This window comes from Haplochromis burtoni, unplaced genomic scaffold (assembly GCF_018398535.1).
Source record: "Haplochromis burtoni strain Fernald_Lab_line unplaced genomic scaffold, NCSU_Asbu1 Contig_14, whole genome shotgun sequence".
NCBI lineage: Eukaryota > Metazoa > Chordata > Actinopteri > Cichliformes > Cichlidae > Haplochromis > Haplochromis burtoni.
In genome coordinates, this window is record NW_024582375.1 from 3,815,311 (window position 1) to 3,883,177 (window position 67,867).

The 67,867-nt window shown below is 42.3% G+C and overlaps 3 protein-coding genes across 8 annotated transcripts in view; all 3 read right to left on the minus strand.

The window, feature by feature from the left end:
- LOC102297242 (copine-8) overlaps window positions 1-6,037 on the minus strand; it is a 100,758-nt gene extending 94,721 nt beyond the window's left edge. The window contains exon 1 of the mRNA XM_005915719.3: window positions 5,757-6,037. Within this exon, the coding sequence (XP_005915781.1) occupies window positions 5,757-5,854 (98 nt within the window). The 5' untranslated portion in view covers window positions 5,855-6,037. The remainder of the gene's footprint in view (window positions 1-5,756) is intronic.
- An 8,770-nt stretch (window positions 6,038-14,807) lies between these two features.
- Window positions 14,808-56,889, minus strand: LOC102298159 (kinesin-like protein KIF21A). Of its 6 annotated transcripts, none has more exons than XM_042217920.1 (37): window positions 56,457-56,889; window positions 36,656-36,878; window positions 34,867-35,049; window positions 34,307-34,456; window positions 32,292-32,426; window positions 32,037-32,201; window positions 31,651-31,766; window positions 31,338-31,533; window positions 31,053-31,242; window positions 30,065-30,128; window positions 29,742-29,930; window positions 29,124-29,171; window positions 28,454-28,511; window positions 28,254-28,365; window positions 27,939-28,127; window positions 27,662-27,861; window positions 27,458-27,565; window positions 27,307-27,375; window positions 27,089-27,234; window positions 26,864-27,008; window positions 26,252-26,446; window positions 24,272-24,373; window positions 23,585-23,750; window positions 23,302-23,322; window positions 22,693-22,750; window positions 21,766-21,820; window positions 21,299-21,513; window positions 20,928-21,101; window positions 20,613-20,645; window positions 20,271-20,407; window positions 20,081-20,165; window positions 19,907-19,996; window positions 19,663-19,821; window positions 19,447-19,564; window positions 17,902-18,072; window positions 17,595-17,791; window positions 14,808-17,480 (listed from the first exon to the last, which is right to left on the minus strand). In XM_042217920.1, exons 1-37 carry the CDS (start codon window positions 56,501-56,503, stop codon window positions 17,426-17,428), a joined length of 4,764 nt encoding a protein of 1,587 aa, XP_042073854.1. In that variant the 5' UTR covers window positions 56,504-56,889; the 3' UTR covers window positions 14,808-17,425. The 6 variants fall into 6 exon arrangements, with proteins under 6 accessions (XP_042073854.1, XP_042073855.1, XP_005915785.1 ...); XM_042217921.1 differs by having other exon boundaries at window positions 20,928-21,095; window positions 28,451-28,511; XM_005915723.3 differs by having other exon boundaries at window positions 28,451-28,511; window positions 56,457-56,888.
- An 8,525-nt stretch (window positions 56,890-65,414) lies between these two features.
- LOC102298904 (ATP-binding cassette sub-family D member 2) overlaps window positions 65,415-67,867 on the minus strand; it is an 18,386-nt gene continuing 15,933 nt past the window's right edge. Inside the window, exons 8-10 of the mRNA XM_005915726.3 lie at window positions 67,338-67,422; window positions 66,571-66,696; window positions 65,415-66,457 (exon numbers count right to left, since the gene is read on the minus strand). Coding sequence (XP_005915788.1) covers window positions 66,253-66,457; window positions 66,571-66,696; window positions 67,338-67,422 — 416 coding nt within the window. The 3' untranslated portion in view covers window positions 65,415-66,252. The remainder of the gene's footprint in view (window positions 66,458-66,570; window positions 66,697-67,337; window positions 67,423-67,867) is intronic.

Here is a 67,867-nt window from a genome sequence, read left to right on the forward strand (position 1 = left end):
GGGGCTAATAATCGGCTCAGTCATTTTTAATGATCGTTGAAAGCCCAGATCGTAATCGTGATTAAAATTCGATTAATTGAGCAGCCCTATTGTGTGGTAATGCAAATATCAAATTACAAACACCATTTAACACTCCCACTATACGACTAACAAAAAGACTAACTTATTTTTTCATAGCATTCATTCCAGCCAGATAAGTGCCAGATAAAAGTGGTAGCGCTAATGCAAGATTGTCAAACATCAAAACAGTATTTCAGCGTACGCCTGCAGTAGGCTGCTCTTTTACCGCTGCTTTACTGTCCTTTCATATACACAGCTATAGATAACACATTGTCCTAACATTGTAACACTCTGACTAAGCAGAACTGAGTTTGCAAAGCCATTTCATTCTGCATCAAGTCTATGCATATGAAGTAGTGATAAAGCTGTCAGCACAAGATTTTGTGTGTATATATAAACAATATTCAATCAGCATAGTTATTCAGGTGCTGTTGCATCAGCCATGTTGGCAACAGAAGGAGCTTTTTAAGTAAGTTTAATGAAAAACCAAGGAAGGTGATGCAGTTTGATCTCGGTGGCCGTCTTTCTGCAGTTTCAAACTGTCGGTATACACTTGTCAGCATATACTGACAACTCTGCTGCTAAACGAGACCTCTAAAAATAAGAGAAAAGTCAAGGTTTCCCCTAGCTAACAGAATACAACTGACCTCTTGCACAGCATGGCAGGTAAATTATTACCTCGCCTGTCCACTACCAGCTGATTTGAGGCTATATGCGCTCTATGTGGGACGCCTCCATTCTCCCATTGCTGCTTAAGCAATAGGTAACAACATGCTACCAGTTCCTAACAGCACTTAAGCACTGGACACACGGTAAAGGTTACATCTGAACTCAGTGTGGGCTCTGCCGCTAACATTAACTGAATTTACATTTTGTTCTTTGATAAACAACAACACATTTCAATATTTCTACTAATGTACTGAGAGCACAGCAGTTATTGTGAGTTAGTGAGTTAGTGTGGACAAACATTACATTGCATCATGGGATTAGCCTTCCCGTTCTTACAGAGAAATACCAAAAGCTGCAGGACTACTTGTGGTTTAAAGTAGATACAATGACACATTTTTTCAGTGAATCCATTAGGATCACAGCAGTCATGTGTCCCAGCCTTCGGGCCTATACAAATATGACCTTATTTTCAAATTTGGCCTCTTTTCACATTTCAAAACAGTCCCTATTCAAATGAAGACAACCTGTATAGGCATGGCAAACAGTATGTTAAGATTCATTCAGATGCAACTATCATCCATGAAACAATACACACACATATACATATATATATCATGAAGGTGCACTGCCAATGTTTTGCCAACAGTGATTAGTGTAAGTGATGCATTTGTCCTCTGCATAACTATACAAGTAAGCAGGACGGAAGCAGATAACTGTTACAATGTTTGCAGTTTAAGACACCTTTTTTAGCATAAACTGAAGAATAGGATAACATATACTGGGTTGGACTACTGGACCAATATATATGGCTATTAGTGATCAGCTAGTTGTTGATATTATTGTTTTTGTGAGAAGGAATTTCAGTATTTTTGTTGCTGTCCACTTTGTCCTCAAGTCCACTGCTGGGTCGGACCGCATGGTTGAGCGAGAGCTGTGATTTGTACACATCTTGTATGCAGTGGCTTAGAAACCTGCCACTGTGTGGTTGAAGTTAAGTACTGTTGAATCATCAAAGTGTAAATCTCACTAGAACGTCTGCTAATCCAGAGACCATGCTAGGTCTACCAGTGGTGTGCTGCTTTGTGTTTTTGATTTCTTTAATCACAATCATGTTATCCTAATAATTTATCCTAATAATTTATTAGGGTGCTTTAACGCTGTTGATTTAGAGACTGCAAGCGCTGCATTTGTTATCTGATTGCATCTTTCATATCCTTTGGTTTTTGTCCAGTTTAAAACTAAATATATCCCACCTAGGTGATATTTAGCAAGTGGGCGTATGCAGTTCATCTCCTCACACATAGCTCTTTGGATATTATATCAGCAGTCGCTAGTATAGTGCTGCTAAATTACCAGTAATCATCATGGCTGGATGGACCATTTTAGCACATTTCCCAACCCATATACTCGTGCAAACAAACTAAAACACTGACCCTACAGTTAAATAGAAAGCAAGTCGTCTGTACTCAACAGCACTCTATTGACTCACTACACATTTCTCGACATTATAAGTCTGGGACAAGCTTTACAAGCAAAGACTTTGAGAATGTCATAAGCTTATGTCTGGGTTTGTGTGCTAAAAAACAAACAAACAGGTGTGTGCTGGTCAGATCGATAACTGTAACAGAATATCTGGACTTCAGGCCATTCACCAGTATACAGTATGTGCGGACAGACAGGCATGCTTGTGTGCTTTTGTGCAACACAGTAGGCAGAGTTGGTAGCGTACTGATTCTAGCTGATACCTCGGGCTCTCCCATCGATCAGCCAAATGTCTTCAGCACACTGCTGACTCCGAGCCGTGGTCTTATTTCCTGTCCCCATAGAATGGGAGCATTATCTGAATTAGTCAGAATTGCAAGTGAAGAGAGTGTATCAATATTTTTGCAATGGTTATGTCAAGACTGACTATACAGCAATTATATGAAGAGATCTACTTCAAGCGCCAGTCTCATCTTCTTTTCTTGACTTCTCTCTTGCGTCATCTCATTGCAGCAGGTCGTTCATGACTCAACGAGTGTCTCCCAGACGTTTGCGTTAGTTTGAGCAGCAATTAAACATGAGTGCTGAAAACGATGACTGCAGAAAACCAGAATGGGCATCTAAAGCTTTTCAAGAATTTGCACTTAAAGGAATTCAAATTAATTCATCATTAATTGGTAGTTTTTGCACCCACTGCCATTAAAAAACACCAAACCCAAGTCTTGCAACCACGTTTAACACACTGCAATCCACACTATCTGATATCATGACCACTCACTCGCATTGTTCTCTCTTAAGCCACTGTCTCACTCTAACACCACCCTACACGCACAGAGGGGAACCTAAAAGTAGTAACCATGGCAATATTCAACACTGCCCACCGGGTCCACTGACAAAAACTATTAAACAACACACAATGTATATGGTTTAAGCTCACAGAAACATGTAGCTGTAGCATTCCTGCCCTCCCTTTGGTCAGAGGTGGGAGGATAGCCACTAAAACACCCCCCGCCCCCTGGGGCTGTGGAGCTGGGTGACTCAGACATTTGCAAACTCTGACAAAACATGTTCATATATACAGCTGGTAGATGACATTATCCCTCTGTTACTAAGGAGATGAAACCTTCTGGAAATACAGTAGCTACAGTGTCTGAGGCACTTGGGCAGCACTTCTACCAGCAGCATCACAACAACTTGTAAAAATGTGGAAAAAAACAAAAAAGTAATATCTGTGGAAACAGTGCTCAAATATAGTGATGTAGTGTCACGGTGCTATGGTCAACTTATTTGGTTAGTATGCTATGATCCAACAAAATTCTAATTGGTTTCACAATTGGAAAATGAGGTAGCCCTACACCAACAGCCTCCAAAGAATAATCCATTATTTTTAGCAGCGGGTAGAACGTGTGGTTACATTGTAACCTGGGTTTTCTGAGTGAGAGACCATCTCTTCATTCCATACATAAAGAATATGTAATGGAGTGGAACGATAGCCTCGACATGATAGAGAACAGACAACCTGTGAAAAACACCCCTACAATCTCACTCCTGTGGGATTGCTGGATTACTGAACTTTCACTCAGAGCTCCAAACACAGTTTTCAGGTATGTAAAGAATATGTACGTAAACCTACATTCTTTAAAATGGTCAGCAGGGGGCAACCCATCTTGCTCTATAACCGTAAGCCAATCACAATTAGGCAATGAGCATCTGGTTTCACAGTCATTTCCAATTTTTTCTTGCCTAGTCGGACTTCAAAACACCAAGATGGGAAAAAAAAAAAAAAAAAAGAGTGATCGCACCGTGGCTACATCCAATCATAATGATCAAAATTAATTTACACCATGTCAAAATCTCCAGTGAGGCTGTATTTTGTTAAACCAGATGGGCGAACATTTTAGTAAACATAATAAAAATCTTACTGCTCAACTCCCGACAAGGTATAGCTTCCAGAAATAGTAAACCAACATACATCTTTTGGGATATTTTGCCAATCTCAGAATCGGCCACCACCAATACACTGGATGTTGTGCCGGTATGATTTTAGTCAACTGTCTTTGGTTGATCACAGTCTGAGTAAAATGTAGCAAGTTGAAATTCCAATAAAAATCAATAACTGACCAAAATTTGAACTTTATTACTCAGCAAATTACTGTAAATAATTATTAAGATTGTTAACACTTTTAACACTGCTTCTTCGGAAAATTTCAACTTATTGTAATGTGACCCAAGGTACACGTTCTGTGGGTAGGGTGTTCCAGTCTATCACAGGATCAACACAGCGACAGACACTCTGACAGCCACACACACCTCTTTTTTGTGTTTGTTTGGAAAAGCCACAACAATGCTCTGACTATGAAGAGTTACACAACAGCATTTTCAAAAGTGGTTTCACTTCGCTTCATCCTCGGTGTTGAACCTGTGAACCTGTTTTTTTAGTTTCTGGAAGAACTTCTCCTTTTCAAAGAACATTTCCGTTAAACATCTGAATAATTGCGGATTTACATATTTCATATATGCAAACTACACAAACCTCATTTTATCAGAGGAAAATCTTGAACCTCCAACACCAACAGATGCTGCACCAGTGATGACATTCATCTGCACCAGAGCTTTACCGCTTGTATCAGGCTGTCCTAGTCTAAACATTTACGGATCTATCAAGTCATGACAGAGGACATCGCTGACAGTGTCTATTTCATTTGACGGCCGTCTCTGCCTGCCTCACACTGGGGCTCTGGAGAGCATGTGTCTGACCCGTGAGGCACACAGCCCGTTGGGTGAAATGTCTAAGATGTCTGGATCTAAATGTTTATGAGCAGACTGAAATGACAAAAACTGCTTTAGCTGTGCCACAATAATGTCCTCGTTTGACAGGTGACCGGGCAGCAGCAACTGTCAGCTGTCACAAACTGCGATAACAACACCAAACAACCGGGCAGACAGCGAGGCAGCAGGAAAATCCCAATATAATAAGCAATAACACATTCTAAGGTGTTACTGCCTAATATATCTTTGTTATCAAATAACACGTTTATACTTCAAGCTTCTGAGCGGCTGTCCCGTTTTCTCTGGCATTACCATGTTATGTCGATATACGGAGTCAGGTTGGTTTCGTACGTGGCTTGTCACACTTAATAGGCTCTATAAATTTAGCTAATACTGCAAAGTTAGCACATCTTCATAAATGACTCTTTGCTAACCACAGCGAGGTTGCCATATTTCATTAACTTAATCTCGAACAGCCCCGTGTTTGCGTTGTCCTTTTTTCATTAGCAGTCATAACTAGTTTTGACACTAAGTGACGCAAAAGTGAATGATTTCGCTAACACAAAGTAAATGTAATTTCTTCAGGACATAAACTGAAGAGCAGATGCGACGTTTTCCTTGCAGGTGCTGTAAAATCCGCCGAACTGAAACTAAACGCAAACTTGCTCGGAGTTGAAGCCCAGGTGACTTCCAGCTCGGTGTTTTTTTTCTCCCTCGTCTCCCTGTCAGACTTAAAACCAGGTAAAACACACACACACACACACACATTCCCCTACCTGCAGGACACCGTGATTTCAACTTTGGTGGCAGGAACAGAAGGGTTGAGCGGGTCGAAATCTACTATCGACGCCATGCTTAGGAAACTGTTGTTCATCCTGTCAATGTTTTTCCTCCTTTTCCCCTTTTACTGCGGTCCTGCCCCTTTTTACGAGCGCTGAAGGAGGATAGCGAGAAACTGTGTTTGCGCCTCCTCGGCGAGAACTGGAGCAAAGGTGCCAGAGAGAGAGGGGCTGGGAGATGTGATGTCACACTACTCTCGCCTCTCTGTGTGTGTTCCTCTCTTTCTATCGCCCTTCCCTCTTTTTCTTTTATTTTCATTCTGCCACACGCTTCCCGTCGGTGTCTTTCTGTCTGTGTCTCACTCCTGTTCAGTTCTGCTGACTTCTGTTTAGGTCATTGAATTTCCTCACATTTACAGCCATGGAAGTGCTGACAATGATACAATCGCCAATTACGCAAAAACAATAAATGTGTCATGAAAAGTATTTCCTGTGCATGTGTGTGTATGTGCACACACACACACACACACACACACACACACACACACACACACACACACACACACACACACACACACACACACACATATATTTCTCCTGGCCCTGTCTCAATGCTCTTATTCACTCTACTTGAATTCAGTTTAATTCAGTTCAGTTCAATGTAGGCTTTTGGCTGAAACACCCCTAGCCACGTCTTCCATGGCCACATTAACCTCTTAAGGGGCCTAGGGCAACAACATCCCCACTTCACCATCACCCATCAGCCCTAGGTCATGTCATTAATATAGTTTAGCTCAGGCTTGTGAAAAGGCTTGTCCATACATGAATTCTTCTCACAAGATAAAAATATCACTTAACTTCTTCTTCCCCCTTTTTTTTAAATATATACACATACCGGGTGAGGCTGTTACCTACAAATGGGGTTGGCATCTTTTACTACAGTCACACAGTGGTTGGAGACTTTGGCACCACCTGAAAAAGAAGGGGACTAGATCTGCAACCACTTGCAGTCAGCTGCCATCTTCAAATCAGCTCTGGTGCACTAAGATGGCAGTAAAATGATAACAAGACAGACCAGTCTGCTTACCAGTTACCAGACTGAAGGGGGTCAAAGTGTCAATACATGCAATCTGTTCATGATAATATGGCAATTAACTGCGATAAATTGTCAGAAATAACAAATCTGTTGTTGGCTGTTGCAAATCTGTTACCATCTACACAAACAGAAATTCACAATCGATCCATCCTCTGCTGCTTATCCATATCAGGGTCACGAAATTCAAATTAAACAGAAATCCATATTAAGTACTTATATTCAGAATTCAGCTACAATCTCAAAGAAATGCACATTCAGAAATTCTGGCACAAATACTGGCAGAGTTGCTGATTGCAACTAGATGATTGTAGAAGACCCAGAACTCCAGGCACCAATTGCATCTATAATGACATAAGCACTGGGCAACCTTGCTTTTATATACACTATAATGCCAAAAGAACTGATTCAACCATCTAAATCACTGAGTTCAGACATTTCAATCACTTTCATGGCTGCAGATATATAAAATCAAGACTGCTTCTACAAACATTTGTGAAAGAATGGGTCACAATCAGAAGTTCAGTGAATTCCAGCTTTGTACAGCATGGACTGTACAACAAGTCCAGTCAATAAATGTCCTTGCATTTAACTATTAGTATTATAACAAAGTGGAAGCAATGGGGAGCGAGAGAAGCTCAGTGACAAAGTGGGAGGCCACATAAAATCCCTAATAGTATACGTAGGTCACCAACTTTCCGCAGAGACCTCCAAACTTCATGTGGCCTTCAGATTAGCTTATCAATAGTCCCCAGAGATATTCATGGAATGGGATCCCATGGCCAAGAAACTGCATCCAAGCCTTACATCACCAAGTGCAATGCAAAGCGTCAGATGCAGAGGTGTAAATCATGCCACAACTGGAGTCTAGAGCAGTGGGGATGTGTTCTCTACAGTGACAAATCGCGAAGTCTGCGGTTGTTTTTCAGGAGCTGGGATCGGCATCTTAGTTCCAGTGAAAGGAACTCTTAATGCTTCAGCATACCAAGACATTTTGGACAATTTCATGCTCCCAACTTTGTTCGAATAGTTTGAGGATGCCCCCTTTCTGTTCCACCAGGACTGAACACCAGTGCACAAAGCAAGGTCCATAAAGACATGGATGAGCGGGGTTGGTGTGGAAGAACTTGACTGGCCTGCACAGCTTGATTGCAACATGATGGAAAATTTGTTTGTATTTATTAAACACAAGCTTCATTTTTTTCATACCATTCATTGGTAGCAATTAAACTGATATCTTCTTATTTTATTGCTTTCCTGTGTGCCTGTCAGCTGGTCACTGCTATTTTCTCTCTCTTATCATTTCCTTGTCTAGGCAAGACTGCCATTTTAAGTAGGTACATCATGTGGCTTTTGCATCATGTACTCCTCAATTAATAAAAACAGCAACAACCTGTAATGGCTGCTGCTTAATTTAAATTTTATTATAGACAGAACTCACAAAATCATTTCGGTAGGTGGTGGTGCTCTTAAAATATAGATATGTGGGAACAATGACCATGGAGAAAGGTTTATGCAAAAATGTTCTCCCAGAAATGTAATAGTTGTTTGACCTAACTCTGGTTCTACGAGTATGTGCCAAGCTCTCTGACAGGCTTCAAAATAAATTGTTTGTAATAGCCAGATATCAGTCTGCAGCCAAACCTTGGATTTGTCCCTGTCTGTCACAAAAATGAGCAACCTATTGTAAAATGACTAAATTATCATGACAGAGTCCATAAATGAAGTCAGTATAGCAATATATTGACACAAGCTTGGTTATAAAAACATACAAAAGCATACCTAATGCCAATGAATAAATGTGCCAAATGTTTAATATCCAATTAAACCAGATAATTATTTTCATTTTATTATTTAGTTTTTATTTCTTGTCATATTTTTTTACATTCTAAATCCAATTTCTGAATATTCAGACAAATTTAAAGATTGTTGTTTTTTGACCTGGTCCATTTTTATGCTCTTATATTATCATGGTTGTGTGAAATGGGCTCAAAGATGACAATAATACTAATTATGATTTGCTATGTGATTTCTTTCAGCATTATATCAAACAAAAGTTTTATTATACCAGGAAAAACAAGCATCAAGCCTGCATTATTATTTTTTAGCTGAGATACAGACTAAAAGGCATCTGCAACTTCAAGCTCGAAGTCAGTGAACTACAGTATTTGCTGTAAGTGCAATAGCAAATCACTGGATAGGACCAAAACTCCAATCCACCCCTTTTTTGTCCCTGGTCGTTTGATTCCCCACAGATTCGTTGGCTGTTTTGTTCCCTGTGGATAATCCAGCCTTCATGTCTGTCCGTGTGTCTAGACACACACTCTTCTAGTCTCTGTAGCCTGTGAGGAGATTGTTAGTGTTATTATTATTATTAGTGTTTGTGAAGAAACATTAATAACCGTCTCACTCTCTCTCCCCCTTTCTCCACGCTAGGAGGATAAGCATCGGATTTAATTAACTGAAAGGGAGACCCTCCGCTAGCAGAGAATAGAATGACAGCGTGATGAATGTGAAGGGATAAGGAGGAGAGTCGCAATATGAGGACACTGTGTGATGAGTGTGCGATTCCAAAAGTAGCTCTACAGTACTTTGAATGTTTCTCTGGAGGCGTGTATATGTGTGTGAGTTTGTAAGAGCTTATCAGGAAACACGTTTGTGCTAGTAAACAAGGCAGCAAGGGCACAAGATAATGTAAGGAATGTCACAAGGCCGAGTGCAATGCATGTTTAAAGAAAAAAAGTGTCTACTTGTGGTATATATCACACGAGTGTGTGTTTGTGAAAGCATCGTGTTGGGATGATGGAGTCAGAAGATTTTAAAATGACGCATCTTGGTATTAGTCAGTGTGTTTACTGGCTACTTCTCTAAATATAGCTGTCTTACACACACTTACACACACACACACACACACACACACACACACACACACACGAGGGCAAAAATTAATACACAAACATACAGTATTTGCAGGTGGCACAGAAAGAAAGACAGAAGCTCAATGTAGGCGCAAACATCACATCATCACCACAAGAATGAGCACCACAGGAAGCAACACTGTCTCAGTTAGACAAAAGCACACACACATGCACGGGTACACAAAAAACTTTTCGGTCCATGCTGTCAGAATGATGATATCCATTAATCATAATTGAACAGCTGAGTCCCTGCGCATGCATAAAACATGAAGCCAATTGTAACCAATAAATCCCCCACATATAGTAATTATTACACACAACTGTGTTACCGGCTATCCATTCCACGTGCTCGTCTCATCGAGGGTCACGGGGTTACTGAAGCCTAGCTCCACTGACAGTGTGCAAGAGGTAGGGTACATACTGGACGGGTCAATGTGCTCACCAACCATCACAAACTAACAGACGCACACACGCAACCACTCACACCTGCAGCCAATTTATAATCACCAATTAACCCAACATGGACTGTGGGAGAAAGCTGCAGCATCCTGAGAAAACCCACGCAGGCACAGGAAGAAGACGCTAACCAATGCATCTCTATTAAAGCACCCACCTACATACTGTACAGTAACCACTGGTGTTCATAGAAGCATTAGTGTTTCAGTATTTTTCTTTTTCCCTTGAGTAGAAATCATTGTAATTAACAGAAGAAAAGATATTTCTTTTTTATACTAGCCCACGTTTCCATTTCTAAAAAAATCTACCCAATAGCTAGTGTTTTAATAGCGTTTAATAGTGTTTTAAATCTTTATAACTTTAACAAATAGAAAATTTGGAAGAAAAGCATCTGGACTTCTTTAAGTTGCTTGAAGACGTTTCACCTCTCATCCGAGAAGCTTCTTCAGTTCTAGGGTCAAAAGGTGGAGAGTCCCAGATTTAAGCCCTATGGGAGTGTTTCCCCAAGAGGGATATGGACCCCCTATTGATCCACTACCTAATCACATGAGCCAAGGTGTGAAAACAGGTGTAGGTCACAATCAGCCAGGGTTTCGGGTGAACCCGCTGTGAAACCTAGCCCCACCCTATAATGTGATTTCCTGAGGTCAAAAGGCCCAGGATGTGAGTGGGCATTAAGGTGTCTGGGAAGGATCTCAAAACTGGATTATAGATGGCAGACAGTTGGTGTCGTAAACCACCGCCTCTGTTCAAAGATGGTCGATCACAGTGGACATAGATGGCTTCTTTCACTCATCTTTCAAACCATCTTTTCTCTTTGTCCAAAATTATGTTCCCCTTGGGGAACACTCCCACAGTGCTAAAATCTGGGACTCTGCACCATTTGACCTTAGAACTGAAGAAGTTTCTCGGATGAGAGGTGAAACGTCTTCAGGCAACTTAAAGAAGTTCAGATGCTTTTCTTTCTAAGCTCCTTAGACTACAATGACCTGGATGACTGAGAACCTTCAGAGAGATTGCGTGAAAGTCACTTTTTTGCCCATGTTTATTTACTCTCTTCTTTTTTCTTTTTTTTTTTTAAAAAAAAAGTGGAGTCAGAAGCATTCACATTTGGATGAAACTGTAGAGCACAATGGTTATCAGGTAAAACTAGCAAGCTAGCAAGCTGCATCTACAATCTGCATGAGCCCGTCACATGGACACCCATGCTTACTAATTAGCACAAAATAATATAAAAGTAGTAGTAGTAAAAAGTAACTAAAATGAATTACTAGAATTTCACAAACATGACGTAAGACACGCTCTTAGTACAGCTAAGTATGGTTTAGCTTTCCCATTCCATGACTTGAATTAGCAAAGATAAAGCTTAGCTGACTAGGTTACAAACTGCCAGGTGCACTCACTTGTATTGTATACACCTGCCAGTCAGTGTGACGGTCCTATAACTCCAGTGTTATAAGTCTAGTGTTTAGTAACACTTAAACCTGTGAGTTAAAAGCCTCTTCACCCGAATGGGGAAGTTAGCAATACTAACCATGGTGTTCATGGCGTACTTTGATGTATAAAGCCTCGTCAATCACAAGTCGCTAACCAATGAGTGTTTGGTAGTGATGTACCAATATCATTCTTTAAGCGATAAAATTACCCCCAGCAACTTAAAGGTATTTTTTATACACATTCTCGAGTTTTCTTTTACTTTCCCCACATTTTGTCACCTAATTAGTGTCATGCTAGCATGTGCTGTCCCCAGTTTCACTGTGAGATCAAACCCTCACTCGTCAACCTCGTCTGTCACCTGCAATTTTTGACATAATGTATGTTAGCTTCAGTGATGACCCCTTAGCAACTTAGCTCTCAAGTATTAGAGTACGTTTTACAGTAAATAGGAGATAATGCTCATCTATGTTTCTCTTTCAGCTCAGGAATGTTGCCCCTGTGAAACATCCTATGTGGTTATGATGTGCTAATTGACTCTTCGCTGTACAGGGTTCGACTGGAGAATTCTCTGGGTTTAATAGTCACTGACATTTACATAATTCATAGTGATCTGCACTCATACAAAGAGATCTACAGTAGATGATTCAATTCAGAGTCCAAGTCCATTCTGTCAACAAGCACTTTACATTCTCAATTCTCACTGTTGCCCTCTTTTTATTCACGATCACTCGCCTAGTTTCCAACCTCTCCATTCTCCAAGTGGCTCACGGTGTCAAAGCTTTTAAGCCACCGCTCTCTAATTTCATGCTAAAACACTTTATAGACGTATTAAAAATTTTGTTCTTTCCGGTCTATTTTGCATCATAACTGAGATCCACTGAGATAGGGTGATTTCTGTGCTCGCATTAGTAGAGGAGGCAGCAGTGGCTCATCAGTTCTGGTCATAAAACAGGGGCGCCAGTGGAGGATTCACTCTGTGGAAAATGGAACTGATGGTGGTTATTGACCGTGTCCTCCAGATCCTCATTGCTGCTGAGAAAAACGTCTTTAACTACCAAGTGGTGGGTTTCCTCGCCCCTCATCTTGTCCTGCTGATTCAGTCTTTAGATTTGTTTTCATATGGCTTTAAAAGAAATGAAAAGCACATTAGGTGCTTTAGGTGTTCGTTTTTTTTTCCACGCCGCATACTAATCTACATTCTTTTTACCAATCACGCCCACGTTTATTTCAGGAAATCATCCAAAGATAAAAACAGAGAACTGCCTCTGGTCTCCCTCTTGTATTCCACTGCTTGTTTTAATTAAATTTTTTGACCAGTGTTGAAGAGGGCAAGCCACGAAGAGAAAAAGCGAGATCTCCCCCCTCGCCCAGGACCATTTCACAGACAAAAATGAACCGGTATTGATTGTAATCCCTGGATAAATACAGAGCACATGCAGCTGCAGAAATCCCATTATTCAGACAGAATTAACTGTGAAACAAGAGCACCTGCTTAAGGTCCACACATCACCAATCAGTGCGTTCACTGAGCAGATTAGAGGAGGATATGTTATCTGAACTCATCATACATTACGTCGCAATTAAACTGAAAGTGGAATTCCCAGTCCACACCTTCAGCCCGACAGATTGTAATTGATTTCTGGTGAAACCTGATCATCAGGGTTGTACTTTATGCGACAGTAACTCGGCTCTTATTAAATTCCGTAAATTCCAGAGGAGCTGGTAGGACAGAGAGCCGGTGTCAGGTATAAAAACTGTCATGTTGTTTTTCAAAAACTAGTCTTTTGAAACAGCAGCAGTAATACTGTCTTGTCTGTGGTAGCTGACACACACGTTATCATTCTAGGACGTTGCAGTCTGGTTATGTTTTACTTCCTTTAAAGTGTGATATTTTTCTACAAACAAACACTCAGTCATAAAGCGCCGCGTGATGCGTGAATCCTTTCCGTGTGAATTCCCCATTAAAAGCGCTGACCTGTTTTCCATGCCACCTCAACCCCAAATGTGCTGGAGCATGTGTCATACCCGACATTACAGTATCTGTCAGAATATTATGTAGCTGCACGCATGCTTCTGCTGCATGCAGTGGCTTGTCACAAATTCATAACTTACGGACATACAAGTTAAATTAATTACGAGTTGCAAATGTTATGTAGTTAAGTGAGATCAATCATCCACTAATCAGTTTGTGAAGTGCGATTTTATAGGAGAATCTCAAATGAAACATAATCAATTCCCTGTCAAAATAAAAGCAGAGAAAGGAAATAAGTTATGCTGAGTTAATGAGGTTGAAAGTGGCATTGTGTGGGTGTTATGTCATTTGATTGCACTTATGAGGCGTATTAGTATAAAGTGGAACAGAATTAAAGTTCAACACAGTACATATAAGAAAGTGTCAGACACTGTTCCTCTGCCATGAGGCCAGTTAACACTGCTGCTCTCACTACCTCTGAACATTGAATATCGATCCTTCTTCTGTTTATAAGATTGGGGAAACCTGCAGTCAGCTGAGACTGAAGAAATCACTTGGATGAGTGACGAAACGTTTCTCCCACAAAAACGCTACGTCCAGATGAACAGAATCAACTTTTGGAGATCGATCCTTCTATCACTCTTTACATTATTATTTTTTAATCTTTTTTGCCTCCCGCTTTGTCTTTAGCAGTACACTTCAGGCAGTGCTGCTGCCTGGAGTTATAATTAAAAGGCAATTGAAATAAGCTGGCAGACAAATAATGACTCAATGGGTACAGAGAGGAAGATACTGCACAACGTATATATCGCATGTTGAGGACACACAGTGTTTAAGATTCTACACATATTTAAAGCCATAATTATTCATAGAGCCATAGGCCAAATTATTCCATCATCCAATGGTGCATTTATTTATTTGCGGTTTTCTTTTTGGGGAGTTTGGATGTGGGTATTGCCTGAAATTGTAATTAGTCATGACAGAAATGATTAAAATAATACAGAAAGAAAGCCTCATTTGTATGCACATCAAATGAAGCACAGTCTCTGTGTTTACCTACTCAATCACTCAGGTGTCATTATACAGTACTACCACCATGTGGTCACAACATATTAATACATGAGTTAAAGAAAAAAAACAAGACAGACATGAAGCTTAAAAAAAAAAAAACCAAACAAAAATTTTTTAAATATTAAAATTTATTTCCACGCTGCAACCGATCTTAATCACTTAAAAATTGTTCACAAGAGAATCAGCAGGAATGAAACGGCGTATTTACACAAGAAGAAATTTACAGTCACATTTCAAAATATAATATTACAATTAGAGGGATAACACTTACAGCTCATCTGGTTTCTAGAGGATTATTTAGTCAATGGGACTGAAAACCGATTTCTGTACTCGATTTAAGCTCTTTCTTGTGAGACAGAAGGAAAGTCAATTCAACTCACAAAATAAAAAGATTTTTCAGTGCAATTACCTGAGTCCCACTGACTTTACCTTTGCTAACAACTTCTACCTCATATATCCCAGTAAGAGCAGCAAATTTATTTAACAGATACTTGTGATAGAGTAGTTCAGGAGCAAATGTTTACCTAACCTTTTTAATGAGGGATAGCCAACATTTATCAGGTAGTGATTTCTCAGTCACTGCATACAGTTCAGGATTAATTACAGGCACTGATAATACCTCTGTATATGGAGTCAGTCGTCTACAACAGCAAGATAACAGAGGTATCAGATGGAAAGAGTTCAAAAACTTTCAGTGGACACAACAGAAAAATCAGAGAAAAAAAACAAATAAATAGTCGTAGCATTTTTACACATTTAACAGACTGAATGTTCTTTTCAAATGCTTAACTGCAGCACATGTGCAGTTTACAAGTACTAAAACAGCAGAGATAAACAGTAATATACAAGAAACTGCCACACAATTTGGTTGGAAAAACATGCACATATACACACTTGAAAAAGAAATGCTTTCACAAGACTGTAACTCATACCGTATTACATGACTTGGGAATTACAAGGTGCTTGAGTCTATCAAGATGAATGGTTTACAATCACTGACTGTAAATCAGAATGTTTCATAAAAGCACTTGCTGCCAGAGCAGTGCTTCAGCTGTGCAAGTGTCGTACAACTATCGAAGACGGGGAGAGAATTACGCTCAGTGGATTACCATAACATGTAAAAATAACGGGAAGTACAAAGTAAAAGACCAAGAGATGCTTTATAAAAAAGCATCAACCAGAGGATTGAGAAACCGAGCTGATGGCCGACTATAATCAGAAAAAGCTGTTGAGTTGGAAATGTGAACAAATCTTCATTATTACCTGTTCTTAAATGGTTATCCTGCTCAGAGGAGTTCTTTCTTAAAAACCTGTTGCAATGTGCTACCATGCACATTCAAAAATGATCACAATCTAACATTTAATTAAGTGTTTTGCCACACGCAGAATCAATGTGCGGGCAAATGCGATAAATAATAGATTTGCTGCTAGCTAGCTAGCATATTTTTCCGTCTGTTTTTTAAATTTCAAATATAATTTAATGTTCAAGTAGTTTCATAATTCAGCTGTCTTACAGAAAGACAGGGCAGGATATGTTTTCTGGTCACCGTGAAAAGTATCAGCTAAACTAGCTAAAAGCTAACTAGCCTAGCAGGTACTAGCCTTTTAAGCTAGGAAAGTTAACTTTATTTGATGTTGTTCAGATTTATACAATTATATATTTATATAGTTATCTAAAAATATTACATTACACTTTGAATTATTATGGGTTTTGAAATGTCTTTCACTGTTATGTCTAATGACAAAGTAGCCTTTTTCAAAGGTAATGTTTCAGCAGATAGTACTCTCTGCTTTTTAAGGCAATATGTAATGTAGGAATAGTGCTATTCAGCTATGATACCTGCAGTTTGTTAGAGATACAACATTGTCACTTTATTTTACTTATTTTTTTAAAAGCTTAATCCTGACTAAGCCTGGGTAAATTTAAACTGTATAAGAACCGTGTTAAAGGAGCATGGTGTATGCCTTATTTTGAGGCCTCTACTTTAATCTGATGGGCTTGGCAGTAACAGCTCAATATTAAGACCATATGCAGCTTCAGTTGGTCCTTGGTAACTGAGAACACATGCATACGTAAAGAGACCAGCACAACAATGCCAGAAAGACACAATAAACCACCCATCACGTGAACAAAAAGACAGTTATTGCTGGAGTTTAAATATTTCCGTGTCTTGTCTTGGGACACAGACGTTTTCAGCAGTCTTGGTTTTGATGAAGAAAAATTGGTGCAATGAAGCAAATAATTTAATCTGTTTTCCTTTTTCTTAGTAGCTCTGGCAAAAATGAATAATATGCATAGACAGTATCCATGTTGTCTTGCGTTGAACTGACAGGGAATGTTGAATACACCACAAACTCCTGGATCAATAAATCCATACTTTTCTTTTCACTCTATTACAGTCACAGCTATGAAATGAGCTGGCCACTGCAGCAGTTCTATAGGAGCTTGAGAGGTTCACGGATGATGTTTTGACCTAAAATGTCAGTAATGCTACTCAGCTGGAAAGAATGATTTCCCTGAAACTATTCCAAGTGAAGCATCAGGGATGTTTTAAGGTTATTGTGGGCCTATCCTGCCATACCTATTGATTTGGGACCCTCTCTGGGTTTCCCAGTCAGTAATTTCTCAAGTCGAAGATGTTATAGAAACTTTGCAAATAATTCATGTTGACTGACTGATGGCCAGTGAGCAATCCTGTGTCATTAAATCCAGCAGTCATTAAAATCCATCCTCCAGAGATGCTTTGGCTTCCCATATCTTCACAGTTCGGTCACTGTCGAAAACACAAAGGTAAAGTTTATGATAATAATCAAAATTTGTAATTTTAACATGGCAGGATCATAGTTCAACACTACTGACTAGTGTTCAACTATGTTAGGAGACTTACTCAGAGGCAGTGAACAGTTGGCTGCTGTTAGTAGCCAGGCCGTTGATCGGACTGTCGTGTCCTTGGACCTCACCGAGGGGTGCAAGCGAGTCAGTGTGCCAAAGGCGCAACAGCCCTCCTCTGCATCCACTGAGCAGAACCGGGGAGCCTGGCACCACGCCCAGAGCACTAACCCAGTCTGCCTTGGCATTGACCGACTAGTAGATGCAATAACAGCCAACAGTTAGTGTAGAGTTTATCAGATTTACAAGTTTAAGTCACTGATATAAACTTTTTAATCTTGGGAAAAATCTTTGATGCACAATACCTGTAACAGTTTCTTACTGGCCAAGTCCCACTTTTTAATATAATAGTCTCTGGAGCTGCTGTAGAAAAAGTCTCCATGCACAGTGAGAGACTCCACGCTGTCCTGATGGACGGGGTCAAACGTATGGCAGGAGGTGATGCTACCCTGAGCGCCCTCTGTCACCTCAAACATCTGAAAAACAAGCACATTTGTTCTTTATATATATGGTGGTTATCATAAAGTTTGACGACTCTGTTCATTGCTCCCTGGAAGTATAGTTAGGGCTGGATCAGGTGATCCTCAATCCTCCCTTAGTTATGCTGTTGGTTATGCAACCCTCACTACCCTGGCAAGCAAAATATTACCCCATTGAAACGGGCAATTCCGGACAGTTGGTAGTACTGCAGGAAAAAAAGTGTTAATCTAATGGATTAACACTTTTGTCCCCCCGCAGTTTTAAATCCCTGAAAGTGGGGACGTCTCTCCCAGAGCTCCAGTTCGGTGACACCATGTGCATCTTGTAGAGCAGTGGTCCCCCCCACACACAAACACATCCTCCAACCTCACACAAACTTCAATTTTTTTGTAAACATCCATCCATCCATCTTCATCCGCTTTGTCCGGGGCCGGGTCGCGGGGGCAGCAGCCTAAGCAAAGAGGCCCAGACCTCCCTCTCCCCAGCCACCTCCTCCAGCTTATCCGGGGGAACACCAAGGCGTTCCCAGGCCAGCCGAGAGATATAATCTCTCCAGCGTGTCCTGGGTCTGCCCCGGGGCCTCCTCCCGGTGGGACATACCTGGAACACCTCACCCAGGAGGCGCCCAGGGGGCATCCTTGTCAGATGCCCGAACCACCTCAGCTGGCTCCTTTCGATGTGGAGCAGCAGCTGATCTACTCTGAGCCCCTCCCGGATGGCCGAACTTCTCACCCTATCTCTAATTTGTTTAAACAATTAAACAAATTAAAATAAACTACTACCTCTTTTAAATAACAGAAAAACAAACCATCTTTATGGTGTAATTATTTTACGTTTAGGTTTTTTTTTAATTGTGTAAGAATATTCAACATTGGTATCAATACATTTAAAAAAAAAACACCTCTCTGTGCAGAATGGGTTTAAAAACATTCTGTGGCAGGATCAGCCTGATATTATTCACATTCGACTGTAACTTTACTGTTTAAAGAGCTAACATCTTCAAATTTTCAGGAGTAGTTATTCATTATAAGAAGTGCTTGTGAAATAAAAATCAAGAACGTGGGATATTGTTTGTCCGTGATTTGGACAGCCTAGCGCGACGCAGGGGGAAGCAAATTCTGGCGGGGATGCCTACCTTAGCACCACCGTTGTGCAGGTGAAGGCAAGATATCATCATAGTTTTTAGACTTTGGCTTTACTTTACAATATAAAGAGCCTTGAAGGAACTGTTGTAATTTGGTTTTATTTAAAAACAGAATATAATTCAACTGATTTGAGTTGAAAATCCTATTCAGACTATATATCTATATATATATATATAGGACGCTGCTACAACACATATATGGCTACATTTTTGTGTAGCTTCCTACTTTAATATGATGGTCTTTGGAGCCGGTGAGCACCAGGTCCTGCCCGCTGCCCAACTTTTCGACTGTCAGACACATAACAGGCCCCAGATGGCCGGTCAGCTTCCCCGTAGATGCAAATCTAAAGAAAGGAGTCAAATTAAGAAATCATTACCAAAATAAATACCTCCTATGAAACTGCTTATAGCTAAAACTCATATCGATGTTACTGTAACTCACTTGCGGAGATCCCACATGCGGACAGCATTGCCAGCAGCAGCATACAGGAAAGAGCCAGTGTGGTTGAGAGTAATCTGATTGATCTGACTCTCTCCAGGTGGGATGGATAAACTCCGAGCAGAAGAACAGGTGTCTCCTGAGCCCACCTGTCCCGATGACCTTACACGTATAATAAAAATGCAAAACAATAAGATGGTGATAAAACGTAATGACAGATGCTGGACGGAGGGGCGCGTGAACTTACGTGAGTGTGCGGATACACTTGGCAGAGTCTCGTATGTCCCAAACTTTGATGTAAGCAGTGGAAACGGTGAAGACAAGGCTGGAAGTGTACCTATAATAACAGCAACAAGTAAGTAATCTATCCAAAGGTTAAATACAAAAACCAACGTTACTAGTGATTCTAGTATTCTGGTACCTGACTGAGACGACACTGCTGGGATGATCAGCCAAAGACATGATCTCCTGACCTGTCACCAAGTTCCAGACCTTACATGTCCGGTCTAAGAAGACGCACGAGAACAGGTCAGATTAATAAACAAAAAGGAAAGAAATCATAGAAAACACTCTTCTCGTGGTGGCTGTTTGAAAGCCGGTGCAGTTTTTACCTTTAGACCCTGTAAACAGCAGGTCATCAGTGGCGTCTACACAGAGAACAGGCTTGGTGTGGCCCTCAGCTACATAAACACACTGAAGTTTGCCCCCCCGACTGTTCTTGGGGCTTGTTACAGGGTTGATGACACCCCTACAAACATGACACAACATTTTAGACTTTCACTAATCAGCTTTCTGCACCAGCAAAGCCTTGTAGTGGCATACTGTAGCTGACAGATTAAAGTGGTTAAAGCAGTGACAGAATGAAAGGGAAAGGAAGTACAGAGTTAACTATTCCCTCTGATTTTAGCTTACATTTGAAATTTAATTAAACATATTAAAGAGGCATGAATTACCTGTGGCCTTCAAACGCAGTCGAGTCCTCCAGCCTGAAACAAAATAATAATGGTTATTTAAAACTTAAATAAATAGAGTTAAACTTAAAGGGCATATTAGCATCCTAACATTTGCCTTTTGCAACAATTTGCTCAGTAAAGCAGTGAAATTCAGGCTGCTGGGTTCATGTCATTTTTGTAATCACCTAAATTAAATTATGGCTCATCAGGTGTTCATGAATGGCCCTGTTGTAATTATCCAGCTGCAGCCTGACTGACACATGGCTAAAACTACAAACAAACCTGTTCTTCTGATTAAAGGAAGTTCACACTTACAGGGATTTGTAGTCACTGGCTTTGGTTTTAGTTTCCGCTGTGCTAACTGGAGCTGCATGTACAGGTCCTGGGATCTGCGACGCCACGCCTCCTTTCTCGTGCATCTTCCTGCGGCTGAGCGGCGAGCGCTCCAGTTGTTTCCTCTCAGCTCCTGTAGGTGATCTGGATCTGGAACTACAAACGGTAAAGATTTCACAAGGAGTTTTGTTCTTCTAGAGTAATAACACGTAACATTTTAGCAGCAAGATATCACACAAACAGTCTTCAATATTTCAGAATGCTGAATGATGAGCACCGGAAATATCTGGCATTTCAGAAGAGAACTTTGATATTTTTGTGCCCTGCAGAGAAATGTTGCTTTTACCACTTACATGGCAGCTGGCCTGGCAGACAGCGCAGATGGGGAAACAGTTTGCTCACGGTCAGCGGTTTGACCAACCGCTTGACCCTGCATGTCTGCCGGTCCTTCCAGGCGCTCAGCGAGGGGCAGCAGAGGGGCTGAAAAGTCTCCAGTGGGGGATTCACAGGACAAATCTCCACTGCTGGCATAAAGCAATTCCATCTGTGTGGTGGTTCGCCTTCGAGCCTGGGGGACCAGAATATTTTGGAACACGGACTCACAACTCACTAAGCAGCTAGTAATTATCCTAAATTCAACAAAGTATTGTGGAACTTCTGCTTAACTTTGGATGAAGTAAAAAGGAGGGGAATTGGAAAAATATGGATCAAATATGATAAAGTAAATTCAGTTTTAAATTTAAACACATTTTTTAACTGTTAAACGTAAAACACATGGGCTTAAACAGTATGCGGCACATTGCCCGGCAGAGTACAGTACCTTGCTTCTTGGTCTGGATTCACCACACATCTTCATTAAATCTGATGCCAGTGTGCTGAAACACAGAATTTTCAACCAGTTATTCCCAGTACATGTTAGGCTAGCAGTACAATGTTTACCAATTTTATGATATTAGCATTTAATTTGCACCTGCACTTTCAGACTCGAGATATGCAGCATCATCCCTATGTTTTATCTGAGAACGCTCTTCTTCACCAAAGAAGTGGGGGGAAAAAAGGAAAGAGAAAACACAACTGGCGTCTGGATAGAAAGTGATCCTCTTCCTCCTCACCTCAAATTTATCTCCAGAACTGAAGCCAGGTTTATGCACACGCGTGTGCATAAACATGCTCAGCAGATTAGACATCCAGCTCACCCCTCAACATTATGAGAGCTAATTTTAGGCTTTCATATTACAGCTTATTCGCTAAGTATCTGAGTCTGATAATGTCAGAGCCACTTCAACGAAGGTTTCACAAATGCCAGCTAACAGCGGCTAACAGCAGCTAACAGAGGCTAACAGAGGCTAACGGCAGCTAACAGAGGCTAACGGCAGCTAACAGAGGCTAATGGCAGCACACAATAACATGCAGGAAAAAGTTGCCTGCTCAACTACGTGAGCTACAATGGTACAAACAAAAACAGGCCTCGTCCAGAACTAGTATTTGCTTTGTCTATATCCGGCTTCTGTACAAGCAACAAAGTAGTTAGTGACACAAAGTCGTTAGCATACAATGAACGTGCGATTTCACAGATCCAGGCATCACTCGTTTAAATCGCAACGACGGCAAGGGGCGAAAATGCTCATCAAAAGGGGACTTCTGCGATCATGATGCATGAAATCATGAATTACTTTTTTCTTCTTCTAACGCTGTGAACCTATAAAGTGCTTTTGAATTGATAACCTGTGCAGGTGTATATATTTACCTGCCCTCTGTGGCTGGACTGGGGGTGGATTCATCACTACTGCTGTCATCTCCGTTCTCTGCAATAATGACAGACACAAATAAAGACACATTTGAAAAAGGGAAAAACAAAGAAAAATGTGTCTTTGTGAGTGTGGAAAGCATGTGTGACTTCCTTGATGGCACATTTTAGATGTCGGGGGGTCGTTTAGTGTAGTTTTAGATAAAGGGTGATCTGGGAGAGAAGGAAATGGAGGAAAACGCAAGAGAAGACAAACACAGAAAGGCTGACACGCAAACTGCTGCTTCCACATAATCGCAGCTCATCCTCATGAAGTGGGACTGGCTAGCAGGTGGGGTGACACGTCATGCATATTACTGGCACAGTTACGACAGCCGGGTTAGTTTTTATCAGGACTGCGATGCACGTGATGCACACGGCAAGATTCCATCATTTTTTTTCAAATGTAGATTTTTTTCTTTCTAATTTGGAAACTAATTGCACAAAAAAAAAAAAATCAGACTGAAAACAGTTCACAGTTTGGGAGCAACATTTAATGGAAATCGTGTAGTGTGCACGTGCCTTGCTCTCTCACGCACTAACGTACTGCTGTGTATTTTTGTCACTCACCTGGAGACAGGTAACCTAACTCTGAGCTCACAGCAACACCACAGAAAGAAACAAACAGAAATCAAAAATCAAAACCCAAAGATGAGGAAAAAGGCTACTCGTTATTTTACTGGCTTCAGTGACAATTTGATGCGTCATAGTGACAAATTCTTCACATTTCTTTTGGACAAGCTGAGGAAGCCTGTAAAGTAAAAAAGTAGCCGCACACGGTTAAAAAGATGACTGAAAAAGGTGATTGCGCCCGACGGGCTCGGACCCGAGTCGATCTGTCGGCGCCCGCTACCTTGCAAAGCGCTGCCCAGCAAGGCGTCCAGCTCCGGGTTGATCTCAGCTTTCTCCTTGAGCATGTGGAAGAGCAACTGGTTCTGCGTGGCGCTGTTGATCTCCGTCTGCTTCAGCCTACCCTCCATCACCTTCAGCTGGGAGTCCTTTTGAGCCGCCTGCAGACCCTGAGTCCCGGCACAGCAGAGAGATTATCACAGAGCTCTTTTTAATTGTTTGTACTCGTATAACGGAGGTCGACCTCCGCATCTGTTCAGCGCAGGAAACAAACATAATAAAGGCTCGGCCTCTTTCAGTTTAGTGTGAAGTAGTAATTACTTGCGCTTCTTCGTTTGTGCTCTCAGTCTTCCTCCTTTTGCCGCTGAGCTGACTGCATTTCCTCACTGGACCAATTAGGTTTCGCCAAATCTAATCTTATCTAATCTAATGGAGACTTAATTCAATCATGTTGTTCCATTAAAGGTCTCATTAGATTCAATCTCATAAAGGAGCCATGGTTACGAAGAAAACGGGCTCGGGATAAACAGGCAAGCTGCAAACGAGTTACCACGACGACTGCAAATAATCGCTATGCAATTAAATTCATAAAGCACTTCTACTTAGAGAAAGGTTGGTATCATAAAAAATAAACATTGTGATATTTTGTAATATTTATTTGACATGTCTGGTGTGAGTCATCTGTTGGTACCTTATTAATGGCCATAGTCATGAAATGGTCAAGTAGGAAGCGGGACTCAGATAGGTTACAGGAACTGATGACAGCAGCAGCATCCACGGTGTCTCCTTCCTCCTGCAGCCCACAGCGATGACACATTTCATAAAACATTACTGCGAGGAACTTGACAACTTATTTCCACACAGTGTGATTTGATTTAAAATGAGGACAGCAACCTTCTTCAATAGCTAACACCAGCTATCAGCACTGCTAACACAAACAAGTTTTATAAACAGCAATTCTGTGAGAGATTTCCTGATGTGCTTGGTATCATCATCCCGTTCTATGACCCAGTTGGCCTCACTTCTGACTCTCGAGCACTTTGGTATACAGAGGAGTTCATGGTCGACTCAATGGCCACAAGGTGCCCGGGTCCATCCATCCATTCGCTTCCGCTTATCCTTTTCAGGGTCGCGGGGGGCGCTGGAGCCTATCCCAGCTGTCATAGGGCGAGAGGCAGGGTACACCCTGGACAGGTCGCCAGTCTGTCGCAGGGCCAACACACAGGGACAGACAACCATTCGCACTCACATTCACACCTAGTGACAATTTGGATTATCCAATTAACCTATCCCCACAAGCTGCATGTCTCTGGATGGTGGGAGGAAGCTGGAGTACCCGGAGGGAACCCACGCAAACACGGGGAGAACATGCAAACTCCACACAGAAAGACCCCGGCCTGATGTTGGAATTGAACTCAGGACCTTCTTGCTGTGCGGCAACAGTGCTAACCACCGTGCCACCGTGCTGCCGGTGCCCGGGTCCTGAGCTGCTAATCAAGCCCAAATCATTACCAAAAGTGCTTGGTCTGGTTTTCTCCAAATGTGAAGCTGTGCTTTACAGCGAAATATCTCCACTTTGGTCTCGTCTGCGTCTAAAGGACACTGTTCCGGAAGTCTTGCAGTTTGTTCAGATGCAAAATCTGCAGCAACTCTCTGGTGCAGGTCTTTGGTGAGGATTGCATAGTCTGAATTTGGGGATAATTTTCTGGAACGTCTACTCCTGGCAATATTGGGGGGGCACTGTGTTAAAACACAGCGGACATTCCCAGACCTCCAAATCGCCAAAACATCTGCTTTTATAGAGGTGCATTGAAGTGCATTTGATTAGAGTTGTACTTCTTTTTTAACAGGACAATTAAAACAGAAAAACATCTCAAACTGCCTGGATTATGAGAGCAAACATTGTTAGCTGCTATAAAACTTTCACCCACGGCTGGGATGCAATTTAATGAATCACTAGTCTGACACTAACCATCAGTTAGCAACCCAATCCTAAGCCTGCAGAGATTTCCAGCAACGCACATTTCAGCCAACACAGCATTACATACCACCGCTCTCAGTGCTATCTCATTAGTGACCCCAGGCTTACTATTGATAAATAATTGCACAGTTTAACCCAAGCGGCAGCAAATCAGAGGTTTTCAGGATCCGCGGCTCTCTAATTCCTAAATTGCACACTTTAAACTCAACAATTTGTGCAGCAGCTTAAAGAGCATCGTGAGTGGCTGATGGCATGAATGTGAGGTACAAAACTCAGAGTGTAAACGTTATACGTGCAAACAAAAAGTTACATGTATACACGGCTGATCAGCTGCCACCATTAGGCTGCTTTGGATGCATTAATGGGCTGTGCTGCCGGTGGGTTGTTGTTTTATTGAGTCATTGTTGTTTTGACAAATAGGCGCCTGATGCTTGTTTGTCAAAGTGGGGCCCAAAATGCTCTGGGACTGTCAGCGGTGCAGAACTGCAATTATTTCCCAAATTGATTGCCCAAGGGTGACAGCCCCATGCAAGCCCATTCTCGCTAATGAGGCAGCGATGATAGTGTTTGCATCATTATGAGCTGCGTGCGAGTGTGCAAACATCATACTGCCCTTCTTTTATGAAGCATTACAAACAGACTCGAATAAACACTGGGATCACGCGCGGCCGATTGCTGCTGTTCTCTCACCTTAGCCTCCTCCATCTGCATGATGTTGGCCTGGCAGTCGGCGATGCTGTCGTTGATGTAGTCGATGTTGGCGCTCAGGGACTCCAGCTCCTCGTTCAGAGACGCCAGGGAGCGGTCGGCGTCCGCGCCGTCTACTGCCGTTTTTTCTCTTTTCCTAGACACTCGCTCACGTCGCCTAGTCAGCTCCTCACGTTGCTGGAGAAAAGGCGAGAACAGAGGTTAGAAGGAAAGGAGGACAAAGAAGCATTTTAAAAGCATTTTAGTTGGTGCCACTACACACAAACATCTCTCTCTCTGCAGTAATTGGGCTCTAAAGTAGGAGAGTAGCAGTGAAACTCCTGTAGCATTCATCAGTGACAACAGAAACAGCATGACAGCTGGGGTGGAAGTGGGTTGCAAAGCAGCTTGCAGATGGGCAACAACTGTGTTCAGGCTAAAGCAGCTTAAGTAGTGGGGCCTATGGGAGTTCAGCAAACTGGATATTATCACAATACTTCTCAATACTTCATGTTATTGCGATTATTACCATTTTGTATTTGCTGAGCATTGAAAAAAAACTGTAATACTGTATCGACCAGCTGATGTGGGCTCACGACCACCGTTAAACATTACCTTCAGTAGTCGGTTCATATCTGTCTCCATGTTAGAGATGGTCATCCTCTGCATGATGATGTCATTGATGCGTCTCTCCAGTGACTGCCACTTGGCCCTGGCTGATCTGTTGAGGTAGATACTTCCCATCCGCACTGGGGAACTCCTAAAGAAGAAGGCATTCTTTCAGACGTCTCACTCAGCTGACATGCACACTCATGCTGTAAATGCGCTAACGCGGTTTACCTGGCTCCGTTGGAAGAGCTTGCACTAGAGGACTGCAGCCGTCCTGGGACTGCTCTATGAGAGGGTTCCTGAGGAGGTTCAGGTAGGCTCACTTTCCTGCTCACCTTTCCGGACACGGGCCTCACCTGGCGCCTAAGAGCGGTCACCTGACACAGAGAACAGGTATAACAAAGCCACATGTAACATAGTCATCATTGCCTCCCTCAACTGCGTTTTACCTCTTCATTCTTCCGACGGAGGATCAGCTCCTGCTGTCTCTTCTGGGCCTCGAGCTGCCTCACCTGGTGCTGTGAGACAAGCTTGATTTTAGTTTTGTCTTTATGATCCAAAAGCAACTTTATAAGACATGAGTGTTCCTGTGCCTCTTACCTCAGCTCTGCGCTGGTCTTTTTTCAGCGAGGCTATCTCTCTGTTCCTCCTGCACTCTGTGGCCCTGTTCCTCTCCTGCTGCTCCTTCATCTGGCGCATCAGTGCCACCTGGTGGACAAGCATAACACAGCAAGTGTAGCATCGCAGCTACAAGACAAGTGTGAAAAGTGCTGCTTATCCCAAAATGAAAAGAAGGAGCTTTACTTTGGTTTTCTTCATCTCGGTCACATCCAGCTGGAGTTTCTTGAGCTGCTTCTCGTACTGCGACTGGTTCTTCAGCAGGCGTGCGTGCTCCTTTTGGGCAGACTGGAGCTTCTGCAGCTCTTTGTTCATGGAGGTCAGCTTCCTCTCGTACTCAGCTTTGATCCGTTTGGCCTTTTCCTCCGTACCGGACTCCACTGAACCTGTGGATGGAGTAGGTTTCATTTCCTTTGCTCTTTAATCCTCTTTGAACAGGCAGATCCTAATTTCTCCATCTTACCCATGTTGTGCAGCACTTTGTCCCTCTCCAGCTGCGTGTCTCTGATCTTGTTCTGCAGCATCATCAGCTTCTGTTCATACTGCTGTTTGAGAGTGTGCAGACGCCGCTGGCTGTTCTCCAACTCATCGATCAGCTTCTGCTTGATGGCGATCTCACAGGTGATGTTGGCCAGGTCGGCCTGAACGTTTTCTGCACACCCCCAAAAAGAAACATGAAGTTCAGAGTGCGGTTTCTCTACAATCTGTGCACAGTTTTGTCTGGGGAAACAAAGATGAGCTCTTATTTTGATACTTCCTTCCATCTGGATAGCTGTACCTTTCTCATCCAGTTCTTCAGAGTCAGACTCCTCGGATGTCTCATCTCCCGCCATCTCAAAGTCCTCTTCTTCTCCATCAGCATCCTCGCCCTCTTCATGGTCGCTGCCCTCCTGGTAAAATGGTAACAAACGCTGAGTAATATGTGACATTTACATATTATATTTACAGTTTAAGTTATTTAATCCAGCAACCTACCACCTCTGCCTCCTCGTTTCCTCTTTCCTGATCGTTGTCCGGCAGCTCCTCTTTGACAACACTAAAGGAGGGAAAGAGTGTTAGCTCTCTGTCTAAGAAGGAAATGTTACAGTCCCAAGAGTCAAATTCGGACTAACAGGAAGTTAAATCACAACAAATACAGATGAATGACACATGCAAATGATTATAGGCTTGATTAATGAATGATTTCATTGTGATTTCACAAACATGGAGGACACAGTGGGAGAGACGAAGAGATTAAACGATCAGTAACTACCATCCAAATTACATTAGGAGCCGCCGCACACTGCAAAGATCTGCTGACCAAATGCCACACGCTACAGCAAAATGTGTGATATTTATCAACTCCAGCTCCGAATTTAATATGTTTTCAATGGTTTTGGTATCACAAAACGTGATCTGATCAACACCCTGCAGTGTGCAGTGAAAGGGAAAAAGAGGGCGAGGAAAGAGCTGGTTAAATTCCCTGCTCCCTTTGCAGGACTGTGAACCGCCTGTAGGTGCAGAAAAAGTTAGTCGCTTCGGGAATTTGGAAAAGGAGGAAGACTTGGGTCAACAATCAGCTAAAATCACTTCAAGGGAAGGGCACAAATTCCATTGCCAGTTTCAGATTGAGTATTTGAACCCCATTTGTTGATGGGAGGCGGCAAACCTGGCGTCCTCAAGCTCATGATGGTGATTCTCTTCGTACTGCCTCAGTCTTCGGTGAGAAGGATGGAGGTGGGGAGGGTGAGGAAGGCGGAGGTAAAGAGAGCAGACAGGCCACAGAATTTGGGGGAAAACGAAGGATGTTTATAAGAGAGAGACAGAGAGAGAGGGCGAGAGAGATCAGCAAGAGGTGAGTGACAAAAACCCCCAAAACAGCAGCTCAAATGATGGATTTTGGTTATGGAGACGTAAAGAAAGGCAGATTTCATGTGAGAAAACCTGATTTAAAGAAAAAAAACAGTTCTTTGTAACTTGCAGATCCCAAGCATGTATAGAAATAAAAATATACAAGACACATGCAGCAAAAGGATAAGCGATCAATGGCCTCCAGCGTGTTGGAGAAGTGGCGACTGAATGCAGCACACATTCCATTAAAGAAACAACAGGGTGTAAACTGCTAATGCAGGGAATCAGCAGATAATTACAACACGCCAAGAGGCGACACTCTGGCTGCACATTAACAGCTCTACAATTTCTACTTCCTGGCAAAGCGGCTGTTATTCTTACGCACTTCCAGGAACGGACTAGAGCTTCACAACTGTGTGCCAACTTGAACACGTACCTCTTTTTCTTCTTTTTCTCCTTCTTCTTGAGTTTCTCCAGGTCTTTCTTGGCCATCTCGATGACGTCCCTGGCCTCCTTCCCTGGAGCGAGGAGGGCGGGGCCGCCGTACAGCGAGGAACGAGTGGAGGCCCGGGACAGGTTCTTCCTGAGGTTCTCGCTCACGGCCTCACTCTCCAGAAGTTTGGCTCTGAGGAACGAGTTACATTACACAAACGTTACTGTTGCTAAACACTTGCAGCACATTTTAATGTGAAGTTATACTGTTGTTGCAGACACGTTCCTGTGATCTGGCTAAGGCTAAAATCTGGTCTCCTTTCGTACCTGAGCTCCTCGATTTCTTTGATGTAGTTCTGAATCATGTTGCCGATTTCTTCGTTACCTTCACCTACAATTAAAGGAAGTTAGGACTTTAAATGATATAAAACTATGTTAATTATAAAACTAATAGCTTAAAATCATTTCAGAAACATGCTTTAGTGGTTATTTTATCTGACATACTGGTTTAAAACATAAACTGTATATAAAAGACCGACATATCAGTAAGGGGATAGTGATTTGGGTTCCAAAAAAGAAGTCTATAAGCCTAATTATCCATACTAAGCATCATCGTCTGGGTCCGATTAAGCAGAGACACCCTCCCTCACTCCGCCCCCTCCTCAAGCTCTTCCTGGTTGTCACTGAGATTCTTCCAATCCTTCTGGGTCTCTTCTCTGTGGGATATGGCCAAAACACCTCACCTAGCAAGCGCTCAGGAGACGTCCTAATCAGATGCCTGAACCACCTCAACTGGTAGCAGCTCTACTCTGGCTACTGGTTACTTTGAAACTCACATATTACAACTGTACGTCCTGGGTTTGTCAATCAGATCATCCAGTTAGGCTAGGACAGGGTTAGGATGGAAAACCAACATGCCAGTAGGCACGATGCTCAGCTCAGAATAGACAGTGAGTGATTTATGAAGAAACACTTCAGAACTGATGACATCTTATCTTAGCACGTGTTAGCTTGCTCACGTAAAACTGCAAGGGTGGACAAAAACCTGCCAACATGCTAGCGTTATAGCGTGCTAACATTAGCATTTAGCCCAAGGCCCTGCTGTGTATATGGCCATACATAGTAAACGGACTGGTTCTTATGATGACGTCTCACTGTAAACCAACCAACCACTTTTTAATACTAAAATCCCAGTTCTACAAAGATTAGAACTATATAAAAAATATGATACAGCATATACAGTATCAGCAAAACCAGCTGTGTCATGAGGCTGTGTAAAACATATGTTGTATGAGCTTTTTTGAAAATGTCCTACCTGCTTTGGCGAGAGCCTGGTTTGCCTGGTCACTGAGGATCTGAGTGAGTCGAGCTCTCTGGGCATCAATGGTCTCCTGCATGGCCTTCACTCTCACTCTCAGGTTGTTATTCTCCGTCTGCAACATGGAGTTTTCATGGACCAGGTCGTTCATGCCCTCCATGCCGTCCTCACCCACCATGCGCTTTCCCTAAACAATCGACAAAAGGGCCAAATATTGCTCTGCTCATGTCCTCTACATGGACTGTATTTGTGAATGCATTCCTGCCTGTGCCACGCTCTTACAGTCTTGTACTCCATCAGCTCCATCTGCAGTCGTGCTATCTCTGTCCTCAGGGCGCTGATCTGCTGGCTGGCCCTATCCTGGTTCACCATCACCTTGTTCTTGATGTTCCGGGCCCGGTTGGCGTATTTTAGCGTGTTCAAGGTTTCCATGAAGTCCCTGTCTGACGGGCTGATGCAGGCGATCATCACAGTTTGACTGGAGGATGCAAGAATAACGATCAAGCCCGTTGATTTCTTAAGGCTAGTATGGATATTTAAATGCATATCTAATATTTATTTGAAGAGACATCACAGCAGATTCTTCCCCACAAACCTGTTGCCACCTAGTGAGTCCTGTAACAGCCGGGTCAGTTTGGAGTCTCTGTAAGGCACGTGAGTGGAGCGCTTACTCCTGTCTCCAAGAGCACTGATGACATTTCCCAGGGCGAGCTAAGGAAGGACACAGAAGAGGAGAACAAGCATTCAGCCTTAGTTAACTTGTCATCAGTATTCACTATAAATAAGGTTATGGTGGAAGAAATCAACAGTGTAATGCCTATTCTGTCCATCAGGGGTCTCTCCTGCACCACACACTGGTAAATGCTGGTCTCTTACTTGCTTTTCATCACTGTCCTATTAAATGCAGCTCAAACTAAATTAAGTGGCCAATGACAGCAGCGCAGTGTTTACTGTTTAAAGTTCTCTGTAGAGCTTCCTCACCAGCCCACAGTTGATGGAGATGCCCTCTTTCGCTCTGTCTCCTGTAGCTCCAGTTCTCTTTAATCTCTCAGAACCCGCCAGGTCCACAAAGTGGAACTTGGCCGTCAGAGTCTCAAACTCATCGATCTCCGAGTCGTCAGCCAGACGGTTATCCGTCGCGTTATCCTGGACGAAAAGGGCAAGGAAAGTAAATAAACAGAACTGCGAGTGATGCAAACACACCAGTCCTCTGTTGCCTTTCATAACAATACTTACATTGTTGTCAGGGGAGCAGACTCGCACTTGGCACAAGTGGATGGTGAAGATGGCATGGGAGCGTGAACTCTGGACGTTCATCTGGGTGCTGGCGGTGGTGCGAGACAGAGCGCCCAGCTTCAGACACTGAATCATCTGTTAGAGGAGAGGTGGAAGAAACAGATGACAAAAAAATTGTGTGCTTTCTCATATCATTTCTGAGCTGCACAGAAATCTAAACATAGAGACTGTTCCTAACCACTGTGATCGTTGAAGAGTTCAGTTAAGAGACTTTAGCAGCTGAAAGGTAAAAAGACTACAAGAACTTAATGATGACTTCCTCACTGGGAGATGTGAGTCTCTGCTGGAGAGAAATCCTACTCACTGAATGGAAACACTACTGTGCAAAACTCTTGAGCAGCACTCATCTTTTTCTATTTAGTGAGGGAAAAAATTCTAGTTCTTTGGATGTTTCTGCCTTTTGTTCAGTTCTTTGTCAGCATGACACGCTGCTTCAATAATGTTGAGGCCCAGGCTCTGGAGATGACTGGTAGTGTTTCACTGTTACTGCATTGGCAGTGTTTGGGATCAGACTCAGGCCAGATGCAACTTCAGGTCCTGTGTCAGGTCTTTATTGGCTTTTTTTCTATTTCTTAACAGGATGACAGCATTCAGATAATGTTCATGTTTTATCCTCCACTTGTCCAGGTTCCTCAAATTTTTTAAAGGACATGCTGCACGTGTTTTTGGCTAATAGCTCTTTAGGAATCACCTTGTTGCTGTAAAAATTCTACTTTATGCCTGTTAGACTGTTATCTCTGCGTTTGCCATGTGAGAACTAAATAATCTGCTAGTAACTAAGCACTGTATGATACAATATGAAAAAATTGCCAGACGATTCTAGAGTTTATTGAGCCATCTGACAGATACATCCATCCATTTGTTTCTGCTCATCCTTTTTCAGGGTCACTCGAGCCTATCCGAGCTGGCTTAGGGCGAAGGCGGGGTACACCCTGGACAGGTCTGTCGCAGGGCTAACACACAGAGACAGACAACCGTTTGCACTCACATGCGCTCCCGCATTCACACCTATGGGCAGTTTTGTGTTTCCAATTAACCTATGCCCCCATAACTGCATGTCTCTGGACTGTTGGAGGAACATGTTTGCACCCATGCAAACACAGGGAGAACATGAAAACTCCACACAGAAAGACCCCAGCCTGATGGTGGAATTGAACTCAGGACCTTCATGCTGTGATTCATGTTTAAAGTCTTAGTAGATTGGTGTTAAATGGCTTGACAAAAACCCCCAAAATATTCTTCTAAAAGTGGTCAGCTCAAGGACTGAACTGAAAAGGGGGAAAAATACACATATAGAAGGCCTGAAGAGCTGTTCCTAAAGATCCCATTAAAAAAAACTACTAAATGTAGGTGAAATATCAAGTAATGAAGGGTGGCTAGAAACTTTTGCACAGTGTAACAAGTGTATTTTTACAGCGTTATGAACGAAATGAGTTGAATCAGCAGTCCCCAACCCCCAGGGTTTTTATCATTAACTCACTTTCCCTGGGTCTTTTCCCGTGCGTTATGAATAAATCTTTTTTTTTGTACCTGTACTGGTTTTATTTTGTTGTATTTATCCGCGACAACTTAAAGGCCGGTCTGTGAAAATATTGTTGGACATAAACTGGTTGGGGACCGCTGAATTAAATTAAGATTACCACCATTGTAACAGGATTTGTGCTGCCGCCATCCGAGTTATTTTGAAAGCTTTGGGCCTGTCGTTTAGCCTAAATCTTCAGAACATGAGTCACTTTCTGAGTGGGTTTTTATCACAATTTAAGACATCACCCTCAAAATGTAAAACTATATTCTACAAAAAAGATCATTAACTTCCAGTTTGCGTAGGCTCATTTAAAACCCATTATCTTGGTCCATTAAAGCTACTTATTGTGACCCCCCTCGCAAAATCCCCCCCAAAAAGCAGTAGTATATTTGAGCCGCTTTTAGCGTTTTTCCAGGTTTTCGAAACTGACCTCGGCTGCAGAGGTGACGGTGCGGGTGGTGACCCCCACCGTGTAGATGCCTCCGTTGGCGTCCTCGTGGATTTTGATGTTGGATTTCTGCTTCCTGGCCTCGAGGTCTCGAGTCGTGTCGAACAAATCGAGCACCTCCTCGTTGTAAAGCTAAAAAACAAGAAAGTCATAAATAATTAACAAACAGCCGACAGATTAGACGACGTCGTGCAGAGCGTAAATTATTATGTCACCGTCGGAAGCGCCATTTTTTCTCTTCAGCTGCTCCCTCACCAGCTGTTAGCAGCCACTTGCTGGCAGTTAAAAATAAAGCCGGGCGCGACCTCGGAGACAGGCTAATGACAGTTTAATGGCAGTCGGGTTATCTGCGCACTTTAACAACCTGAACTGATACACCCTATGCCGACCTTTGACCTCTTGCTGTCTGCATGCTCTCGCTATGTCTAACAAACTGACTTTAAGTTATTTCAGTGTTATTTATCAGCTTGCTGATGATGTTCGATGTTACCAACTGAGTTGCTCTGCATTGTTTGTGGATGTGAGTGTGTGTGTTTCTGCACCTCCAGGAACTGTGCATTGATCTTGAATTCAGGAACAGGCCTGCCCTGCTCAGTGGCGGCCTGTCTGCGCTCCTCGATTCCTCTGAACAGGTGGTTCACGGCCCGGGGAATGATGCCCAGCTCGTCCTCTCCAATGTTGACATCGAAGCCAGTTCCCATGGTGTACGTCTTCCCCGAACCCGTCTGGACAGGGAGGAAAAGACAGGGGGATGGGCCGGAGTCACGGTGACACAAAGAGGAATGAGACATTGGGGTTCAAATTCACACGTCACCCCTCTCCTCCCCACCGAAACGCCAGAGAGGCCCCGACGGGAGCGCGTGCGTGTTTGTGCCGACAGATGATCGAGAAAGTTTTATTCTGCACGGCCGCACCTGTGTGATTACCGTGTTTGTGTGCATGCGTGTGAATGAGTGTGTTGGGCCGCTGCCGTGCCCCGTGAAAGGCGCTTTGTCAGAAAAATAACGGGCGAGGGAACAATGTGAGGACAGAATAATGAACACAAAGAGGAGCTCAGAGGAAGGGTAAGAAGAGGGAAGTTTAAAAAGCAGTTGTTCAATGACAGAGTGTCTCTTTGTACATTGAATTTCAATACAAAAACCCTTTAAATCACACTGAATAAAACTAAGCTGTTATTTTTTGCCTCTATAGTCCTCAGTGTGGCTGCACCTCCCTTTCCTCCGTTGCCTGTGAGTAAAGCATTGGTGTCATGCTGAGGCTGTTCCAGGCCTTCACTCATATTCACAAAGGCCAAAACACGGTGTCGTGTCGATAGCAAGGATTAACAATGATCAGAGTGACCGGTTCACCACTGAAGGTGATTTTTACTTTGTTTCCACACTGATGCATTAAATTAATGTTGTTCTTTTTTTGACATTAAATCAGCAAAGCCACAATTTATATCACACTATGACAGATAAATGACATTGAGGCTAATTATCTGAACGCACTTTAATGAACACTAAATCACTGTGCAATTAATTCTGTTGGTATCGGAAGTTATCGATATTTGGATCATCACCGCCACTGGTCAGAACAGGCTAAGAAAAAATTGAGCCTAACACTTCAGACAGTTGAGCTGTTTTGCATTGCACAGGCCTTAATGTTACCGTACAATACATACATCATCCACTTTTTTCACAATTATACACTTGCAGAACTATAACCTCCACATAAAACAAAAGGATTTTGCATATCTGTCCATTTCAAAACCAAGGTGGACAAATGACCTTGCTGCTTTCCTCTGTTTCCAGTCTTTTTGCAAAGCAACCGTGGAACTGGCTGCCATAGCTTCAGAGATGAGAGTGGCACCAATCAACTGCTTTCAGGATGCATGTTAGTCTATAATGTTTAAAGCGATAAAATATGTTTTGACTTCTTGGTTTACTTTCCTGCTCTGGCATAATGTGAAGCAGACACTTTCTACTTTGTTTTGATTGGATAACAAACTTCCATATCTATCATTCCCTCTTATTCTAATTTATTAGAGGCAATACAAAGCTGTGGTGATGAGGACATGTTGGAACATATTGGCAGCACAGAGCTGCTGAGGCTCCTTTATTGCCTGCCTACCGATGTGAAAATGAAATCAGCTTCATATCACATGATGCCATAAATCTTTTGTTTCTGGAAGGAGTGCCGCTCCCTTGAGCAAAACTTTGACTGAATGTGAATATGTGACTGAGCTTGTGCATATTCATGCCATACCGGTGTGCTGTTAACATGAGTAAAAAAAGACAATGCTCCATGCCCTTCTACCAATACGTGTGCAGCAAAAGCCTGCTGACTAACCTGTCCATATGCAAAGATTGTGGCGTTGTAGCCCTCAAGGCAACCCTCGATGAGCCTCTCGGTGCAGTGGGTGTAGATCGTCTCCTGCTGGGTGTCCATATCGAAGACATAATCATAGGTGAAGGCCTTGTCCTTGCCCAGGACCACTTGGGGTTCTCCTGGCATCACATACGTACAGATGTGACAGCCCTCAATCTTCTCTTTGGGCAGCTGAGGACGAATCCTGGCAGACAGAGAGGGAGAAAGAGACCACACTAGAGGTGAGACGTGGCTCAAGACTTGGGATAGGTTGTGGAGGTCGCGTATGGGCAAGTTACCTTTCAGAGCTGGGAGAAGGGCTTTAACTGTTGTTAATGTGACAGTGTTACCCAACCAATGATCATCTCCTATGTCTAACCAAGTGGATTTATTGCTTATAAATAACATTGACTTTATTGGCTTAATGGTGAAAGTGCAGCTAAGCTGAAGACAGAAACAGTTTTCACTGAGCATGTCTTTTTATGCATGTGGAAACCAGTGTCAGCATGCTGCCCGTGCACCGTACAGTGCCCGCACTGTTCAGGAGTGAGGGAGAGCGAGCGAGCTCTGGGTAAACAGTCCCACCCATAGATTTCATTAAGGAATTGCTCTGTTTGCCTTCCTTCAAATAAAAACACTTCCCTGTTACATCATTTCCTCCTCTGCTTTTTATCGCTGCACTAACAGTCGACCTGAAGAGGAAGTGGAAATGCTGAAGGGAAATATTTGGACAGGGAATTAAAACGGTGAAAACTGTTTATAGCAAACCCTGGATGAAAATAGGAATAGAAAACAGTTCTATTAGTATCAATACTGCAATACTCGTGGAAATAAATGGTAAATTATAATGATGGGCATGTGAAGGAAAACCTCACAGTTAGCAGGAAGTAAATGGATTCCTTCAAAGGCCACAGTCAAACCCCAGAAAGGTTAGAATAACAATGAAAAAACAGACTCTCAGAATAGAAAAGTGTCAGTACTGTTGGTGTCCTCTGGTGCTCATTAACTCTCAGTGTATGTGTGAGGATGTGGCACTTTGCATGAAGTCTGCACTATATCACATTAGTCACAGCAAGAGTCTACAGAAAAAAAGCAAAAGGCTTAGAAGGAAAGGAAAAGAAGGATGTCGGTGAAGCTACAGTAGCAAAGGTCCACAGAGGTGTCATTGTGCGTGACATCAGATCCCAGCTATTTAGCAGGCTCCCTCTCTGGGATTACAGCACTGATGAAAGCAGGACAGAGGCAGACAGTCCTACCTGCAGTAACTGTATTCCTGTAAGAGTATTATAACTGTCAGCTCTGTGTTGTGAAGAGAAGTCCCAAAAAGTTCAGCTTTCCTGACATTCACTCAATTGCATGCTACAGCAAAAGGCACAGAGAACTTACAAAGCATCAGATCTCATCATTGAAAGGTGAAGTGAGAGTACAAAAACAATTTCCACAGCATTAGATGGAACACAGTGAAGACAGTCATCAAAAATCAGAGACATGTCCAGTTGTACACTGGTCCCTCGCTTTAACGTGGCCTTGCTGTTTCACTGATTTTTTTGTGCAATTTTGCATGCTTTTTTTGTGTTCTGCGTCCTGATTGGCTGTAGACCATCGTCAATCAATCTCCTCTGTGCCGTGTCTCCTGTCCAGTACAGAATGCGTTCAGCTTGTTATATTTACATAAATCTTTGATCGCTAGCAGTGTGACTCTGAAGTGTATGAACTGTATGTTTCTAAGTTTTCTCCCCAACAAACACAACAATGTTGACGAAACATAGGCAGCTGCGGTAGCACCCAAAAGGCAGAGGAAGATGCTAACCATCGCACAAAACTTTGAACTTCTGGACATGCTAAAGGAAGGTAGAAGTTACTGTATTTTTTGGACCAAGTGTTTAAACAAGAAAGAAAAGTGTGAAAATGTTCATGCCTGTCTGAGAAAAGTGTATAAAGTGTGTAGTGACAGCTTTTAAAGCCGTAAAACATCTATAATAATTGTAAAAAATAACGGATTTCACCTATTGCAGGTTATTTTTAGAACGTAACTCCCGCGATAAACGAGGGACCACTGTAGTTAATGAAAAGACAAGACGAAAACTGGTCAGGGAGGCTGCCAACAGACCTGTAGCACCACTGAAAGAGTACCAGAACCAGTACCAACCAGTACTTTCAGGTAGAGCAGGGCAATATGACCAAAAATATTTATCATGATATACATTTGAAAATTTGCAATAACGATATAACTGACGATATAATTGACACTAGACAAAATACTTTACAACTCCACAACTTTATTAGTGCAAAAAAAAAAAAAATCAATGTATTTTCACTTAAACAAGCAGCTTTTTTAAGTGCATTAAAGTTATATAAAAAAAATTAACAGTGCAAATGCAAATTCCTTGCTGACAGTTTAACTAAAAGGCATTTCCAGTGGAAATTGGCCGACATATCCTCAGCATAACCATGTATAATATCCACAAAAGAGGTTATACACACACAATACAGTAATATTATGTTGAAGCGCAGGACGTATCACTCCGCGAGGCTCCTGCCTACGATAGCCTTAATGCTCCAACAATCCTACAAGCAGTGCGGGTTCGTAGCTTAGCAAAGTCGTACCGAAACATTTGACAGATTCTCGAGCGCCGTGTACATAAAATCGTTTCGAGGTCAGTAAACACAACCAGAATTCAACATAAGGCACACAGGATTATAAGGGCCCTGTCGATTTTCAGAAAAAGCAAAGGATTGATTTTAAGTGTGCCGTATTTTCCAAAAAACACGGTAATAACGACGGCCCGCTAGCATGCTCTACCAAAAATAGTGCTTTGTTGTGTATCTGACGGATGAAAGCTAAACCAGTGCCACACCACTGAAGTTGCAGCATTTTTACAAACCAGTTCTGGTTCATCCGTTTCATTCAACGATCCACTTTTGCCCTTCTCATTCTGTGTTGCCACTATGTGCGTATGAAAACAAAGGCACTGCGCATGCGCGTTTTACCCATATTCTATCGCAATATTTCATTTTCTTATCGTTGCCCAACATTACACTGGTATTACCGTGAACGGTATGATATAGCCCAGCCCTACTTTCAGACAAGAACTGGTTGTGTACTACACACTAAAAAACTAACAGTCTCCACATGTCTGGTCTGTGGGGTAGGGATGCAGGGTTGGTGAAGCATGGTGGTGGCAACATCATGCTTTGGGGCTGCTTTTCTTTTGCTGGAACTGTGGTTTTAGTCAAATACTAAAGTTTTGATCTGAAATCCCAAGCATACATCCAAATCAACAAATAAATGGCTTCACCGGAAAAAAAGAAAATTAAAGTTTTGGAATGACCCAGCAGGGCCCAGACCTAAATCCAGTACAAAATCTGTGAGCTAAAGAGGGCTGTGTGCAAGACATGCGCTCCTACCCAACAAGACTGAATGCTGCAATTAAATCAAAATGTGCTTCAACACAGTTTTAGCATAAGGGTGCGCACACGTACAACTAGCTTATTCTTGTCTTATAGTGTCACATTAAAGGCAAGAAAATTTTTGAAATGATTTATTGTGATCTAATTTTTTTAACATCAGAAAAACCTGGCAGTTTAACAAGTGTGTGTACAACTACACTACAAGGCTTGTTGATACAAAGCTGATAAGAAAATGTCAAGTTAATGCATATTTTTAAAAACTACATACATCAGAGGTGGCTCCAGGTGAAGATGACGTAACTATCAGGTCATCTGAGAAGACTGACTTAATGGCACGACGGCTGAGAGCATTACAGGAGTGAATCTGCATTAATCCCCTTTGGCTAGCTTCCCAAAACTTGTCAGAGAGCTGTAATCCAGGTAACAATAGAGGCACTCATTGCAGCTTACAGTGAGGGCATTAAGTCACTCAGTTATTGTTCATTTTGAGTGTTTGGGAAGAAAAATGTAACAAAGTATGAACTACAGCAAACACATTTAGAAAAAAAAAGGATTTTTTCTAATATAGTTAAGTATAATTAAATCAGGGTTTTCTCCAAGAGGGACAAAAAGGCCTCTACAAATGTAGTCTCCATTTAGAATAAATGCCCAGTCTATCTGATTACGTTCGCCTTAACAAAGCAGTGATGCACTGTTTGTTTTGTTGCTTGTTACGACATCTCCGGGCTCCTCCATTTAGAAATGGACCAGAGAGAGGAAAATAAATGTCTGAGGAAAAGATGAAGAAAAACAAAGGGCCAGGAAAGACTGGACATGATGGCTACAGATGGAAATTTCACCCACAGTGCATCTCGTCTCAAACTCATTATCTATCTTTGCATAACAAGACCTTTATACTGATCTCATTCAGCCTGTCATTTTTTCTTTCTTGTCACAGTAAGATGCACCACTGCAAATGAATAACGACACACTGAATGCACTGCCCTCGCTGTTCAGGAGGGCGAGCGTGTCATTTTATGTGCCTAGGATTTTTAAGCTCGGTTCTGTTTGGATCCAAAAGCACAGACTGCAGTCTCAGCTTATATTTAAATAGTAAAAGTGTCATACTTTATTTTGGGAGCAGCTGGTGAGCTGCATGATAGCTAGACAAAACAGTAATAGTTAATAGAATAAATTCATGTTTTCTGGGTCATGTTGGTCTATGAAGCCATGCTTGGATGCCTCTGAATGCTCAGTGGGACAAGAAAAATGCTCTATAATGCCAGTCTATCTCCATTTTACAGTATGCTAACTATCCAAAAACAGCAAGACACAGATATTTGAAAATAGGCTCAAGTCATCACTCTAGGCAATGCAGGAAATAACACTAATGTGAGCCGGTAAGCGCTGTTACCAGCTCAGCCCTCTACCTGGCACACCCTCGGGCCACAGTCTTTTGGCCTGTAACTTCAACAACAGTGAAACAAGCTCTGTAAAGAAGAGCTCCTGCCTGTGTCTAAACCAACTTATGTATTCAGAGGGTGTGGCATGTTTTTTTGTAGCTCACAGAATACAGCTAGAATATTCCAGTAAAAACTGTGCCATATTTTGCTATGCTTAAAAAATTCTGGATTAAATGGCAATGAAGCACTGCTTTTCATTGCCAGAAGTCTGTTAAATCCTGTCAGTGAAACCAATGATACTACAGTATTACCAACACCCACGTTTGTTAAGTACACTTGTACACTTTCTCACCTTCTAAGACTTAAATGCAAAGAGTAACACCACTACTACATCTGTGATCTAAATACACAATGACTGGGCACATTTTTTTTAGGTACACTGTTGAACTGGTTGTTAGCAAAAACATTTAATCAGTCAGTCACATGGCAGAAACCCAGTGCATTGAAGTTCAATCCAAACATCAATAAGAAAGAAAGATTACTCTGAATGTGGTAATTAAGATGTGGTAATCTTAATGTCATTAATGCCGCAGGTCGGAGGGGAGTGATCACTTTGGTTCACTCAGATAGGAAGGCAACAGTAACTCAAATAACCATTCATTGCAACCAGGGTATACAGAAGAGCATCTCTGAGCACACATGACACTGAAACTTGGAGCAGATGGGCTACAGCAGCAGAAGACCACACCACCTGCCACTCCTGTCAGCTACGAACAGGAAATTGAGGCTACAGTTTGCACAGGCTCACTGAAATTGGACAACAGATGACTGAAAAACTGCTGCCTGGTCTGAGAAGTCTTGATTTCTGCTCTAGCATTGAGGTGGTAGGGACAGAATTGGGCATAAATCCATCCTGGGCTATTAACGATTCAAGCTGCTGGTGGTGGTATGATGATTATTTGTTTGGGACGCATTAGTACCTTAAAGCCTTTAAGACACATCTTCTGACGGCTGCTTCTAGCAGTGTAACGCTCCTTAAACATGACAATGAGTTCATTATACTCAATTGGCCTCCACAGTCACAAGATCACAATCGAATAGAGCACCTTTGGGATATAGTGAAATGGGAGACTGGTGTCATGGATGTGCTGCTGAAAAATGTGCATCAATAAAACCCGAGGAATGTTTCCAAAACTTGCTATGCAGAATAAAAGGCAAAAAGGTGCAACACTTTACTTTGGTATGTTAAGAAGTATAAAGAAATGAGTTTTGAATGTTTATATGAAATACACCTCTATTATGAGTAGTCACTGGGTGTGTGCATACTCACGACTAATGCAAGTTCTGGCATCGGGCATTTCAGCTAAACATAAACAGAAGTGAGAGGTGTGAAGTGTGTTCTGCTGGTGTATTATTAGTGCGACTGACTGACTTTAGCAGTGATTATAATCTGGCAACCTTCACTCTGGTTCAACCCAAAACACTCTTCATCTGTTTGAATAAAGGTTTGCCCTTCAGCGCAGTGCAGACTTAGAGCACTAATCCACCTTTTAGAGCAGCACACTCATGCTCTGCACGGCGGTTTCTCCAGGAAATTTCAGTTATCTGCTTATGCATTAACACACACACACACACACACACACGCACACTTACTTTCAAAGCTTTTTACACACAATTTAGGTGCATCGTATGATTTTACCTTTAATTTTAATTCTGTGAGGAACATAAATAACTTTTTCATAGTGAAACTAGAGTTCTACAGTTAGATTAACAAATAGTTGTAAGACAAAAAGCATACTGAAAATCTCAATTTGGAAAAAAGTAAACATGTTTGTTTAATATGACTAACTTTTTTAGAAAGATTAATTTTTTAAAATCTAGATTTCACTCTTTATGCTTGGCTAAGCTAGCTACCTATCTCGCTATTAACATGTGCAGCTAAAAGTTTGTAGGTTGCGAGTCGTTATGTAATTTAACTTATACACACTGCCACACTGAACTAATATGTACACTTGTTTAGCTTGTTGGCTTTTGGACAAAGGTGAGAATAGTTTCTACTGAGGATTTTGCAGTCACATAACCGCTAACCAGGTCACATTAACTTGGCCACCATATTGGTAGTCTCAAGTGACTAATGCCCTAGTCACATAGTGACTATCTGGCAACCAGTGAAGGAAAAATAGGCATTCACCAACCGGTTGGTAAGCTGTTGCTGGAGGTTGACGGCAGTCACCGTTTCAATTATTTTGAAAGCCCCAGTCACATGGGAAAAAATTTCTTTGCAAATACGTCCTTGTGATTGCACTGTTCGCTAGCAGACGTAGTTCACATGGAACACGCTGCCTTGTCTGCAAACATTTGCCAGCTATTCTCTGAGCAGTAAAAAACGAGACACAAACTGGAAATGGACACCATTTGTCTTCAAAGTAAACGTTCCTTCTTTTGAAAAATGTTAGCACAAATTTTACTTTCAAAGTAAATACCCTCAGTTTCTGGTTTGTATTGCAAAACGTTTTACTACCGCTCAGATAGTAGCTGTGTTTGCAGACATGTGGGCATGCTCCATTGCAAACTACCATTGACCAGTTTTACCTAGGAGTTACGCTACAGCTAAATGCTAGCTGTGCTAGCATACTCTGCTAAAGTCCTGAAAACATCCGTGTAGTCACCAGAAGGTGCTGTCAAAGGAAGCTATTGTTCAAAGTTGCACTTTGTGGCTATTGTAGCTTCAGGTATACTGCTATCAGACACATTAAAAGAGCATGTGCTGAAAAATAGTAACATCCATTACTAATTCACTCATCAAATCACTATGCAGATCAAGTCTGACTAAAGATATGGAAGAAAACTGAGCAGCTTTTTAGCACAGTTCAATAAGAGAAGCCACAGCCTGTCACTGACTGATGAGGGGAATTTAGCGACCGAAACAGCGTTCACTGAACCATTAAAGAGATGAAAAGGAGAAAGGCAGACACACTACCCTATATGCACACATACCTATTCAAACAAACACACACACACACACACACACACACAAACACACAGGGGGGATTTGTCAGCCTCTCTCCATGTGACAAGTCCTGCTAGGCTCCTGCTCTCACTCTCATTATTGCGATTATGGTGAAAGCCTGAGAAACAGTGAACTCCTCAAACACACACAAAAACACAGGCTTCATATATATAGCCTGACTATAGACTGACTGAGACCTGCTATTGTGACTGATAAAAGGAATCAACAAGAAACGATGTCACACTAATAAAAAGGAGGCGAGTCACACCATGACCACCATGCTGCTTATCTCATCTTTCCTAAAACACAGCCAGTCAAATGCTGACATCAGTATTCCTGCCAATAAGAAAATCAATTCAATCCCCTAGAGCCAGTCCCAGTGCATCATCACTAACAAATCAACATTAACAGTAAACCTCGACATCTGATTCCTACTTAATTTAATCCTGTGTGATTTATTTTTAGCTTTAAGCACCACTTACAGCTGAGGGCACTGAGTGATTCAGCAAAAACAGAAAGGCACATCTGAGCCAAAGGGCAGCAGACACGACTCTTTTCTCCGCATTTCACAGTGAAACCAGCAGAGTCACAGTCACATCATCACAGTCATATATTTTTAGATCCCGAAACACTTGGAGTTAGTTGGTATGAGCAGTGCTGACTGCTAACTCAAAATGAGTATAACCAAATTTTATATTTGTTTGACTTGTTGTTTTTTTTGTTGTTTTTTTTTTTTTTTTTACATGTGATATTAGTATATTAGTTACAGATTATTATAATCAAACACATACTGATTTTTATACAAGTAGAAGCCTCCAGGCAACATCAACTGGCAAAACTGCAGTTCCTCACATGGCCACTTGAGGCAACTTAAGAAGCTGCAGTAATTTCTCTTGCCAAGTTCCCCCTTTATGACAGATAGCACGTGAATTTTTATAGAACTCACCTGTTTAAGCTGTGCATAGCTTTAAGAGTATATGTTTCTACAATAGAATCACTGTGGAGACTTCTTTGTGTTGCTAGTTTTATGGGCATATCTAAAAACTACAAGAAAGACCGTGTGCGTCCTCCTTAGGGATTTGAAGCCTCAGGTTTACACTGTTGACTGGTAATTATGTAGCAATGTGTTTCAGGTCATTTCACAAAGAAATACGAAATACAAAAGTAATATAACAACTAGTGTAATGAGATACTTTTGTTAGAGTTTAATGAGGTAACTTAAGGCATTATTTTTCAGAAAAGTAACAAGTATTGTGTAATAAGTTACTTTTTTTGAGGGTCAACCCCAAGACTGATAACAATGAATTATGAAGGCACTTTGCTAACCAAGCCGGCTAGCCAGTTGTAGCAATTGCGAGACACTTAGGAAGTCAAAATTATGAGATATGTAACTCAAAATAACTCAGACAGTAACTCCAAAGTTTTGAAATAAAAACCTGAAATGTTGAACAGTGGAAAAAAAATACTTTTGTATTTTAAAGAATAGACTATCACTCTATTCTTTAAAATACAAAAGTATTACAAATGAGCTATTCATCAACTGACATATCCCAGGTCCAAATTTACTTTAGGACATAAAAAATATGTTCTAATTTAATGCTAGTAGAGTCTAATCATCTTATTAGGAATAATTTAACCGAACTGGGAAAATTACCCAAAGTAAAATGTAACACTGTCAAACATAGCACATGTACAAATGTAAAAAGTGTCCACCTGGTAAAAGAATAAAAGCCTAACTATATGTCTGTAGTTAGCTAGGTTTTTGTAATTAAGTAAGTAAGTAAGTAAGTAACCCATTATTCAAAGTTTAGATAATTAAGTTTGTGAGCTGCATTTTTTGTGCAACTGAGAAAATTACAGACTAAAGCTACTATGGCATAAACCTAGGGTGTGAAATTTGGTTTCAAAACTGAGTTTACAAGTGAAAGCAGAGTTTTGGCTACTTGTAATCATTTTTTGTTCTTTGTTCTTTTTCTAGACACCTCAAATTAAAAAGAAATCCTCTGTAAAAACTCGGGTGAAACAGTTGAAGTTGTCCGTAAGTTGTTGATCTGAGTTGACTGTAGTTTTTTGAAGTGCTGTAACTGCAGATTGAAGAGAGAGATGCTACCCAATAGTGGATAATGAGGCTATAAGCAAGTCACAGTAACACATGCACACCACTCACTGGTGCATACAATCTCACGCACAAGGTCTACCTCGTCATTTGATGCTAATGTAACTGAGACAAGGGAACTGCAAACACTCAGATTTCAGTGACACTTCCCAACTTTCTTCGAGCCAAAGTTCTCTGTTGGGAGGTAAACACCGAAACTCTATTCTTCCGCGCTCTAAAAAGGAAACATAACTGTAGTGCGGCTCTAATTTACATTCCTTTAAACGTGTGCAAGTGTGCATCAAGAACACCTTCAAGTACAGCATAATGACTACCTTATATAACAACACGCACACTGTACGCCTCTTTAAGCCAGCAGGTGCACAAGTTGTGTTTTTCCGTTATTTGTGTGTGTGTGTGTGTGTGTGTGTGTGTGTGTGTGTGTGTGTGTGTGTGTGTGTGTGTGTGTGTATAGACTAGCTTGTGTAATATGTTCCTAGTAGCCTTGGGCAAAGGGAAGAACAAGGAGGTACAGAAATGACACAAGGAGAGAAAGTAGATCCTAAGTACAGAGCGAACCCTCCAGCCACAACAAGCAGCTACTGCTTTAACTCACCACAACACAGCACGGCTGCATTTTTAGTAACAGCCTCTATTGTCTAGCAGCTCGTCTTGAGATCTAGAGCCAATTCATTGGGTCACACTCTTCAGTGTGCCGAGAGAGTCAAAGAGTCAGTCGAGAGATTCATCTGTACAAGAAATTCATTGTTAAAATGTGGGACGTGTGCACAGATGAAATTGACAGGTTACATCCAAAAAACCCTCCAAGTTAAAGCCAATAATTTGGGTTGAATTTAAACATCTTTTGAAACAGCTCTAAAGCATTAAAATTGAAGGTGCAGTTAAATGTAACTACAAGAATACCATACACCAGAAGGACATCTATCCAGCCATCCATCCAGGAGCTTTTTTGGCACAGTTTGGGTCTACTACCTTTACAGATTATGGTCAGTACAAAGAGTTAAATTATTTCTATCCTCATGAGGATAGACTTTTCCAAGGTAGTAGTACCCCCATACACAGGATCACAGAATTGCTCAAAGGGTACGACAATGATGTGAATCGCACGGCCTTTGCAGGGGTGAGATTTTAACTCAAAGTCAATCCTTTGAGAGATTTTGGACAGATATACTGCCCTTCTTTGTCATCAAAACACCAAAATGAGGTCATAACTTTCGTACAAATGCCGTTCTGTCCCTCTGGTAGTGAATGTTTGTAAAGCTCTTAACCCTCACATTTGGCATTGTCAGGGTAAACATTTGTTTGCCTTGCTCTATTTTAATATCTTGTTTAAAATAGATTATCACTGTCAAAGGATCAAGCTGATAATTTATCGCAGTACAGTAAGAAACATGCATCTCTAGTATGCTTTGCAAGATGATATGTGCTCCACAGTTTTCCCCCACCTCAGAAAAAAAAAGAAAAAAGATCTTGGGAATTTCCATTCTTTCTCAGTGAACGATGCATTCGTGTCATTTTGCACTTGGTGTTCTACAGAAGCCAATAAAGAAGTATTGTATGAAGCCCACCTTTAATCATTCTTTTCTCTGGAATCTGGTGTGGAAACAACACCAGACAATGGTGGTGGTGGGGGGGTCGGAAAAGACCGAGTAGGAAAGAAGAAAAAAGAGGGCATTCTGCTGACTCAGGCTTTTTGTTTCCCTCCCTCAAGCTGCCCTTAGATCTGTGGCAGTCCAGTCACAGGGGCATCGCTGCACACCCCTACACGTAAAAGGACCCAAGGTTGTCATGGTAACAGCTAACATGAGTCCACGCAGGCTGCCAAAGGAAAAATGCGACGGGGTCACGGATGAAAGTTCTGACAGCTTCCTGGGTCAAAGATCGCCGGGCAGGAAAGAGGGAAAGGTGGAAGAGGATGGTGGTTATCACCTTGAGAGGCAGCCAGAGAGGGCATATCAGCACACGCACACACACACACACACGCACACACACACACACAGGCCTCCAGCACTGATACCGGCTTAATAAAAACATTCCATTTTGACAAGGACAGTTCGGCCCATAATGGCACATGTGGGAGTCACGCGGAAATTCAAGAAGGCAACACAAACACAGCAAGCATGAAACAAGCAGGAGAGTTTTGAAATGAAGCTACAGTAAACAAATAAATACTAATATTAGGAAAAATCTATACTGAACTAACCTCTGCGCTATTTAGACAGAACTTACTGAATATCAGTAACAACATAATCACATGACAGAAGCTGGCAGATGGCTTGCAGCATGCTTCTCTTTGTGTCTCAGTTCACTTGAGTTGATTCATGAATATTTATCGTGAATACGCTTGGATGGATGCTGCTCAGAGGAGGCACACACACACACACACACACACACACACACACACACACACACAGGGAGGTTTTGGTTCACCGCAGCGGACGCACGGGCCTTTGCCCTCAAACATAATCCACAAAGGTCAAAGAGGAGGAGCCAGTAGGCGTCAGACAATCTGGAAAAAGCAGCTGGGTGCTGGTTTCTAACAATACTTGTTTTTATTGTTGTTATAACACAGAAACTTTATTTGGTACCTATGCTTTTTCAATGTCCTGTCTATGTTGAGTACAGTCAGAGCACACGCCACCTGACTACAGCGTAGAGTAAAAACCATGAGGAATTTCTATAACTAGATCTTTTTGACAGAAACCCCACTGCCATGATGGACGCAGGTGTTATGAATCACATTAATGGGGGTCCTGTTCCACATGAGCACTGAGCCTTTATTAATGTGATTAGTCACACCTGTGTTTGTCTCCTACTCCAGGTCATAATGGCTGCTGCGAGGAAGGTTAGTGACTGAAAGAGAATATTTGTGGTGATCTAATCTAGCACGATGGTCTTAAATCATCTTTGCACTAACATTAACTCCATCCATCCATCCGCTTATCCTTCCTTAACTCATTTAATAAAAACTAGAATTTGATAACATGGCTACAGTTTTGTTGGGTTTTTTTGTAACCAAGTAAGTAACCAACTCATGGACAAGATGCACTGTTTTAAAGCATAGTTTTGGTATTTCTACTAGGTTAAATGGACATCACATATGCAATCCTCAGCGACAACATTAACATCACCTACCAAATATTAAAAACGTCCTGCTCATCCACCAAAGCAGCTCTGATCCATTCCTTCAGGTGGGTTAAAGCCACTGGATGTGGCTTGTTTCAGTGCATTCTAATGATGCACTATCAGATTGGGATGTGAAATATTTGAAGGCCATCTTAACACATTTTACTCTTATTTCTGAGCAGTTTCTGCAGGGTGGTGGGTGACGTTGCACTGTTTCCCACACACAGACTTTAATAGAGCGGGATGATTTATGACTGCAGTTAGATTTTTTTTTTTTAATTTTCCATCACTGAACAATCCACTTGCGGTCAATCCCCAGAAAGTCTCTCTTCCCATGGTGGGACAGACTCCAGATCCACTGCAGATGGACTACAGTTGGCTATGGCAGCCCCTTCTTCTTTAGAACTGGTTTATGTGCTGCTTTACCAAAATCAGTGGGGCTGCATGATGCTGCTGCTTTTGGAAGTTAAAGTTGCAGTCCACTGACAGAGAAACTGTAAAGACTGGAGAGGCAGCTGACTGTTGCTTATTTACTGGAATAAGGCATGTATTACGAGTAACGAGAAGATGAAAGTTACTCACGTTACCTGTTAGAAGTTTTAAGGTTATGGCTGTATTTTGTCCAAACTGTTGGCTCAATAGGTGCTGCCTAAGTTTATATAGCTTCTTGGTGCATTCAAAATAAGTACATTATTTTAAAGTATTCACTCAAGCCCATCTAATTAATGAGGAAAAGCTATCTGCTGTGGATTCCAAAGTAACTACGAAACCTGAAACCTCACTGCTCACCACTTCTGCCTGTAGGCTTTGAATTTTTAAAGCTGCGCCTCGAGGACATCGACAATCTAATTAGATCTCTTGGCCGGCTCCTTCGGGCTGACTTTGTAAAATCAATTATTTCTCAGATAAATCATTAAGGTTTTGCATGATTTTTTGTGCACCATTGTGCCCAAACATGCACACACAGATGGGCTGTTACATAAGAAGATAGATCTTACACATGGGGATAGGCCAGTAAACACTTTGTATTTGCTAAATCACCCAACATCGTACCACTGAAGTGCCCCATCTGTATGCTGTCAGGTGTGGAAAAATTTTTTTAAAACCACAAAGGAAAGAACAGCAAACACATCTTAAGATCCATCAAGAAAGCACATTCTCTTTTAAAGAACAAATTGATTTTTATGTTATATCATCTTTCCAGTAATAAATCAAGGAGACACAAGAACACCCTGTTATGCCGTCCTTCTGTTAGATCTCCAGATGTCTTTCTTTCTTGTTATTTTCTTTTACCACTCAAAAAAAGAAAAAAGAAGAGATGATAAAAGTGCATTTCATCACTTTGGACTGTATGGGACGGGGGATTAGGCGCTCGCTCACAGACAGCATTAGCCACGCAGGCTGAGGCAGGTAGAGGTTGGCAACCTGCTGGCTGATTACTGGAGACACACAGATGAAGCTAACTAGACTGTTACAGGAGCTGGGAGAAAGCTGGCAGTCAAAATGTTTCAGAGGTAAGAATCACAGTTCACCACAACATTTCAAAATAATTAGAATGTTGCCACGGCGATTAATGAGCTGAAAACATCAACGCGAAGCTGTGGTTGAATGTTCAAAGACGTGAAATGAGCCGTTCAGGTGTGACCTGCAAGTGACTGTCTGTGAAAATTAATCAAAGACGGGACATTTTCTAAAGGTTTCGTATTAATCAGCAACACAAAAAAAGAAACAGGTGTGACAACTTAAGAAAAGTATGCAGACTTTATAATGACAATTTGTATTTCGTTCATATTGGTTATCACAGGAAATTCAAGGCTTTTTTAAGTTGGAGGTTTTGTTTCTTCTGTCTCGTCTTCATGTTGTTTTAACAGCTAGGTGTGAGGCAGCCACGTGACAATAACACGATTAGCTAAAGAAACACGAGGCTGAGCGACTTGCTGAGAGTTATGTTTAGCATTAACGGTGGATTTTCATTCTTGGGAAAAGTACAGTAAATTTGCACATCTGCCTACTAAGAGCTCAGTTCAACTGCTGCACTGTATGTTTTTGAATTCTAACATATGTATTCATATTCAGTAATTACTCTGGCTGCCAAAAAATAAATAATTCTTACAATTTCTACATTGCCACATCACAACAGTCCCTTCAAAGCAGTTTATATTATAAAGTAGCTGCAGGAATTTCAAGGGTGCCGAGCCAGATCTCCAATTAACTGAGTCTGGCTTCTAAAGCAACAAACAGACTACAATTATTATTGTTATCATTACTACTAAAGGAGGCCAAGGATTAACTAAACATTTGCAACCCAGTATAATGCCAAAGTGTACAATAGCAGCCCATTCCCAGCTAGGGCTGTTCGATATAACGATATAAAAACGTCTATCGTTTCATTTTACGCTATCGTTTGTTTCGTGGTGTCGCAAAATAAACTGTTTACGGCAATATTTTTTCATCGTTTTCATGGTCACTGTAGTGGCTATATTAATTTCTTAAACTTCTCTCTTTCTCTTATATTTAATATAACCACACTATGGACGGACAAGCGCCTGTTTTTATGCGTTGTCGTTAGCAACAATGATTGTAAAATCATCGCGTGTCCGCTTGTTTATTTTCCACATAAACCTTTCACAATAAAGCTCAAGATCCTGTTGAGACTTTTCAAAATAAACTGAATCACGTGAAAGAGGATGCAGAGTGTTTACGGATGAAAAGCAACAAAGAGCCGCCAGGTGCTAAAAAATAAACCTTAGACTCAAACGTTAGAACAGGCTTTTCCCCGCAGCACGCCATGTAATAAATACTCACAAAGAAAATGGCAGCCGTTACAACTTACGTCTAAAAATGTATCGTTTCACGCATCGGTTAAAACACTCGACTACAGGTACACGACACCCAGCTGGAAACACTTCACGCAAGTCGAGTTGCCCGAGAAAATGTTACATTTTTGTGATTTATATAAGATAAGATAGAACTTTATTAATCCCTCGGGTGGGTTCCTCTAGGAAATTCGGTTTCCAATAGCACAGCACCGACAGAAGTTACAGAATGTGAGCAGAATAACATATATACACACATATATAAATACAGAGACCTAAATAAAGAGTTTACAAAAGGGATGAATAGAATAAATAGGAATAAGAATACAAGAGAATTGGTTATTATTAACAAAAAGTATTACACAGTGAAAAGGCACTACAGCTTAGTTGTAGTGCCTTCGTTATCGGGACAATAGATGTCTTATATTGGGATATGAGATTTTGGTCATAACACACAGCCCTATTCCCAGCCCACTCCTGAGGCGTAATATACCGACGGTTTGTCAAGTCCGGTCACCTTTCGCGCCGGGTTATGGATGAAATCCAGTAGAATGATCCTCCCGCGGTAATACACGTTCCAGCCCTGTATTCTGCCATAACCATAACCTTATCCCTAACGTTAACCACAACTTTAATGAAGTTAAATCGCTTTGGAAAACACTAGCTAAGTAAAATGAATGTACACATGTAGATTGATTCCAAACGGTTCTCATTTTTCCGATCTCATAATATAGGAACATGTTGGGTTCCTGGAAGCGTAATATACCGACGATTTGTCACCTAGCGTAAAATGTTACGCTTTGGGAGTGAGAACGCGTTGACAATAGACGCCGTGTAATGCAGCAGTCCCCAACCTTTTTTGCACCACGGACCGGTTTATATCCGACAATATTTTTACGGACTGCCATTTAAGGTGCCGTGGATAAATGCAACAAAATAAAACCAGTACCCCAAAAAAAGAACATTTATTCATAACACTCGGGAAAAGACCCAGGGGAACGGAGTTAACAATAAAAACAATGAAACCCTCCCCCATAAAAAACCCATCAATTTTACACCTGAACCTCAACCTTCGCGGCCCGGCACGAAAAGACTCACGGACCGATACCGGTCCATGGCGCGGGGGTTGGGGACTGCTGGTGTAATGGACACAGATGAAGACGTTGCAGTAACTTGCAGTACCAGCAGAGGGAGATATTTTATTTCAACCCAACATAAAAATAATTGTGGGACAGCATTTAAAGAGACATTAGTAACACTTTTACATGTAAATATACATTAGCCACCTGGCTTAATCGTTTCAGGCGTAGAACAATGTTGGAATGTACCTTATACCTTCCTTGGTCTCCCTGGTCTTCCTTAGCTTTAAATATATTGTCTCCCCGTGTTGGTACTGCAGTGAAGTGAAGATTACACTATGTAATAAGTCGTTAGCTAAAGGTTTGTGACTAATTTTGAGTTATTATCTCAAAATTTCAACTGAACTGAAAATTTCAAGTTATTTAAACTCTATTTTCAATTTCAAGTTTTCTCCTAAGTTTGAGTTGGTAAGCTGAAATTTTGAAAAAAGGAACTCAAAACTTTAAAGTTTGACTTATGAACAAGAAAAATACTTTTTTCAGTGATGGAAACGAGCTTCCGAATAGCAATCTCGACAATGACGGTTTGTGCTAGCATGTTAGCGCACAAAAGGCCATTTAAAGCCATATATCAGTGTTCTTGTTGGAGGTATGTTCAAGATTCATTGCCCTTTCAGTTCTGCTTTGGTGAACACAAAAATCCTGTCTGGCACTTGCTTAATATTCCACTGTGTTAACTAGCTGGCTGCTAATACTCCTGGTTGGCTGTTTGGTGTGGGATTGGTGAACAGAGCTCTTGTTGAACTGTCCTCTGATAATATTGCTGAATCCTACCAGCATATTAACTAGCTAGCAACTTGTCTTTAGGCTGTTTGTGGACACACAAGTTAGCAGCTAGCTAGTAAACATGATTTACTAGCTGTTTGGTGCTAGACACATAGCATGTAGCTGGATTATTATCAGTTTAGTTAAAATTACCCCACTGCTCTGAAAGGCAACAGTGCCAAGAAGAACACAGTAAATCCAAATAATAAGCTGAAAGACTAAAATGTTCCACGGAGCTGATTCTAAATAAAGGGCTGGGTTGTAATTCATGAAGAGTTAGCCACTTTCATAACCCATATGGCAGGGGTATTGAACTCCAGGCCTTGAGGGCCAGTGTCCTGCAGGTTTTAGCTATCACCCTAAGTCAACACACCTGAATCAAATGATTAGTTCATTACCAGGCTTCTGGAGAACTTCAAGACATGTCAAGGAGGTCATTTAGCCATTTAAATCAACTGTGTTGGATCAAGGACACACCTAAAACGTGCAGGACTCCGGCCCTCAAGGCCTCGAGTTTGACATCTGTGCCATATGGTCATCAGACTTATGGTTTAAGTAAAAATATTAGGCCAACATAAAACGTCATGTTTAAGCATTAGACCTTTTATAAGTTCATCAAAATAGCCTGTCGCTCTTCTCACACTTACAATTCAGACTCCCCCAAGTGCAATTTAGTCTAGTTTTGAACTTAACTAAAGTTGTATTCATGTACTTACACTGAGAAAAATGAAACATGCCTCTAAATTCATCTAACCAAATACATAAGAAGAGACATAAATGTGTGTGCCCAAAGCATTCTTCGTGAGAATAGAGGTTACTTATGTCAAAGAAGTAAAGAAAATCAAACAAATCATGAACAAACTTATAGATGAAAACCTAAACCAATGAAAAGCCTTTTTGTCTGACCTTCAATAGGACAACAGACCAACAAACACAACAAAGGCGCTTTAAATAATTACTGCACCTGACCTTTCTAACAAGATACAAAAGCAGGTAGGACAAAAACATGCAGATCTTTATTTGCCACACATCAAACAGCCTGCGTATGAGGCTCAGGCTGTTTTGTGTGTTCACATTAAGCTAAGACAGGAAGCCAGACAAATGCAATGTTCCAATATGAATTGAATCTTATTATTAAAGAGAGCAGCAGAGCATGTGATTGGGGGGTGAGGTGGGGTGGGGGTGTACAGACAGATAGACAGATTATTTATTATCCATGAAGAAGAGAGAGAGAGAGCTTGTAAACTGAGCTGGCTCAGTAAACAAGAGTTCTGGGTCAAAGTCTGAATGCACAACAAGGAGCGAGAGGGACAAGGAGAAACGTGAGAGGGACGGGAGCTTTTTGTCCTCTCCTCCAACGAGATCACATGACAGTTCAGGTTTTTAATCCAAGCACACACACACACAGACACACATTCCCATGCAAGTGGCTTCCAACATTATACTGGTGTCTTTATTGATTTGTTGTATTGCGACCAGATGACGGCTATCTCAGTGTGTGTGCTGTGTAAGTGACAGGACAGGACTGGCCTCAGGGACAAGGGTCAGAGCAGAATGATACAGCGAATGCGCGCGCACACACACGGAGTAACGCACAAAAGCAAGGCGAAATATCACAATGAGTGACTGCAAGGGGCTCAAATGCACCTGCATTTCTGAGAAGTGAGTGCATCCTTTGAAATCGTGTGGCTCACTCTTACTACAGGTGCAGTCTTCAAGGGAAGAAGCGGAAGGCCTAATCCCTCAGACACATATGGCATCCTCATTCATAAATCCAGTACAAAGCATGCAGGTATTAACAAGAGCAGCTCATGTAATCGAGAGCTATATTTGCTTTGCACACCATGCAAGAAAACTGCAGCAGCTCCTGCCAGCCAGCTTCAAAATAAAAGCAGGTTTAGTAAAGGAGTATTGTTGTTTTAGGCGAGCCCAGTCAAAATAAAAGCAGGAGTAACATGTGCATGGTCCCAAGCAGGTGTAACACGAGAGCATCTCAGGAGAGGCGTCTGCATCCTTACCTCAGGGCGACGCGCACCGAGCTCTCATCCGGCCCGCTGCTGCTCATGGTGGCACGGGAGGCTGGCCCGAAACAGCCCGCTTAAATATAGCTCAGTTTCGCTTTTTTTTTCTTTTCCCTTTATCCTCTTAGACGGGAGAGCGTCGCGGTCTCCCTCCCTCCCTCCCTGCTCCTCTCAATAAAGCGCTTTCTATCTTGGGCTTCCACCGCGGCCGCCGCTTTCGCCTCACCTCGTCGCCGGCTTGGAAATAAACCCCATTTTAAAGGCTCAATCTATTCTATATGAATAGATTTGGATTCCATGTTCAGGGAAAATGTGGCTAAGGATTCAGCCGTGGTCACCTCCTGGGAGGCATCGTCGCTTCCTCCGGCCCGGGTGGAGCGCGCTGTGTGAGTGTGGAGGAGCCGGGATCCGCCTGGCGTGTGATTGCCCTGGACGTAACCAAGCTCCTCCCCCCAGGAGAGCCGTACCAATCCAGGCAGGGGGCAACCTCACACACCAGCAATAATAAAAGTAATAATAATAATAATAATAACACACTTGTGTCGACTGTCAGCTCAGTGAAACTGACTTTATAGTGACATATCGCTAAAAACTCCAGAATATATGCATGGCCTGCAGTCCTTGAAACCCTAAACATGGCGATGTGAAGCGATTTTAAACTTCCACTTAATATAAACCTGGCCTCTTCTGTCTGTGTAATAATTAGATGACGTTATAGGGCACAAAATTGAACTTGGCCACGTTGCCATCTACTGGTGAATTCTTATTATTACACCCGTGAACTATAATTCTGAAGATTTGTATTCAACAAAAATTGATCATGTATGTCAATATGGAGACTTTTCAAATCCTCTTTCAACTCTACTTCCACACACATTGACCTACAGACACCTTTTAAACTGTAAAATAAGCCAAGACATTGAACTATTCAGCTTGGATTTATCTTTTCAATGTCTTTTATAGTTTTTCTTCAGTTCCAGTTTAAGTTTAATGCCCCCCCCCTTCCCCACCCGTTTCAGAGTTTATAATGGGTGTCAATGGGATGAAATATTGGCTGTTTCAGTAAGAAGCTGCTTTGTCCACAGTTTTTGGTCTACAGTCATTATTTTACCCTCAAAACGTGGACTTTTAGAAGCAGTTTTTCAGCAGGTGCATCGCGGCAGATTTAACAGGGCTTTGCCACAGAGCAACAGTATCTCTGTATTTACTCCAGTCCAACTGAAAGCTGTTGTATGTATATACTTTGTCTAAACACTAACACACAATTATTCTTAAAGTAAAACCCACAAAATCTTTAATGATTAAAAACTATTTTGCCTGTTCATTTGATGCCAGTTCCCCTCTTTCTCTGTAATTTACACTCTAATACTCACAGACAGACACACAGAGCAGATATTTGGTAAATATGCTGGTTTGTCATTTGAGATTCTTGAGTTTAGACATCTAAATCAGATTTCTCTCATGATGGTCTGGACCACGTTGTCCCTGATGGAGCAGGAGAAAATGGTCTGGCTTTTCAGTGCTGTAAAAGTTTTGGAGATTCGATCCAAAGTGGCCTTTGTGACACTGATGGAGAGTATGCTCAGCCTTTGGGAGGCCATGTTTAAGAGGGGGCGAGGAGGAAGCTCCCAGAAACTCTGCAGGATGTAGGTAACTATGTCTGTCACTACTTCTTGAGTTGTGAGCATTTTGGAGCTTTGTGCTTCCTGCTGCTTCTCTTTAAGTATCCCAATGTAATTGTGGACATTGCTGAGGAGTTTAGGTTTTCTGGGACAAGAAAAGTGAATTCAGTAGACTGCAATCTGCAATCTACTGACATGTAATGGTGAAATGTTACACGCTGTAACCTTAATGATACTTGAAAATAGGCCAGGTGCTGCTCTGCTTCAGCCTGTTCAGTCTGTGTAATATGTGAATAAAAATAAAAGAAATTAAATGAAATTAAATGAAATTAAACCCACAAAACAGTTAAAGATTAAAAACTATTTTACCTTTTCAACTGGTGCCAGTTCCCCTCTTTCTCTGTATGTCACTCACTCTGTGATACTCACATATAGACACACACAGAGCACATATTCTGCAAATGTTCTGATTCTTGAGTTTAGACATTTAAAATACATAATTTTATGAAGAATATGAGCTTTCAATATTCATTCTAACTTTTTTTTGGGTCAATAGTCAGTTGTTCTAATGTACATTTTAAAGACGTTCAGCAACTTTCCAAATTTGAAAGAACTTCTGGGTGAACGTCAGTTTTCAACAGTTCTGCACTTTGGCTTTCAGGTGAATGATTCAGTGTATTTCACCTCATTCAACAAGCTTTTCAACAAGGATTCAGCAATTACAAAAATGAACTCAAACCATTTAGCTATCAGCATTCAGGCTGCATCTTCTTTAGTAAATGTATTTTTTTGGTTGTATATGCAACGTACTCTGTCTATCTGCTACATTAGTGTGTCCATCTACAGCCCCTTTCACTATGTACTTGTACAACATGGAACATGACTCATTATTTCCCATTTATGTATCACTTTTGAACATGACAGTTCATTTTGTTGATAATAAGACAAAAAAAATGTCTGGGGTGTCTGAAAGATCAACTGGGTGTTGGTTTGACTCATAGAACAGCTTCAGCTCTGGGATTCTCCTGTTTGTATTCAGACACTCACTGCACCCTCTGTTGGAGCCTGACTGACACTGAAGCTTTGGGGAAAATCCCAGTTTGCCAATATTTATACACTGGCTATTATTCTGTATGGTGTATATATACACATTTAGAGCTATATTAGAAGGAACAAAAGAGCAGTAATTATTTATTCAGAAAGTAGGGTTCTCATTGGCCAACAACATGCCAGTCACATGAGAATGCGGTGGCTGCTGTTCTCCTGTAAAGTCCAGTTACAAAATACCACGATAGCACTGTTGAAAACCACTAAGCAGTGGATGCTGTCACAGTGGCTATATCCATCTTTTCTACTCCCTGTGATTGCCGATAATTGCCTATAATTACATTTTCACAATATATCTAAAATTAGAAACATCCTGTCTCACAGAAACTAGAAAACTAGTTTGTGCATGTATTACTTCTTGGCTGGAATACTGTAATTTCTTTATTATCAGGATGTCCTTAAAGCTCCCTGAAAAGCTTTCAGCTGATCCAAAATGCTGCAGCGAGTACTGACAGGTACTAGAATGCGACGGCATGATTCTCCCATACCGGCTTCTTTTCACTGGCTTCCTGTTAAATCCAGAATTCACTTTAAAATTCTTCTTGTCACAAACGAGGTCTTGAATAATCAGTCCTCATCTCTGTCTTCCTCCCCTCATGCTCAACCGGTAACAGCAGATGGCTGCCCATCCCTGATCCTAGTTATGCCAGAGGTTTCTTCCTGTTAAAAGGGAGTTTTTCTTTCCTACTGTTGCTAAGTGCTATTATCATAGGTTTTTTACTTTGCAATATAAAGCGCCTTGAGGCGTCGTTATTTTGTAAGACATAAATAAAACTGAATTGATTTGCTGACAGTTGCACTGATGCTGCTGTACTGGACACATTATGTGATGTTAAAATAACCAAATCGTCTTTTCGTGCACTCCTGACACATTGTCATAATTCCAAAAAGACCAGTATTGCCCAGCCTATATGATTCTCTGACCTGTGCTAAATTTAAAGAACTATTAAAGCTCATCATGTGGTACAAATATCATCATTTATTTAACAGCACTGAAAGCTGGGCTAAACTCAAGCATTTACTTAAAAGCTGAAAAAGAGTCCGGTTAGGGGCTCTGTTGGCTCTCCGGTGACTGTTTCCTCGCGGCTGCGTGCAGCGGGGCTAGGGGAGGGTCTGTGCTGACGGACGTGGGTTACTGACCTGGTAGCCTGGCTGCCCCTGGGTGGGTCCGGGATGGGCGTGAGGTTCTGGGGGCGCTCCGTCTCTGGGCTGGACCCGGACCGGGCCTCGGGGGCTTGGGTCCTGGTTGGTGTGTTGCCGGGGTTGTGGGCGGGTGGGTGCATGGGGGCCCAGCCCTGGAGCAGGGTGCCGCCGGTGCGTCGAGCCACCTGGGGGGCTCTTCAACTGGTGGGGGAGATTGTCACATCTGGCAGGAGCTTTCCTCTCTCAGGAGCTCCCTCTGCAGGAGGGGGAGATACAGGAGAGGTGGAGGAAGATCTCAGCCTGGGTGTTTATTGTCTTATGTAGTCTGGAAGATGAGTGGATGGTGGGGTGGGTGCAGTTTTCTCTGTGGTGGGGTTGGGTGGACTGTCCCGGGCTCTGTGGGGCCGGGGGCGCTGCTGCACTGGGCCCGCTTGGCCCTGGCGTCGCGGAGTATGGGGTGCCTACTGGGGTCAGCGGGGGAGCTGGCCCCAGGGAGGGGTCACTTGCCCCTCCCTTCCTTCCCTCCCCATCTCCAGCTGCCTCCCTCTTCCCGCTCCACCACAACCACCCACACATGCAGGACCTTGGAGTAGGGGTATGTCACCAGGGTGCAGAGGAGGCTACCCCCCCCTCTGTCCCCTTCTGGCTGCCTCTGCCTCAATTTTATCCCACAACTTAGACATTCACATTACTCACACTCTCATTACACATACATATAGGATCTTGGGGGTGGGCACGATACACGGAGTCCAAAGTACCATCAGGGTGTACACCCCACCCCTGGCATCGTTGCCCACCTCTCAATTTTAAATACACGTAGACATTGAGGGCTAGCAGGAGGGACCATGCGCTTACCTGCTGCTCTCTGGCAGGTAGCTCCATGCCCTCCTGGGTTTTAAATGCACCTTAGAACACACATGCATCAACACTACAATGAGCGGGTGGAGGGAGGTTTGGAGTCTTCTCTCACCCCCATTCTCTGCGACCTGCTGGAGCGGGGGGGCTAGGAGGAGGAGTTGGCCGTCCGACTGCGGTCTGGAGTGTGGAGCCTTCCTGCTGCTGCGGAGTCGGGGCGGTCTGCCTCCCCCCACCGCAGGGAAAAGGGTAACACCACCTGGGTCTGGGTGCAGTTCCCCCCTCCAGGGGCAAGGGTACCTAGACCCGGTTCGTAGAGTACGCTTGGGGAGTGTGATCGTGTGTACAGCGTCTCTTTATGTCTGTCTCCACGTTGGTTGAGTGTGGAGTAAGTGCATATGAGAGCATGAGGGTGGGAATGGATGTTTGTATCTGTGTGTGCCTGTATGTCTGTGTCTATATGTCAGGTTGGGTGTCAGGCGCCACCTCTCTGGGGACATCTCAGGCCCTCCAAGGTTTGGAGGCCTATCTCCCCCTACCACCACTTCCCCTGCCAGTGGCGGACCCCCTCAGACATCGGTGCGTTGGTGGTTCTTTGTGTCCGGGGATGGGCGTCCAGGTACACACCGGCTCACTCCTTGGCGGCCGCTTATCGGGGCCTGGAGCCTGGGGCTCGCTCGGGCCACTTCGGAGGTGGGGTGCCCCCGGCCTCTCGGCCTGGGGCTCGGTCACTCAGGCGCAGCTGGCTGCCGGCGGAGCTCACGGGCGTCACTGCAACTCCCCCTGGCTTCTGCTCCGCGGCTGCTGAGTGAGCCCTCATCTGGGACTCTCCTCAGCTCTTTCCGGGACAGTGGCGCAGCTGCCCCTCTGTTGGTCTTCCTTGGTCTCTTGTGTTCTGGGGGCCTCTGGATGTCTGGAGTTTTGATCTCCTCCACACCTGCTTCACGCCCTGGAGGACGGGGCTGTGGCCCCCCCACACCCTCTAGCAGATTATTACATGAAGGAACCTTTTAAAAAAACAAAAAACAAGCGCGTCCATGCTCACAGGTGTACACACGGGTGATCACACCCACAAACTACACCCTTTTTGGCTCCTACCTCAAAGCAAAAAAAAAAGAGAAAAAAAAGAGGAGGAAGGGGGAGGGAAGGGAAAAAAAAGAAGAAAAAAAAAAAAAGCTGAAAAAGAAGCAAGTTCATTTTTCTGAGGTTGCATTGTATCGTTTTATTTACAAGAAAATACATCTTCATCTCTCAACATAAAGTGATTTTTGATCAGATGACCTTAATGTCGCTCAAGCTCTCTTGCTGTAAAGGCTTAAAATACACAGACTCCTACACATGTGTCATATGAGATCCCCAAAAGATGACCTGGGCTACTGTTACTGAAAATTATGTCTTTAACATAATTATGTAATAATTCCAAAGCGTAGTAATCCCTGGATTTAAGGAAGAATCAATGCATGCTGGTCTGTGGTACACAGCAGCCTAATACAAATCCCACAGAAGTACAACATCATTCTCAAACTTACATATAGTCATCCATCTGCTTTTGACAATGTTGAAAAGATTGAATCTGGCTGCCCTGTAGCCATGGAATAACATGAAAATGGCCTTTCCCATAATTCCAGTTCACACACCACGCTGTACAGCAGCTCTGAAATGCAACACCACATTGTGGCTCTTGTAAAATGAAACAGCATGCACTATTAACACAATTATAAAACGACAAGCTGTTAACAAAGAAGAAACTTGTATGATCCAGTGGCGTAGAACTTGCTTCATACATAATCTCTCACTTACATTCAGTCTCTTAATAAACGATGGGGTGAGAAAGGCTGGGAGGGGGTTGGTGGGGGGTATGGGGGGGTTGCACTAGCAAGTAACAGTTCAGTAAGCCACTGCAGAGGCCTGCTGTGTCGTGGGGTTGGAAGAAATGATGAGGTCTCATTCACAAGCCAAAAATTCAATGCAGAGAAATGTTCATAGTCAGACCAGGATCAAGGCAACCACAAACACTGTAGCTGCTTTAACTTTTTTGGCCACTTGGGGGCAGCAGAAACATGCTTTGACCACTACACTGTCAGATTATTGCCTTCTCTGTGTTGCTAGTTGCCAGCAGGTGAATTTTACGTCCAGCTGATACCAATGTTCACTATCCTGTCCCCTATCATGCGTTTTCATCAATGAATAACTCCACTCAACAGTAAATGAGTGGGTTTAGCCTCAGTTTTGCAGGATGATTGGACGAAAATGATGCAAAAAAACCCCCAAATAAATAAAAATCTGACAAAAGAAGAAGAAGACACCTCATCATTTCTTCTCCTGTCTATTCAAGATGAAATACTGGATTTATCGTCTCACTATGCCTGTGAAAATAGCAGGCACTTCTTTGAGCCGACCTCCTTGTTCCAGTTTTATTCGGCAGACTCTTGTGTCATTCAGCGGATCGTGCGCCTTCCTGTCAACAGAGTCCAAATGAACAAGACGATCGTGTTTCAGGTCAGAAACGTATGCCATCTTGCCGTTTTTGCAAGGCTGTGGTGATGCCCGTGATGCTCTCCCTTACGTACCGGAAGAAAACAGTCTCTTTAATAGAGAGAACATCCCAGATAGGACCTTTAGACATTAAAGAAAAGAAGTGACTCAAATCTTCAAAATTCGTTTTTGCTTTCCAGTCACATTTCTTTGGGGTTTGGGGAGGGGTTGTCCCACAGAAACCTGGCAGCTCTCACCCTGAGCAGAGCAGCGCTGCATCTAAATGCTCTGAAGTTCTTTTTTTAAACTGTCCCCCAAAAGCCAAGAGGGGAGGTTTCATTGCTGGCATGTAAGCATGGTAGGGACGCAGCTGGGGCTCAGGCAAATCCTGGCATGCAAACCCAACAATATACATTAAAGGTTCCATAAAAGATTAGATAATGCCTGCTTGCTTATATGCCTAAACTTAGACGTCATTTAGCCATTTTTGTCTGAGGATTCTAAGAAGTCCTTGTGTAGACGGAAATACAGCAGTGCACTTGTTGATGATGTACCTGATTGTCCATGCTCTGAGGCTCCGAACACACATATGGTGGAATGTTAACAAAACAGAGGCGTTTTAACAATATAGTGGTATCGTAATCAGTGAGATGGCTTGGTATCATTAGATTGTGCTAGTTAGTCAGGCATGGAACTGGCACTGTTTGAGGCTTATATCCAGCACAGTGTGACAGTTTCACAGAGAAGTCCAGTGTTTCTCCTGTTTTAATTAACATAATGTGTCACAAATAAAAAAGACATTTACAGATTTTCTGCCACACCGTTAAAACATGAGGGAGGCTCATATCGAACATGACCAAAGTTTCAAATATGTGCAAACAATCCCTGTCATCCAAAAGCTCTGATTTCAGACACTTCTATTTATCTATATGAGCCAAAGGAACGCAAGGTGGGTGTTACCTTTTCCAGAATGACGATATCATTATAGAGTAATCTCAGGCACTAAAGCCCCACCCACCTGCTGTTCAGGCTTGCTTATGAGGGGCAGCCAATCAGAGTAAAGTTGGCTCAAAGGTCGGGTGGCCTTTCAGAGAAAGACGCTTGAACAGCTTTTCAGGTTGAAAAAAATGATTATTTTGAACTGTGAATCATGCAAAGCTACGCTAGAATAAAAATATTATTAGAACATTAGAATAACCGTAATTGGTCCCCTTTAACTCAGCCCAATCTGAAAAGCAAAGGCAGTCCTGTTTGCAGCTGGTGAACCATATCAAACAGGAGCATTCCAGGTTCGAACCGCGTAAAGAGAGTACATTTATAAAAGCAGTTGTAATCGCAAGTTACCGTCACCACGCAGGAGCGCGGAATTCCCAACTTTTTTAAGAAAGGAAAAAAAAACATTTTAACAGTATCACAACTTTCCATCTTTGTTACCAGCAACTTCACGTGTAAAAACAACCTATTATCTATTATAACTTAATAATCTTAAACAGCTGTAACGTGGAGCATATTCTGGAACATGGTAGAGTATTTAAATACACAAAGTCATCCTTTCATTGCTTGGCAAATATGAATGCTGTCTATGGTGTATGAAACAACTTGCCTCAAACACACATTGTCAAAACACCAAATCATGAACTATCTACTATCGACAATGACTAGCGTGCATCTCTCCAGCAGATTTCCAGAGCCTTACATGGTCACTACTAATTACTGTTATTGTTTTTCCTCTAATTTGATATCCTTTTGTGTGTGTGTGTGTGTGTGTGTGTGTGTGTGTGTGTGTGCGCGCACTCATCTGCTAAAAAAACCCTCTCCGAGCAGGATGAGCTTGCCCTTCCTCACTGGACCTCTTTATCTCATTGTATTTGTTCAATAAACCAGAAACTTAGAGTTCTGGAGTCAGACCTGCGTCACTAATCGTTCTAATAATAGAGTCGGCATCTGAGCCCATTCCAGTGGTTCATGGACGTGCAACCTAACAAAGCTAACGTGAGGTATAAGGAAACAGATTGTACTGTGGCTCTGCAAAAACAAAAGTTAAAATTACATTCGGGAAAACGAAAATCTGCTGCTAAACTGGAATACTGCTTTGGACATCAAAGTGGCTCTAACCTTTAAAAGGTTTTCCAGCTAAATAGCAGCTCCCAGAGCCACCGTGACATGCACACCTCTGAAAGCAGAGTAAAGTGCTACAAAACAAACAAATTCATCGTCTTGGTTAATTTGGGTGTATCAGTCACGCCACTTTGAGCAGTGGAAGCAAACAGCGTGCATTACAAGCAGCAGGAATACTTGCGAATGCACTTCACTCTCCCCCGCCTCTCAGACTGGAGCAGGGCAAAGGAGAGGGTGAAAAGACGGAGAGGGGAGAGAAGGGAGAGCTCAGAGGCAAAGCTGCCATTAAGAGCTCCCCTGCTTTACCGAGAGGCTCAGGGCGAAAGAAAAAAAAGGGGGAAAAAAATTGTACTAACAAACTGATTTCTTTGCCTTTTCATTGCCTCGCACCTCCTCCACCACCCCCAGCTTCTTCTTTTCTCCTCGTCTCAATCCTCCTTTACCCCCTCGGATCTCTTCTCACACCTCCCCCCTCACTCCTCAGCTGTTTTTAGGACAGAGTCGTCTCCGAGGATCTTGCAGAGCTCGTTGAGGCGATTCTGCATCTCGGGAATGCCGGCCAGCTGGGTCTCCAGCCGCTGCTTCTCCTCGGTGAGGGAGAGGCGCGTTGCCGTGTCCAGCTGCTCAAAGCGCCAGCCTCCTTCCCCGTCAAACTGCAGCAGGTGGGTGTGGTACTTCCTGGAGGTGGGGAAGAAGGATTAGAAACAAAGAAAAGATTTGCTCCCTACTACAACTCCCAACTACATTAGCATTTATGGACCAAAATATTCCCCCAGTGTGACGAGGCTTACCACAGGGAGGGTCTGTGTGTGATGGAGAGCAGGGAGATGCCGGCATCTTTGGCAGCCTGGAAAATCTTTCCTTCCACGTCAATGCTCACAGCGCTGGTGCACTCATCCAACAGGGCGTATTTAGGCCTGACAGAGGCAGAGGAAATGGTTTTAAGTTGGTGCTATGCATCCACTCCATGCAATCGGATTGGTTATGCTATACACCCATAAACAAAATCCAACTGTTACAGCAGATGAACTATAGTTTTAAAGGGGCAACTTCCAGAGTAGCTTAGCATGATTCCAAGTTCAAAGTAAGCCTATGTTATCTCGTACTAGGCTTCAGTGGAGCTCACTTTATCCTCTGAACCAAGCTGTCTTAGCTTCTTTCTTTAGGGCAGCTTTCCTGTGACTGGCTGCCATTTGAAAACACATGATTTGCAAACAAGAGGGTGTGGCCTCTGAACTCCCAGCCATAGCTGTGTGCCTGTGATAGTCATAATAAAGTCCTCTCTATTAGTCTAAAAGCAAAAGCAAAAAAACAAAACAAAAAACCATCTAAAACCTGCAGTTTGGCTCACATTACCTGCATATATACTGATCTCATTATTTGGCCACATTCATTATGAGCATTCACCATTTACAGAGTTGTGCAAATATGTAAACGTTGAAAAAACACACTTTAGTTTACTCTTCAGCATTCAATTTCTTAACAGTAATTCCTTCTGTGAAAACAGCCAATGGGCTACACGCTAAGAAATGTTAACCCACAGGCTTTTTCTCCTTACCTGTGGTAGAACATGCGGGCCATACCCATCCTCTGCTTCTCACCTCCTGACAACACATCCTTCCAGTCCAGCTCAGCATCCCAGCCTGAATAAAAAAGGAGGTATTGCAGAGTAAGCAAGTGTTTTTAAGTGTTCTTTTTTTTGTAATGAACCAGGATTTAACTGTTTTTAGCCTTGACCATGAGAGGAAATAATATGTTCGTAAACACTTGTGTGGATCACTCACTGCACCATCTTGTGGCACAAGTTGGTATAACATGAAAGCACAGCCAGACCCTAATTCAGCATCAGCTGTTATCCCTTCAGCACCATACAGAGCTGCAAAAAAGTATTTGCCTGATTGCTTATTTTTGTATATTTGTCACACTTACACGTCTCAAACCACCATCGCACAAATTTTGATACTATACAAAGATAGAGTAAATACAAAATGCAGTTTTTAAATGATGATGTCATCTATTAAGGGAAAACAGCTATCCAAACTAACCATCCTGGGCCACCCTTGTCAGCAGGGCTGAAATCAAGTGTTG

Coding starts and splice junctions, on each gene's coding strand:
- LOC102298159 (XM_005915723.3), bottom strand. CDS start 56,503: ATGAGCAGCAGCGGGCCGGATGAGAGCTCGGTGCGCGTCGCCCTGAG. Junction 24,374..26,251: donor TGCAGATGGAGGAGGCTAAG/GTGAGAGAACAG, acceptor TGTGGGCTGCAG/GAGGAAGGAGACACCGTGGA. Junction 19,997..20,080: donor AGCAGTGTCGTCTCAGTCAG/GTACCAGAATAC, acceptor CTGTTATTATAG/GTACACTTCCAGCCTTGTCT.